Source organism: Aplidium turbinatum, chromosome 6 (assembly GCF_918807975.1).
Source record: "Aplidium turbinatum chromosome 6, kaAplTurb1.1, whole genome shotgun sequence".
In the NCBI taxonomy this organism is placed as follows: domain Eukaryota; kingdom Metazoa; phylum Chordata; class Ascidiacea; order Aplousobranchia; family Polyclinidae; genus Aplidium; species Aplidium turbinatum.
The window spans coordinates 448424-520512 of record NC_137477.1 but is presented as its reverse complement, the minus strand read 5'-3'; the positions used below and the strand labels follow the sequence as shown (position 1 = coordinate 520512).

Sequence of the window (72089 nt, the reverse complement as noted above, 5' to 3'; positions counted from 1 at the left end):
TTGCACCCCAGTGCTGTGAACGGACCAGCCATCACACTTCTCAATAGAGATTTGATAGCAGTGTTTGATCATGCTATTGTAAAGTATGCGATGCCAAGTTTTATCAGGCATGGAAGGTTGGAAGCTTGTGGGTTCCCCAAAAAATGTCACTCTGGCATCTCATTCCAATGAACCACCAATTTTGCCAGAAAACGTCAGCAAGATTGCAAGAAAGCCAATAGAGGCAAAAAAACTGAGTCAATGCTTGCGCTATCAAGTAAAAAGATACTCATTTCATTTTATGATGTCACCAGTCAGTGTTCTCCATGTCTTTCATTGGGCACACCGGATGCATGGTGATCGTTCAAAAACAATCAGATGAACAATGAAAGAGTCATTGGACTGCTGAAACGATGTGTCATCGAAAAATGAGTCAAGGATAGCACAGATGCCAATGATGATGATAAATTAGAAAAGACTGACAATGATATTCGCCAATATGTGGTTGCAATGACATATACAATAAGATGTCACAATTGTCACATGTTTAGTTATAGTTTAGCATGTTACAAGTTTAATATGAAAATTTAGTACGTTATCGTGAATGTTTTACATTAACTTTGGTTAGTCTTTTGTGTTTTCTTATCTTGTATTTTCTAAGTTGCCTGTGGAGTGTATTGAAATTCTTTGTATTACTTTCTAAGTAGTGAATGCCATTATCAAGTTTTGTTTCAAAAAAAAAATCAAAATCTGCTTTTTTGCAATTTTTAAAAAATTACTTTTTTTTTCCTTTTTATTTTAGGACTTTAAAAACCATGTAATCTTGTTTAGCATGAAAAATCATGAGGAATTAATCAAAAGATGATGGTTTTGTTACATTCCAACCAGAAGTTATGACCATTCAAACATTTGACTTTTATGTCTACCGAGGGGGTATTTCTCCATATTTCAAGGGGGTTGTGGGACCTCAAAAAATTAGAGTTGGTCAAAAATTTAAAAAGGATACTTTGTTTGATCAAAAATCCCATCTCATAATCACTATTACAAAAAAACTTTTTCGAAATGGAACACCCTGCTGTCTCACCATTAGTGCGTCCGCTCCGGGAGCCGTCCACACACCCAAACACTCAGCAGGCACACCATACTTACATGGAAGATACCTACCAGGGAGGTGAGGGACTCACTACGACCGAAGGGACCCACCGCGGTGGATGTAAAAGTTTGGTTACTGGCTGCCTCAAACTGATCTGCCTGTCTCGACTTTCCTCTTGCTGATCTTGGAGCAGACTAGGAGATGGCGCGTCAAGCTAGAGAACTAGCGCTTTTTGGTAGAGAATTAAACTTTGTGGAAAGAAAGGAGCCAACAAAACCAGCAGAGGACATTGTGAAGAAAGAGGCGTTCTTCCCGGCTATCAGCACAAGGCTGAGCACTCACTAGTACAGCGAGCAGAGCAGTTGCTCGCTGTACTAGTGAGTGCTCAGTCTTGTGCTGATAGCCGGGAAGAACGCCTCTTTCTTCACAATTTCCTCTGCCCTGGCGCCTGCTGGTTTTGTTGGCTCTTTTTATTCCTCAAAGATAAGAGTTAAACTGACTGGTAAAGCGGCGGTCGAATACATTTGTGGCTAGAATACGGTGCGATACTGATGAGCCCAGTCTCATGGACGAAACACGTGTCTAGCGCTGTCAATTCTTGCTACAAATCGACTTCCGAGAAACATATTGTTGATTGGATGGTTTGAATGGCTAGTGTGGAAGCTAAACCGTTATGGTTACCGAATCGCAACTGCTCGCTGTACTACTACTAGTGAGTGCTCACTGCTCAGCCTTGTGCTAATAGCCTGGAAGAACGTCCATTTTTTCACAATTATTCCTGCAAATTTGTTACTAGATCACAAAGATGGTTTCTCCTTCATCCCCATCAGTAAAATCTTGCGGGAAGGCAACGACTTGGAAGTGACCATCACAGCAGGAAGTCATTTTGATGGAGGGAGAATATGGATGAATCACTCCACCACTCAGAATGACATCCATGCGGTGACGTCATTCATCAAGTCGATGACGACGCGACTTCGAGACCTTGATCTGTCCTTGTGCGGAATGAATTCCAACCAATTCCGTCCATTGAAGGAGGCGATCAAATCGATGCCTGGATCCGTAAGTCATGTTTAACTTTTATAACCAACGTTTACATTGGTTTATGGTCAGTTGTTACGTTGATTCAACTTTGCATTACGTTGTCCCAGTTAAACTAAACGTCACAAACAACAACATGATTCAATTGTTGCATTATAATTATTTGTGTTTAGATTGTTCGGATGCGTCTCCAAGGCAACCTCCTACATGTCGATGACGTCATCGAGGTATTGCACAAAGTCGAGGAGGAAATTGATATATCGTATTCCCTCGATAACGGTCATGGGGAGGGGAAGAGATGTCCGAACAAAGAAGAACGATCCAAGTTGAAAGAAGCTCTAGATGGGTTGGACAACAAAGTGAGAGTTACGTTGTATCAAAGTTATCTAACGTAACATCTATCAAACTCTAACCTCAGAAATCTTGAAATATTTTGCTTCTGGTGATGTAGACTAGCTAGCCTATGGTAGCCTACAATTGCCAAGGTTTGTTATTCTATCGTTGATTCTACGTCAATAAACATTAAATCAATGGCAATTATTTGCGTCACAATTTCATTGATTCAACAACCAACCAAGAAACTTCTTTAATTTAATTATTTGCTTTGTCTTTTACAGGTCCATGTTGCATGGAATGATGGAGGCGCTTTTGTTTGGATCAATATGGTTTCCACTGCTAATCTCCTTGATGATGATGAGTGGTTTGATGATGATTCCACTGATGGCTCTGATAGTTGAATTTGTTTAAATTAAATCAGGGGTTCCCAATCTTTTTTACACCGTGGCTCCCTTTGAAAATTTTGAAAAGTCAATGGCCCCCTTATTTTTTTCAACCTTTTGAAAAAATTAAGAAACGTCATTTTAATTAAAAAACTTGTTCATATAGTAACCGGTAGTTAGAATGATATAAATACAACACACAATCAACATGATAGTAGCCTACTTTAATTAGTTATTAGATATGCAGTTAATGTGATGGTTGAGCTTGTTTTTGCTCTGACAATGTCTTAATTGCTGGTGGAAAGAGAAAGCCGCATGTCATATTGAATATCCAAGACACTGCGCTGCTTTGTCTTCATAAGTAACATTGTTGAAAACCCACATTCACAACGATATGTTAATGGGAAAGGCAACAGCAATGGCATGACAATTTCATTCAGCTTAGGGTACGATTTGCTTAGTTTTGCCCAAAATGTGGTCAAACTATCTTTCTCAAAGCTCAACCGGGTTGCCGTCTCTTGCAGCTTCAAGAGTTAGCTTTGAGCACCATCGTTTGTGTCTGGAATATTAGTAACAGGACAATGTAAATGGATCTTTTACTAGTGTAGCAGCTTGATCTGATATGTCAGGAAAATACTTGCTGAATTCTTGCATTAAATCTCCCAAGTGGGCACTAATTAATTTTTTCATTGGATAGCAGATATATCCACATCTCTGCCATCCAATACTTCTGCTAACTTTGGAAACATTGCAAAATTGCCCAATTCTATTTTTATCTGCCAATTGCCAAGTTTTCTGATGAATCCTTTAACAATGTCCTTGAAGTCTATGACTGTGCTGTCTCTTCCTTGTAATGATAAATTGAGATAATTTGGCTCCGTAAACAACTAAACATGTCAGTTAAATAAGCAAGATTTTCTTCAAAATCATCAATATTCATCATATCAATCAATTTTTTTTCAATCATGCCATTTTGTTTTTGGATTTGTTTGGCAGTTTGATTCCTTTGCATTTCGCTATCCATTTTATTCTGCATAAATGCCTTTACTTCTCTTAGCTGAAATAATCGATTCAAAGCATTGCCTTTTGAAAGCCATCTTACTTCAGTGTGAAAGATAAGGGTTTGGTAGGTTGCATTCATCTCCTTACAAAATACCTTGAACATTCTGCTGTTTAGTGCACTAGATTTAACATAATTGACAATTTTAATAAGGGACCGTTCAAATATTACGTAACGCTATCGAGGGAGAGGGGGGTTATGAAAAGCGTTACGTTAGCGTCACATCGGGGGGAGGGGGTTCAAGCAAAACGTTACGTAACGCTTACGAGTACGGTAGTTTATTTGTGCATACTTTCCGAGTCAAGCAGCAAAAAAGAGACACATGGTGATACATAAACAGGCATGGGCTCCGTTAGAGGGGGGCCGCGGGGGTGATTACCCCCCACCAATTGGAGTGGAGGGGGGGGGTAACTAATGCAAAATTTCCTCCCCTCCAGTAATGTAGAGATAAAAGTTTAATTTTAATATTTTTTTACTTCTGTGTTTTATTTCTTTATTTTGTTGCACAACGTTTGAGTTTTTTGTTTGAAAACTCCGACTCGCAAGATAAAGCCAAACTATGTATCCTGTCAAAAATATACGCATCACAATGCGCTATGTGTAACGTCATAATTTCTCACTGCTACAAACTATTTAATTTCGCTTTTTTACCACTCACAAACGAAATCTACTACAATTGCACTGTTTCAACGTCTTTCGGCGTTGAATCGTTGTAACTCGGCGGCTTTTTTCGCGGAGAAAGCTTCTCTTCGCCTTTGTTTGAACCAGCGGGGCTTGAGGGTTTTGTCATGCCATGCGATTTTGCTGATGGAGAGGCGATGGGTGGCTTTTAATATTGATTGCAAGGAATAGCTGAGGCAAGGGACAGCTATTTGCTGAGTCAAGTAAAATTCCTATTTATTTTTAAATAATATTATTATTCGTGAAATTCCATTTTTTGTTTCTTACACGGCGCATATGGTATAGGCTTTCCTGTAGTAGGCTATCAATCAAGGTGTCTCTCTATTTTCAGTTGTTGTAAAAGTTAATGCATTTTAGCTTTAATTTTATTTTTTTTCAGAGTTGAATGTAGGCCTAGCTTTGACCTTAACGCTTTTGACCTTTTCAATCTAACCTTTTATGTGCACAATTTGGAGGACTTTGAGTCAAGGAAGAATACTGAGAGGGATTTTTGCGTACATCCCCTCTTCCAGTCAAAATTGTCTCAAAACTTCAATAAATTTGGCAAATGTCAAAGCGCTTTTGCTCACGATTTCAGATTCGTTGAAAATTTTTTTTGATTTTAAATCGTGCTGGAAAGCAAAAATTTTGCACCTTCGGCGCGAAACATGTCGCCTAAGACGCTGTACGTAAGCTTATAAGAAACTAAAGCTTTCAGTAATGCAAAGGGGGTCTGGGGGCAACCTCCCAGAAGTATATGTGATAATCCAATAAGCCCCCTGTCGATGTCAAAACATCATTCTCGCCCCTGCCTAAATTACCCCCCCCCCACTCTCAGGAAGTGAACAGGTATGTAGGTGTACCTATGACTGTTACATAGCCTAGGCCTACATATATTCATTAAGAACCAAACGACTTTGACACAAGCTTCTCAACTGGTAGAAGACATTCATACGTGCGAGTCTGAAGAAGACAATTGTGCATCAAGTTCGAACCACACAAGCGAGAGTACTGCTCCAACACATAGAAACATTTTTGAAGCATTGATGATCCCATTCGGGTAGGCACTTTAACATGCAGATATCCAATCCAGCACGAACGAATCAGAAGCTACGCTTTTCATGACGTCATCAAGATTGCGTTTGGGAAGAATAAAGGAAAAACGCAAATTCTAGCTAAATTAAATCGTCGCTTTGCCATCGGTTGGCTTGGCGCATTGGCTTAGGGCGGTAGTAGTCATTACAATGACGTGGGTTTGATTCCCACCTCTACTATAGCTCTTTTTTCTTCTGTAATTACCAAACAAAGTTCAAAGTAATAGTTAATTCTCTGGCTGAATGCTGGAATGGTCACAATAGCAGATAACGTAGATAACGTAGCATCTCATTGGTTCGTGGTTGGATTGGATACGCGCGTGGATTATTAGAAATCTGCTTGTTAAAGTGCCTACCTCCCATTCGAAGATGCTTAGATTTCCTTGCGGTTTCTTTTGCGCTTTTGTGATGTTTCTTTCAATACATAACCAAACAATGAAAGGTTTGGATCGAAACATTTTGGACGGTGGGTTACTAAACGTTTTCAGTAGGTACATAACGTTTTAATCCAAAAAAAGAATATAGCTAAAATTTCATGTCTCAAACGTAAGCTTTAGGTGCATACAAACCAAGATATTTTATCAGCACGTGTTTCCACGCCATAATTTTGATATAAACTGGCAAAACGGGCTTTGTAATGGAAAAGCGTCACGAGGGGGGGGGTTGACAAAAACGTTACGTTGGCGTCACATGGGAGAGGAGGGGGTCAAAAATTTGGAAAAACAGCGTTACGTAATATTTGAACGCTCCCTAAGCACACACAAAGTTAGATAAAGTGCATCAGGCAATGTTTTCGAAGCCAAAGCTTGTCTGTGTATCATGCAATGGCTGCTTACTATTGCAGGATTTCTATATTTTGCCAAAGTTACAAAACCAACGTTTTCACCAAGCATTGACTATGCACCATCTGTACAAATGCCACATACATTTTGCCAGTCCATTCCTTCTTCTTCAAAAAATGAACTAACCAGTTCCATCACATCAGCTCCAGTTGTACGTTCTTTCAGTGGTTTACAAAATAAAAGCTCTTCTTTAACCTCTTCTTTTATTTTGTAACGGACGTAAACTAGCATCTGTGCACAAGATTGAACATCAGTGGACTCATCCAATGCAATGCTGAACAAGCCAGATTCTTTAATTTCCTTCACAACAGTCTCCTTTACATTTTCTGCCATTTCAAAAATTTGTTTCTGCACTGTGTTGTTGGATAGTGAAACTTTATCAAGTTTCTCAGCAGTATTAACTCCCGATAATTTATTAGCTAGCATCTTTGTACAGGGCATGATTAACTCTTCACCTATGTTGTGTGTGTTTTTTTTTTCTTTTGAGCCATCAAGTATGAACCTTCGAACGATGCTTCAAGATTAGAAATCATGTCCTCATTATACTTGCCTGTTTTATCAAGCCATTGTCCCTTCAACTCATTTAACTTTCGTTGAAAAAAAGTAATGTCTTTGTTTCATGCGTACTATGCTTGGAGTGAAGGTGATGCTTCAGCTTTCCTGGTTTCATTGACTCATTTGTCAGCACTGTTGAACACAGTGACGATCGGTGAGGGAAAGCAAGGAAAGCAGTGCTTACCTGAGCGAAAACTATGCAAAATATAATGACTGAATTCTAGGTTTAACCCTATTCGGACTAAGCTATTTTTGTGAGGTAATGGCCTAATGTGTGGACTTATTCCATCCACACTTTCATTTGCTAATAAATTTTGATATAAAAACGTTACGAGGTTGCTTTTTTCGCAAAGTTAAAGCAAAATTATTGACAAACTGGTTAAAATTTTAAGTGGATACTCATACTCTACCAGTTTTTTGCTATTGCTTTTTTGCTAAAAGTAGTCATTTTAAAAAAAAAAATTCTGATGTCTCCGTCATAATCTCCTGAAATCGCTAATATCTTCGTTAAAGGCATGCGGTCCAGTCATGCATGTAATCCGAAATGGTCAATATTCATATAGGTCACGCAGTAAATCTTGGAAGGCACAAAACAATACAAATGTTTACTAACTTGCTTGTACAAGATGATAAAGTTTTTCAGATGACCTGGCAATTTTAGGAGTAGGGTGTCAAAAACTGCTGATAACTAAAAAACTATACCACATAGAAATGTCATTTTATTACTAAAACAAAGATGAATAATTTTTAAGAAAAGTCATAAAACTTCAGCTAATTTGAGGCACTAACTTTTATGTAATCGATGAAAGTTTTAGGTATGGACGGAACCCGTCCACCCGTTAGTCCGAATAGGGTTAACTTCTTATTATTTTTATCACGTCTATTTTAACTTGAAAATTACTGTATTCGTGACTAGAATTACTCGTAACGCTTGTGAGTAGTCTAAGTCCTCACCAAACCGCATGTCTTGCCTATAAATGCCAATTAACGCAAACGCTTCTGTCAGAAACAATCACTGAGGCTCCAGGTAAGCAACTATCAAAGTTGCTTTCCCAGATTCAAAAATGTCAAAAAAACGCCTTCGTTTTATCCAATCCGCACTCGTTTTGCAAAACGTCACCAGCTGCTTAGCCAATCAGATGTGTTATGGTTATGGTATGGTTAGTTTTGCTTTCCCAGTGACGTCAATGCGAACATTCGCTAGAGGGGCTAGACTAGCTCGTCAGAATGGTCTCTCGTCACGGTACAGAGCACAAGCATCATAATGCCGAAATAATTGTTGCTGTTTTTTGATGTCTCCTCGCCATGTACTGTACTTTAGCCTACTAGCTTTCATAGTCATGCCTTTGCCCTTTTTACAGCGTTGATATAACGTTACTTCGCCAATGAACGTTCAGGTGCGGATGCATTATTTAGTTCGTTAAGCTTCTATACGAAGGAGGCAAACTTATCCAGCTTTTTGTAAAACTTGCTTGCGGTTGTAATGTTTAGGCCTAAGTGTTAGTTTTTGTAGTGTAGGCCTAACTGAATATCTGAGAATGAACATTCATGACGAATTAAATATTTAGACAACTATTATTCCATGTCTAACACAGGATTTTGGTCCTGCAACGTTAAAATTAAGATTGTTCATAACTTCTAAACATTAAATGGATGTATGATCACGACATAGGCGAAGCACAATTTGACAGATTTTTATTTTTGATTTGTTTTGGAAATGCTCTCAGAGCGCACCAAATTGGAAGTGTTTTTCAAAAATTTCTGGGGGAGGCCCCCCAGACCCCCGCTTGAAGTGTTGCCTTCGGCAACACACCTTCGGGCTTCGCCCGACGGTTACGCCCTTCGTGCCTACTACCTTGCTGCAGCATATTTCCAAGTTGCTTTCCCAACGGTTTAAGCCACCGAACGTCACTGGTTGCACATAAAACACGTTGTGGCTTGCACACTCCTTTGTCATGTAGATATGTAAAGCCAAGTTTAAGATAACTTTTATTATACTTCCTTCTTTTAGCAGCGGTAGCCATTAAGCAAATTTTAAAATATTAATATTACTAAGTCTAAAAGTAAAACAAAGAAAGTAAACCAGTGTGGCCAGATGAAACTGCTGGTAAAATTCAGTGATGTTTATTAGTCTCAGCGGTGTACCTATGCAAAATGGAGCCCATGGCAGAGTTTAAATGTGCAAAACTTCAGATTGCTAAGTGCCATGCAGCGCCAGCACAGCACGTAAAAATAAATCATACCTAGCCTAATTCTTGGTCTCAAAATTGCATATAATCATGCTTATAGGCTCAATAATTCTTCAATGCTAATTTCTTCCTAGAACAGACTAAGTGCTCTGGTCAGGCCAAACTGAAGTCACGCAACAGATTAGATTTATAAATTCTTATAAAAATGAATAAGTAAGTTCTGGTACTACTTCTAAGCTTCAACTAATCGCTGCTTAGCGACTTTATTAAACTTCCAATTGTTGCTGACTGAACACAAAATGATCCAGGAGGGGCACAATGTTGCTTTTGTAACGTCACAATTCCATTGTTTAACAATGGCCACAGCCAAAAAGAGAGACTCCTTTTTGATCTTTGTATTGGGCGCAAATTAGATTTTGAAGAAAGTGTAAGTCACAAGTTTTAATTTTTACCAACCGATTTTTGCGCCCCTTTCAATGTGGCGCCCATGGCTCAAGCCATGCCTGCCATACCCTAGGTACGCCACTGATTAGTCTCACAGCAGCCGCAACTGTTTAAAACTTTACACGGAAATCCTGTAATAATCTTTTTGAAACAACCGGGAATTAAAGACCATTTCATGAAGATTTGGGCAAAATGTAACTTACTAGTATTTTTTTAAATTTTAATTTATTTCTTTTGTTGTATAGTGTTGGAGTGGACTTAGAGATATGATAAATTAAAAAAATTATTATTTTTCAAATTTTTTCATGGCCCCCTTGAAAAAAGTTCATGGCCCACAGGTTGGGAACCCCTACAATAAATTGTTCTTTGTTTGTTATATGATGAAGTATCAACGATAGACGACGTTGTATCAACGTAACGTTGCGATGATGCAGTTGTGTTGTTAGCAAAGTGTTTGGAGGCTGACCTCTGTATGAAGGTGTCTTCAACGACACCTAGTGTTGCCTATTGACGCCCCTTCTTTACGTTCTTCAACTTGAAGTCGATAAACATTAACAAAAGTTAGTTAGTTTGTTTCTTTAACTTATTAATTTTTATGAAATAATTTCAATAAATAATTCAAATCAAGTTATTTGTTTACAGTGTTGCCAGATTAGATAATTAGTTTTTTTTAACTATTAATTTCAATAGGCTATAAAATTTGAGTCGGGAAAGTAGCTGCCGAGATGAGCTACATTGTACTGTAGATAACGTCAAATCAGTTCATTTGTTAACAGTGTTGCCAAATTAAATTATTTTTTAAAATTTATATCAGAGACCTGCTTGCGGATTGAAACCCTAAATACCAATCGTCAAGAGTTGCCTGTTCTATTTGGACCAGTTTTGCCGCTTATGATGAGGGTAAAGATTATGTTTGGATAACCCTTTAAATGTTCCCTATCCCTAAAAGTACCAACAAAGCCTGACAAATTTTAAGGGTTGCCAGTTATGTGGTATTGTTGATTTCTTTGGTTTCTTTTTTTTGAAACCGACCTTTAATAGACTAGTACTGTTTCCACTTGAACACATCCTGCAACACTGACAATGAATATTTAGAGGTGCTCCAGATTTTTAAAACTGTCACATCTTAAAACCTAAGCAGGTTTTAAGATGTGACAGTTATTTTTCTTAAATGTGTAACCAAAGAAAAATGATTGTATCACAATTTCTGTGACAAAACACGCATCGTAAGACTTAAACTCGCCACCAGAACCAAACAAATTGCTCCTCGCTAGCCTGGTTATAAAGTGAAACTACACGAATAATATAAAGCACAGTTTTTCCATATATGACTCACTAATAGATTTGAAACTCTGCAATCGTGCAAACATCGTCACGCTTGATCAATTTTACTATCACACTTTCGCATTCTTTGCAGAATCAAAGTCAGAGTTGCCAGCTTGGCTAGCGTATTATTGTACGGTTTGGCGAGGTGAGTGGCGGTTTTTGGGCTCCTTTGAAATATTTTGTTTGCTGAATACTGATGTACAATAATTGTACATCTATAAAAAGCCATCAAAATCTCTGTTTCGTTGGTCATGGTTAGTTTTAAGTCAAATGCGTTTGAAGCATGACTTAATACAGGCCTTGCCATCGTGCGAGCTGGAGTTCAAGCTGGAGGCAAAGCTTGCTTTTACACTGTTTGCAGTAAAGAGTTCTCTTTTACTCGTAGCCTTGAACTATTTATTGGCTTGAACTTTTCTTGGTTGCACTGAAGTTTAAACGCCCTTGCTACAAGAGTTTATTGATTTCAAAAGTTTTTCCTATTTTTAATCACCCGGAATAAAGTTTATATTTGAATAAAACCACAGGACTTCACTTAAGGATCGCAGCAGCACATGATTTTTTTTTTCTTTCATTAATATTACTGAACATCAGCCTATCTTGTTTCAACGTAATTTGCCGATGCTTGACATTTGTCACATTAAGAGCTGGGAAGCAGCTGACTCGATGACTGATATAGTCTTTCGCTGCTTCCTGTCTGTTGTGGTATTTAGATAGCTATGGTACTATTTTATTCGTATTGTTTATAATTGTACCGTACTATTGTCGCAACAGACGAAATAAAAGGTTTCTCTCTCTCTCTCTCTCTCTCTCTCTCAGATTCGATAAGATAATAAAGAGAAAGAAAAAAAATGCTCCTCCGCAATCTTGCAGTATTTCTCGCATGTATCGTCAGTTCAGTTCAGTTGTTCAGTTGTTTTTTTATTTCTGACCATCATATCAAAACAATACACATCAACATAGCAAAGGTCAAGAAAAAGGTAGAAGCGACAAAACGCGAACGTTAAAACGTGCTTGTGATCGAAGTAAGTTATTGAGTTGAAAAAAAATTTGGCACGGTCGCAACACCTTCAGAAAAATTTAAGATATAAAGGGGAAAAAAAAAAAAAATGTTACAAAACAAATAAACATATATAGGCTACAACTTAACTTATTAGCCTACATAACTTTAGCTGATATATTGAAGATTTGTATGGACAGTTGCTATGAAGATCGGCCATGGTGCGTTATCAAGAGTGCTGATGGTCGTAAGGGGAACACGTCTTGATGCGTTTAGCTCATAGCAAAGAGCAAGGCAGGCAAAGAAAACCCCACAAAGAAATCCTACCACGGGCAAAGCCATTTCAAGCGCAACGCACCAGGCCTTGCACGACTCACAAAATAGATAGGCTATAACTTGACGACATGAAACAATGACAAAAAAACAAATAAAACAAACTAGCAAAAAACAACATCATCATCTTGCGGAAATTCAATTATACCCAGGGAAGTTATGTCTTAAAGATATCAAGCGTGCTTTGATAAAAGTTGCGTTGATAAAGCGATAATTTTAGACCCCTGTCAGCTAAACTCGCCACTTCCACACCGATCCAATGTTGGCTAACGTTGAATTAATGCAAAAATGACAGTCATCGCCAGCTGGGATGTAGTAGTGGTATGTCCCAGTAATATGATAAATTTGGGTTACCGTATGTTTTACACGTTAAACCATATTAAAGTGACAAAAAATATCCAATTTGGCATATTACGTTAAAAAAAAAATAGATAAACAATCAGACAATAGCATGACGATCCAGTCCAAGATATTGAAATAAAACAACTGGTTGGAGCACATGGCCACTGCTTCACCGAAAGATGGAGATTGGTCAAAAAGGATGGAAAAACTTCTGCAGACTCTGTAGAACTTCTGTGGACAAAAAAAAAACACAAGAACCAGAAGGCCAGTAGGAGTACTTACAATCTTACTATTTTGCTAATAAATCTACACACATTGGCTAATCATTGCTGGGCAATAAAAAAAAAAAAAAAAAAAAAATATATTAGTATGTTTGGTGCATGATGTAATATTTAGATGGGATTATTTCAAGGAAGATTTAGCTTGTTTATTTTTGATTTAAAGCCTTTTACAGTTTTACATTCATTTCTTATAGTAGTTGGAAGCTTGTTCCAAACTGTTGGCCCCGTGTACCGTATTGATTGTTTGCAAGTGTTAATTCTGCAATATATCGGAATATAAGGAGAATTACTTCTTGTTGTTAGGCTACTTGATTGTTTACACATAAGTATATCATTGAATGTTGTGGGAAGCAGCTTTTTTGAATATTTAAACATGAAAGTTGCAATCTCTGTAGTTTTCATGTGGTTAATTGACTTTAAATTATTGAGTTCCATTACACCTTTTATGCTTTCTCTGCGGTCAATGTTAAATACAGTACGAAGAAAGTTATTGCATGTACGTTGTAGCTTTTGCAATGTAGTTTTGTTTTCATGACACCACGTTGAGATACAATATAATATCTGACTCTCAACTAGAGAATGGTAAATGGAGAGAAGTGCTTGTTTGTTTAGGAAAGGCTTAATTTTTTTTGTCACGCAGAGTGTTGATCTTATTTTTTGAAGCAAGATTTCCATATGAGATTTCCATGACAAATGCTCGTTTACAATTATTCCCAGAAACTTTATTGAGGCAACTTGTTCTATGTTGCTTTTTCGAATATTCAAGGGTGGGTGGTATGATAGTGTCTTGCTTCCTTGACTTGAAAATAATATATGTTTGGTTTTGGTGACATTTAGAGACAATCGATTTGTTGATAGCCATTGATCTATGCATACAAGCTCTTGATTTGCCGTATCATATACTGTAGAAACGGTTTTATTTTTATATATAATGGTGGTGTCATCTGCAAACATAATTGCAGTTCCGTGTTGAAGGCAGTTAGGAAAGTCATTTACATAAATCAGGAATAGAAGAGGGCCTAAGATAGACCCTTGTGGGACACCCAAAGATATGTTGTTAACATTAGAAGATAGTGTGCCATTGAAAACCACTCTTTGTTTTCTATTACTCAGGTAACTCAGGTAATCGTCACAACGACTGATTCAGAAAATATTTTACGAAAATTGCCAACTATTAGAAGGGGGCGTTTTTCTTATTTTGGTTATGAAATAGCAATGTAAAGATGCTTTTTTTTTTTTTTGAACATTTTTTTTATCTATTTCTGTATGTGTAACTTTTAGAAGCATAATTTGTACAAACGTATATTAAAGTTAGCTGCTTCGTGCCTCAGAATATTGCATTGAATTATTGTAAGTTATTAAAAACCAGATGCGGTGGGTGTTTGTGGTACTTAAATAGAGCAAAATCCCGAAAAAGGATTTAGCTGCTTCGTGCCACATAACACCCCACCAGTGTCTGAGGGCTGGGTTTGCCCGAGACACGCAAAGGTAGAGTGCCCTGCGTTGTTCTGAACGTCGGGGAAGGGTCGCTAGTCCTCACACTCGTTGGTCGACGTTGCCTTACATGCGAGATTTTAATGTTTGGTGCGCACCGTAACTAGGCTATCAAATGCTAAAGCACAGCTTACTGTAGCCTGCAGCATGGCCACCTGGAGATGCGGCCTGATTTGTCACATTTTGCAGATTTTGATTACAGCTACTGCTAGTGCTTGACTGACATTTTTTGAGATGTTTTTACTTTTTGCGGTTTCCTATTCCTAATGACATAAAACTTTTTTGTTGCCTTGTGGAAGCAGTAGCAAATGAGAAAAAGTAAGTTGAAAAACGCAAAATCAGACTGTTATTAAAAATTAGCAGTCTGACTAAAATCTTCGAAATCAAATTTTCTTTGTTTTCCAACATGTGAGAATGTTAAAATCTATTGTGTCATCTGGGGAAAAAGAGTAAAGAAATCGTAAAAGTCTAATTTTTAGAAAAATTTATTTAAACGTTTGCCCAAAGTTAGAAAAACGTGGAAATTTCTGCAAAATGTGACAAATCAGGCCGTATCTTTAGGTGGCCATGCCTGCAGTAACTTTCATTTTGGTAACACTCAGCAGATTAATTGAATAGAACTTTAATTTCTCCTGGAACTACGGTTCCAAACAAGGCCTTTACCTACTTTGACGGAAAGTTCTCGTTTCCCGTTTTGTTTCCAGCAAAAACACCACCAACTGGGTAGGCCTATAGACTTTTGTTTGAAACAGCTACTGTGTGGCCAAAACATGTCTTCAACCAAAAATCACCTTTCTGTGGAAGATGAACACTTTTAAACTTCATAATCTGTATGCTTTCAGTAAGTCATTCGCAAATTGCCTTTTGTTTATTAGAAAGTTGTAAGATTCAATTTGTAAGTTATACGCTAATAGATTTCGCCAAACATTAGTGGTCAAAATGTGGCAAGAATGGGAAATGCTGTCCTTACAAGAAGTGGAAGCCATTTTATGCAAGTCATGTCGCGCTACATTTGCTACTGCACAAGAACTGAGGCAGCATCACGTATTCACACTGCCAAGCATAAAGTAAGCAGTGCAAAAAGGTGGCTACGGACTAAGACGCTAACAACCTTCTTCATAAAGCAATTGCACTGGCAGAAAACCGCGGAATAAATATCATACTACCGAACCCACCACTGGCATTCATGAAACAATTACTAGACGAATATTGGACAAACCACAACAACATGCTGTACTCACAATACGCTCACGTAGTAGGTGATGCAGCAAGTATAGGCTATTTCGACTGCAACAAAGCCAAGCTGCATTCATTCTGTTAAAAAATTTTGATGCCGTTGTAGATTTCGAAGACGATTCCAAAGAAACAACTTGCGTGTCAGGAATAGATGGATGGACGTCTAATACAAAACAGTGAACGTTTGTGTGCACTTGAATATGATTAAGTACATCCAGGAATGCAGCGATTTGGTTTAGCCTATTTATATTGAAATACTACAGTCGTGTTGTCAGCAAAAGGGTTGGGAGGTGACCTCTCTATGCAGGTGTCTTCAACGACACCTAGTGTTGCCCATTGACGCCCCTTCTTTATGTTCTTCAACTTGAGGTCGATAAACATTAACAAAAGTTAGTTAGTTTGTTTCTTTAACTTATTAATTTTTATAAAATAATTTTAATCCCTGATTTCAATAAACAATTCAAGTCAAGTTGTTTATTTACAGTGTTGCCAGGTTAGATAAATTTTTTTTTTTTAATTATTAGTTTCAATATATAATTTGAGTCGAGAAAGTAGCTGCCAAGATGAGCCACATTGTAGATAACATCAAATCCAGTGGCGGCTGGCGAGTCCTAGAAATGGGGGTATTGCAGATGGGCGAAGCAAGGTAGCGTGTCCACCTAAGGCGAATACAAGATTTTGTGTCCACCTAAGGCGAATACAATTTCTAAAATATTTGAAAAATACCTCTATGAACGGATTTACAATTGAATACGTGAATTCAAAAAGGGCCCAATTCCACATTTTGCCAATTTTCACTTTTTTGTGTTTTTCTCCTCTTCTTGGTGTCCTCTACATGATGCGTGCAAAAACAGCCGATTTACTATAACCAAAACGTGAAAAATGCTCGGTTAATATTTCTACTGAATGCAACAAGGGCCCAACTGGTGGAATTGGGCCCTTGTTGCATTCAGTCAGCTAAAGCGAAAACAATGTTGGCTTTGTGTAGTCTGCCGGACTTTGCTCGTGGGACTTTTACAGCTGTAGCTAAATATAGCAACAGCTTACTATTTATGTATTAAACATTATTTTTGCATTTTTAGATTACTTTCCTTTGAATAAAGATTAGTAATATTAGAATTGGCAGCACTAGTTTAGTTTGTCATACAGTCTACTGGTCTGTGGTACTGGTAGAGTAGCCCACAGCACCAGCCTTGTCGTTATACAGTAGCCTACGGTAGCCTTCAGTTTATCTCTGAATAAAAAAGGTAATTCCTATGAAGATGTCTGAACCAACAGTTACTGATGCAACTTGTGAAGAAGCTAGTGAAGTAAGAGGAAGAAAAAGAATGGGGTCGGAATGCTGCTAAAAAAATGAGGGCTGAAGGGAAAAGTTACACCAATAGCAAAGGAAAGGAGATCGATGCTAGAAAAACTGGAAACAACTGCAGGTATAATAACTTAATTTCTGTAGCAAAGAACAACTTATTTTTTATGGTTGAGTTTTTAGTTTTAGGCCAGGCCTAGCCTATAGCTTACTTAACATTACAGTAACTTACGTAGGCCTATGTCATGGACTTCTAAATAGTAGCATCTGGACTGAAAACTCAGTGGGCAACAGTAGGCCAACAGTTGGTACAACAGTTGGCCAACAATGGGCCAACAGCCAAGTAACTAACCTTGTTGGCCCACTGTTGGCCAACTGTAAGTTTCCAGTCCAGATGCTACTATTTAGAAGTCCATGCCTATGTGTTTAATTTGGTCTTTCCTTTCGGTACTGGTAATCAGTTTCAGCAATATTTTTTTATTCTAGTTGTGCTTATATATCATGGTATAGCCTTTCATGCAGCTATTAAGTACCGGTATCTTTAACTGTCACTACAGTAGGCTACTATTTGTTGGCACTGATAGGCTAAAGTGTTTGTTATTCTTTTATTAGATGCAAATAAAGATGCATTATTGGGCTAACTGATGCCACAAAATGTTGGATACCAAGGAACCACACCAAAGAACAAAAGAGGGAAGAATGGCAAACAGATTACTAAAAGTGATGATATCAAGCTGAAAATCGATACTCATATTTGCAGCTTCCCCTACCGGGTGTCTCACTATGGTGGTCACGGGAACAAAAGGCGCTATCTTGGGTCTGACCTCAATGTCCTTAAGATGTATACTTTGTTTCTCGAGACACATTATCCACAACATTATGCTGAGTACAAAGATGGTAAAGACCCACAAAAGCTAGACTGTGAAGTGAAGTATCAGTACTATTATGAGTACTACAAACTAAATTTCAACTATGGCTTTGGGAGACCAAAGACAGATGTATGCACAGTGTGTGCTGAGCATGAAGCAAACATAAAGCTTGAATCAAACGCTGCCGCTCAGAGAGCACTGAAAGTCAAACTTGATATACCGGTACACAAGCGAAAAGCCAAAGAATTCTTTACGCCACTGAAAGAAAAACTGCACTGGTGAAAGACCAAGAGAACACAGAGTGTCTGTGTTTTGATTTTAAGCAAAATATGCCATATCCACACATTGCAACAGGAGATGTGTTTTATAGCCGGCAGCTGTCGTTATTTGTTTTTGGTATACATTTGGCAAAAACTGGTAAAAGTCGAATATATACCTGGCCTGAAACAGAGACTAGAAGGGGTGCAAATGAGGTCTTGAGCTGCCTTCATGACTACATCATTAATCACCTTGATGCAAATGCACGCAAATTGCATGTATTTACCGATGGGTGTCGCGGCCAAAACCACAACAATACCATGGTGCAATACCTGCATACTTTAGTATTGAATGGCAGATTTGACTCTGTAACACACCGTCTGCCCATGCGCGGTCACTGTTACCAACCATGTGACCGACAGTTCGGCATTATCGAGAGGATGCAGAGAAGACGAGACCATGTGGAGTTGTACTCCGTATGGAACGAAATGATACGCGAGCGTTTCCAGCTAACCGTCATGAAAGGAAATCAAATGAAAGATTTCAAAGCTGCACTTGGTTAATGCTACAAAACCAACGTGAAGGACTGGAAAATAACACAGTACAAAGTTTTTAACTATGATGCTCCTAACAAGCTACAAATCGTAACCTCTACAGATATGAATGGAACGATCGAACAAAAGTTTCGCCTTTTATAGCCAGCATTCACCCGAGTGGAATACCCCACTGAACCCCTACACAGTGGTCCATGTTCAGTTAATCCTAAGAAAGTAAAAGATGTGCAGTCACTGGCACGATATCTGGGAGAAGAGGGAAGAGAATACATGAAGACCTTGAATACGCACATGCCTCACGGTGAACCTGAAGAAAAGTCCGATTATGAAGAGTGACCATGACTTTGAAATGTTGTAAACATTGCTGCATGATAGTTTTGCCTTTCTCTGTGTAGTTGAATCAATCTTATTATATTCTGTGCCCATTTTCTTATTAATAAAATAGTCAAAAAAGAGTTGGTAGCACATACAATCTTGTTGATTTGTAAAAGGGCCCAATTTTGGTGAATTAACTTCCCCACAGTTTCGTAGCAGAACCTCCCCCTGATGAAATTTTCATGCTTATTACTACTTACCAGTATATCTAAACATATAACCAATATTGAAGTTCCAGCACTAAGATAAATGGCAGTAAAAAATAAAACGCGTTTATCTCAAAATCACATTTCTGGTAATTGGGCCCTTATTGAATTCATGTATTCAATTATTTGCCAAATCAGATCTTCTGACTTCATGTCAACATGGTTTCAGAAGTGGTCATTCTACTTCAATTGCTGTCTCTCACATATACGACGAATTTATTTCAACTATAGATAAAAAAAAAAACATAACTTGTTCAATATTTCTTGACCTTGCAAAAGCATTTGATACAGTAAATCATGATATCCTGATCAAAAAATTACAAAGATATGGAATACGTGGACTACCTTTGCAACTATTAGAAAGTTATCTCACACACAGAAAGCAATACACAATAATTAATGCTATGGCGTCAGGTTTGCGAAGTGTAACATGTGGTGTTCCACAGGGTTCTACACTTGGACCGTTGTTATTCATTATTGATATAAATGATCTTCCTTCCATTTCGTCTTTTCAAGTGAGCCTTTTTGCTGATGACACCAATTTAACTATGTCCAACAAAAATCTTTCTTCTCTAGAACAAAATGTCAATACAGAATTGATCAAAATTGACAACTGGATGAAAATGAACAAGCTCTCCATTAACTACAACAAAACTGAGTAGGCTACATGATATTAACTAAACAAAAGCTTAATGTAAAGATGCACGTTATGATAAGCGGAAATGAATTGCAAAGAAAGAAGTGTATTAAATATCTTGGTGTATTAATTGATGACTCCCTCAACTGGAAATGTCACGTTCAAAATGTTTGTAAAAAAAACTTGCTAGAGGCTCCTGGGCCATTCTTCAACTCAGAAATTATGTGGATACTAAGTACTAACACTCTGAAAACTGTGTATTACGGTGTTATATATTCTCATCTTCAATACTGCATATCCAGCTGGGGTGGAGCCTGTGACAGTGCACTGGATCACTTATTTAAGCTACATAAAATAGTTGTTAGAATCATGGCATTTAGCAACTATACAGCTCACACATTGCAACGTTTCGATAAACTACAGCTGTTAAATATACAAGAAATTTACAAACTAGAGATAGCAAAATACATGCACAAATTCCATTTAAATTTATTACCAGAAACAGAATGTGATATCTTCCGCAGACTATCGGAATGCCACTCACACAATACTCGCCAATCATCCAGTAGTAACTATTTTGTATCAAGGGTGCGTACTGAATTGGGTAAAAAGCAGATGTTAATCAGGGGTCCTAAAATATGGCATGAGGTTCCAGGTGATCTCAAAGGTCTTTCTCCAACTTCTTTTAAAAGAAAATTTAAACGCTACCTTCTTGATTTAAACGACACTGTATAAATAATAACTGTTTTGTCTATATATAATTACATTATTCTATTTGCTCAATGCTCACCTCTTTGGTATACGTTACTTTTGATTTTTTACTGATTAAAATTGTCAATTGATATCTCTTAAACTCCACAATTAATTCATGCAGTAGCCTAGCACGGTAGTAAACCTGCTTAGGTTTTTAGTTTTTTTTTTTTTGCTTAATAAAACCGTGTGTATCTATATCAGCAAATGCTTGATTTTTTGTATGATTGTTTGTGTATGTTATTTAGACCTACATCAGCTAGCTTGAGGTGGCTGCTGACTAGATGACCGCTTGGTCTTTTCGCAGTCTCCTCGTCATATGACACACAGCAGATTATTGTATATTTTGTATTCTTTCCATGTTTGTGTTTGTGACAAATAAATAAACTGACTGACTGACTGATACAACAGCGGGAGGTCTCCCTCAGAAAAATTATATTTGATGTGGTGCATTCTGAGCGTATTTTGTAGCTCTAAGTTGTGATAAAAGTTTAAGATAAAACTGGCTTATTTAAGAGCTTCGCAAATGTGTAATATTTTGAAGGGGACGATCAACAAACAAATGTGAATAACACGTTCTAAGTTATAAAAGAGAAAACGCTTGTTTTATTTTTTCATTACCTACTCCACAAAAAATTCTTTCGTGGCCTATGTCACTTTACATTTTGAATGTAGATACGTCGCTTATTGCATGGCATTAAATTCAAGCAGTTTTTTTCCAAGGATGGGAAGTAGACCTATCCTAAACAATAGGTCTATCAGTTTTTCTAATGCATTTCTATGTGCGTTCTTCTGTAACTAAGGGCGGAATTCAGATTTGAGTCTCAAAATAAGTCAGGCTTTTGCTTAAGTCAGACTTATATAGGCCAGGCTTATACGAGATGCTTATTTGCAATGCAGAATCTTGACTTGCGCGCAACTTATATCAGACTGTATTAAGCCTCTGTTTTTTCGCGCGAAAATGAAATTGCTATAGCAACTCTTCGGTTGAGGTAATGAAGCGTAAAACTGAAGGCTGTATAGCTGAGCTACATTCATGCTGAATCAGCAAATAAGGCAATGTTGTGCTTTAAACTCCCAACTAGAAAAATGTAGGTCCTTTCTTTGTGATGTTGAAATACGTTATAGTTGCATCAGTAAGTCGTTCGTTAACTGTCGTAGATGCCAAGTAATCCATGGCGCAACAGATCTGGCACAAAAAGTACATTCACAAGCAAGTAATACTCATTTTACAATGAAACAACGTGAAACAACGTTATGCCAATATGCACATGGCTTTCGTTTACAATAATTCATCAATTCGAAAGAATCAGGCAACTCAAGTTATTTTTGATGCCTAAATAGGAAAGTTTTGACTTCGCTTGCACATTTTTATATTTACAAAAGTGATGTTACAAGCAATATTAACCTTAAACTTCCTGAAGCCCAAACAATATTATGTTGAGGCCAAATGAAAGATTATAATTAGGCTAAAAGCGAAAAGCAGAAATTGTTATATTGCAAAATGTGCAGTATAGCTTACATGACCTTAAAAAGGCACTATTGCCCCCTGCCCTCCACATTCCACACAAAAATTGAAGCCAGGGGGCACCCATCCCATAGGCGCCGACTTTTCAAAAAACTTTTGGGGGCAAGAAAGGTGATGACGTCATGACTATAACGCTATTTCACTTAATTAAAATATTCTTTGATTAAGCTTACTGTCTTGTTTATATTAACACCTAGGTCGCAAACCGAATTTATTAGAATTTCTGCTTGAAACGAATATAGTTTTACGCATGCAGTAGGCCTACGCCTAGTAGTAAAAAAATTAATATCGTTAGCTCATAATGGGAATATTTGGAAAACAAGCCGATTTATTTCCTTTTCGTGCGAGTGAATAACAACGAACAAGACAGTGAAGTCATCGAGATAAAGCGCAAAATATCATGATCTCAAGCAGAATGGAAACCCGCTATCAGTTTTATTAACCCCATTTCGCTCGTTTTGCTAATTACTTGCCTTCAAAGCGTTAACCACGCGAAGTGTTTTCTGTTTTTTATCGAAAGTCTTTATAGTCTTTCATCTTATCGAATACCGTATATACTAGAGTAACGAGTATAGGTAGAGATGTTCGCACTTTGCAAACGATTTTCACCTCAAAAAGACAGGTTCAAAGTCGGTCTTGGTTTAACTTATACAAGGGACAAGCTGTTGTCTCCAGCTCGGCAGTTTTCAAAATGAACGCATTTTGCTGTGCCAAAATCATTGCTGACGGAGATTGCTGAGTGTGAAATAGCGTCGGCCGAAGTAAAAATTTTGAATACGTTTTTTTAATGATTTCTTGTCAATTCTAAAGTTTATGCACTTGTTGAGCAATATACAAAGCTCACGAGATAAAACAGCAGAAAGAGCTGTTTTAAGAGATTTTATTTTTATTTTTGCGTGTAGGATATAATTGTTTTTATTACGTAACATGCGATGATCGTTGAAGTCGATGTCAAACCTTAGCGGCCGCATAAAACAATGATGTCAGGTTAGCTAGGTGATAATAGCGGTAAGAGACGTTGTTAATGCAAGCAATATCTGCCACCTTTTCTTTTATCGGTTTTCGATTTAATTCTCACACTTTGCAAACAAAACAATGCATTTTGTATCAAAAGAGTCTCGTGCTTTTGCACCAGATGGTCTATTTAAAAAAAAATGCTGTAACAAACCTCCTACTTTTAATACCTCCAGTATTAGCCAAACACTTTTTCTTTCAACTGAGGCTTAAACCACCTCCGCAGGTGGCTTATAGCTTTCGGCTTATAAGCCGAGTATAAGCCTTGCTAAAGCATAAGTCTGTTTTCTGAATCGCAAAATCGACGCTTAAGACAGACGTTTGTTCAAACAGACTTAAGCCGCCTTAAAGGCCTACTAAATGAAATTTTCAAACGCGAATTAAGCATTCAAATACGTAAACTGAACATTCAAGAATACATTTTTTTAAAAATTACCGAAAAAAATTGGTTTTCAATGGCGCTGGCAAGGCCCAAAGTCCAATGTTTCATTTATTTTTTATTTTTTTCAAAATGACCAAAAAGTGGAAACACTGCTCGAGAATACGTCACAACAGACGAGAGCGAGAGCTCCAACAATGAGCAATATTAAAAGTTCGGACGCGTTGCGTTTCAAGAAGTTTTGCAGGATCGTTTTACACGTTTTTTAAGTTTCTAGGATATTACGTTGAGTAATAGTAGCAATGTTACGAGAAAGGTGAGGTACGGTAGTATAAATGTAGTAGCATTGCTAAAAATTAAATGTCCATAAAATCAATACTGCATAACCATTTTACATCAAACACAAGGATTCCACTGATGATGATGCTGATTCCACTACTGGTTCTGATAATTGATATTGTTTATTTGTTTTGTTTATATTAAATTGTTGCTATCCTTTGTTTGTTTGTTAGGCTACATGATAAAGTATCAACGATAGACAACGTTGTATCAACGTTGCGATGATGCAGTTGTGTTGTTAGCAAAGGGTTGGGGAGTGTCCTCTGGTTTGTTTATGTTCAACTTGAGGCCGAAAGACATCAACAAAACAAAAATAAGTTTGTTTCTTGAACTTATTAATTTTTATCAAATAATTTCAGTAAAGAATTCAAATCAAGTTATTTGTTTACAGTGTTGCCATGTGAGATAATTAGTTTTTTTAATTATTAATTTCAATATAGAACTTGAGTTGAGAAAGTAGCTGCCGAGATGAGCCGCGTTGTAGGGAACGTCAAATCAGTTGATTTGTTAACAGTGTTGCTGGATTAAATTATTACTTTAAATTTAAATCAAACACCTGCTTGCGGAAACCCTAAATACCAATCATCAGGGTTGCCCGTTCCATTTAGACTAGTTTTTCCGGTGAAGGTAAAGATCGTGATTCGATAACCCCTTTAAATGTTCCCAAGTGCCAACAATGCCTAAGAAGTTTAAAGGGTTGCCAGTTCTGCGGGTTTTACCTGAAAGTTAGATTAGTTTTGCTTTGTAGTCGCGGAAAAATTATGCCAGCTACGAGTTATGGTATTGTTGATTTCTTTAGTTTCTTTCCATTTGAAACCGACTTTTAATAGTTTAGTATTGTATCTACTTGAAATGATCCTGCAGCACTGACAATGGGTAACAAAAGACATATTATAGAATCACAATTTCTGTAACAAACCACCCACCGTAACACTTAAACTCGCCACCAGAACCAAGCAACTTGCTCCTCGCTAGCCTAGCTATAGAGTGAAACGACAAGAGTGATATAAAGCACAGTTTTGCCTCGCAAAAGTAGGCACACGTAACGAAATGAGCAACTAGGAATTAAAAAGAGGCATTTGTGCATCTTCCAGTTTGTAAAGCGAAACTACACTTACGAGAGCTCGATTATTACACCAGATGAAGGACTCTGTGGGTGAGCTACTGGTTAAAGATGGGTATCGGCCTGTGTTGACTTTGATGATGATCGCATTTACCTCAAGAACAAGTATCGATGTTTAAAAGACGTTATTGATTTATTATATGGAAAATCCTTTGACGTGTTTTGGGTTTTTATCCTTGGACTGACAAAGCCTCCGATAGTTTTTCGTCGCAATTTCGCGCGTACTTGTAGAAGCTTTTGACGCAGGGCCGATTGTTGAAGTGTTGTTTCCGGGAAATATTCCATTTACTGGGTGCCGCTGAATGGAGAGCCAAACCAGCTTGATCTTGAGTCGGGAACGTAATCACTGAGCTAACGGGGCGTTAATTATTTGATGTCATTTTATAATAAATTGATGTTATTTGTTGATCATGGATTAATGTTCGGTGACTTAAACCGTTGGGAAAGCAACTTGGAAACATGCTGCAGCAAGGTAGTAGGCACGAAGGGCGTAACCGTCGGGCGAAGCCCGAAGGCGTGTTGCCGAAAGCAACACTTCCAGCAGGGGGGCCTCCCCCAGAAATTTTTGAAAAACACTTCCAATTTGGTGCGCTCTGAGAGCATTTCCAAAACAAATCAAAAATAAAAATCTGTCAAATTGTGCTTCGCCTATGTGCTTCAAGTGGTTCTTGGCCTACCAGCTAACAAGTCACGTCTTTTATTATTTATGGTCACAGCGGTAAACCATAATCGCTTCGTGGGAAAATTGTAACATAAAGTTCCCGGATCCGTTCGTCTGTATGTAATGACCGAAAAGGAAACACTCTTCAGGAAACCTCTATTCGAGAATTGTATTTCTGTAAAAATAGCCTCAAAGCTGTCGAAAATGGAATGCAACGCCGTACACCACTAAAACTTGTCACTACAGAACAGATTACTTAGATAAAAGACGGAAAATTTCTCCAGCTAGCAAGCACCAAGCAAACAGTTAAATATGCGACTGACTTCCAACAAACAATTTTACGAATGACTAGAATAATTTGCGATATCTCAAATGCACGTAGACAGTAACTGTGACGCAATAATGAAAGACATTGTCACGCAATTCAAACCGGTGTTCAAAGGTAGTGATGCAATATTTCATCAGGTCTTACGACCGATGGTGCAATATTTGGACATTTTCTAGCAATTTCCATGACGTAAGATGCCAGCTAGGTTAAGTAGACCATAACGGTTTTTATATGACGTTTGATTTGGTGAACGATTGGCTGGAACAGCCTATGTCGTGATCATACATCCATTTAATGTTTAGAAGTCATGAACAATCTTAATTTTAACGTTGCAGGACCAAAATCCTGTGTTAGACATGGAATAATAGTTGTCTAAATGTTTAATTCGTCATGAATGTTCATTCTCAGATATTCAGTTAAGCCTACACTACAAAAACTAACACTTAGGCCTAAACATTACAACCGCAAGCAATTTGTACAAAAAGCTGGATAAGTTTGCCTCCTTCGTATAGAAGCTTAACAAACTAAATATTGCATCCGCACCTGAACGTTCATTGGCGAAGTAACGTTATATCAACGCTGTAAAAAGGGCAAAGGCATGGCTATGAAAGCTAGTAGGCTAAAGTACATGGCGAGGAGACATCAAAAAACAGCAACAAGCTCTTTGGCATTATGATGCTGTGCGTGTACCGTGACGAGAGACCATTCTGACGAGTTAGTCTAGTCGCTCTAGCGAATGTTCGCATTGATGTCACTGAGAAAGCACAACTAACCTACCATAACCATAACACATCTGATTGGCTAAGCAGCTGGTGACGTTTTGCAAAACGAGTGAGGATTGGATGAAACGAAGGCGTTTTTTGACATTTTTGAATCTGGGAAAGCAACTTTGATAGTTGATTTCCCTGGAGCCTCAGTGATTGTTTCTGACAGAAGCGTTTGCTTCAATAGGCAAGACATGCGGTTTGGTGAGGACTTAGACTACTCACAAGCGTTACGAGTAATTCTAGTCACGAATACAGTAATTTTCAAGTTAAAATAGACGTGATAAAAATAATAAGAAGTTAAACCTAGAATTCAGTCATTATATTTTGCATAGTTTTTGCTAAGGTAAGCACTGCTTTCCTTGCTTTCCCTCACCGATCGTCACTGGGATTACCAGAGGTGAGCAGTAGCACGCTACTTTTGTAGTGCCGCTGCTTTTTTGATACAAGTAACGGTAGCGCCACTAGGATTACTGTTTTGTTGGAGTAGCGACTGCAGTAGCCGTGCTACTTTTTTTCCAAGGTAGCAGAGAGGCGCTACATTTCTTTCAGTTGCACTCCCGCTACCGACTGCTTTCCAAATTTACAGTTTAAAAAATGACTCATTTTTGAAATATTTTGATTTAAAACATCAAACCAGAAATCATTCGATTATTGTCGGAAACATCAAGTGACGTTGATACCAAGAAGAGTGTCCTCCACACCAGTCACGACTCCGAGGATTAATTTTTGGTGTGCTGATGCCGTCGCACGAAATGCCGGTACCGGTACGGAAAAAAGTCAATTGTGGAAACCTTTTTTTTCAGACAATACATCATTCCCTTAATCCCTTTCCTTTCAATGCCGAGGTGTAGAGATTTTTCTTCGTTGGAAAAGATTACACGCATTCTAAATTGCTTGTGTCTTTAAGATAAGAGATGTGGAAATTTCACCTAGAACCGGAACTTGTTTTTTATAACGACTTTGAAATGGCAGTGTAAACTTTTCAAGGTCATTTCGACGTCGCAAAGTGCTTTCTGTGTCAAACAAAAGTAGCGCGTGCTATTTTAATTACTAAATCATACGCATATAATTTTTATTGAAGATGAGGATTGAAAGCCGGAAACCACTTTACGTTTAACAAAACCATGGTACCGGTAACCAATTTTAACTTTACGGCCGAAACAAAACTTCTGACATGACAACAGTGCAGCTGCTGATCTGATAAAGAACGATCGTAACAATCTTGATCAGGCCAGTTGATCACGCGCGACCAGCGTGCTCAAATGAATAATAAAGGATGGTAATTTGAAACATTCGTAACATACAAACGTACGGAAAATGTGTCGGAATTCTACAGACACCACCACAAGAAAGCAGACCGGGGTCTGGCTTCTGACAAAACCTTCATGAGGAAACGAAAGGGGCCAAAAAATGGACTGGCCAGAAACTTTTACAGACTTCAAACCTAACAGGACAGGTAGCTCTAAGCGACAAGAACTATGTCTGGTTAGGAACGATGAATGATGCGAGAAATTCCACACAAGCCATAAGAAAAACGTAGAAGGAGCGGCATTAGCCTAATAATTAATGCAACGACGCGGGAAAAGGACACAAAAATACATCTAGGGGCGTAAATGGGTTGGTTCACTTTTGCACGGCACTAACGCTAAGCAGTTCCTCTGTTTTCAACTGGCAGGCCAGCTTCGGCAAATGAGAAACGCAGAGGTCTCGTACAGTAGGAGATCCACCAGACATCATGAATATCTGCACAATAATAAAGCGATTATAAAGTTGCAAGAGTGTTACAATAGCAGTGGGCAAAGATGAATCACAAAGGTGATGGGGTCAGGACAGGAAGACCTCATGAAGGGGTTGCTGTTCTTTGGAATAAATCTTCATATATATCCTTAGTAAAAAATTATTATCAAAACATTATTGTTCAGTTCAGTTGTTTTTTATTTCTGACCATCATATCAAAAACAATACACGTCAACATAGCAAAGGTCGAAAAAAAGGGAGAAGCGACAAAACGCAAACGTTAAAACGTGTTTGTGACCGAAGTAAGTTATTGAGTTGAGAAATTTGGCACGGTCGCAACGCCTTCAGAACAATTTAAGATATAAAGGGAAAATAAAAAAAAGAAACTGTTACAAAAAAAATGAAATAAATAAACAACATAAGCTTATATTTAGGCTAGGCCTATAGCCTATAGCTTTATTAGCCCAAATAGCTTTAGCTGATAGGCTATTTAAGATTTGTATGGACAGTTGCTATGAAGATCGGCCATGGTGCGTTATCAAGAGTGCTGATGGTCGTGGAGGGAACACGTCTTGATGCGTTTAGCTTATAGCAAAGAAGAGCAAGGCAGGCAAAGAAAACCCCACAAAGAAATTTTACCACGGGGAAAACCATTTCAAGCGCAACGCACCAGGCCTTGCAGGACTCACAAAGTAGTTACAAATACAACTTAGCGATACGAATCAATGACGAAAACAAATAAAAAAAACTAGCAAAAACAACATCATCATTTTGTGGAAATTCAATTATACCCAGAGAAGTAATGTCTTGAAGATATCAAGCGTGCTTTGATATAAAGTTGCGTTGATAAAGCGATAATTTTATAGGTAGCCACTATAACAAGTAGAAATTCTGCCACTGCGAATGACTACAATGCAACCGCCAACCAATCACAACATGTTATAAGAGGCTACCGTCCAATTGTGACCTTTCTAGCACTCAGCCAGAGAGTTAATGCTTGTTTAGAACTTTATTTGGTAATTACAGAAGAAAAAGGGCAATAGTAGTGGTGGGAATCGAAACCGCGTCAATGAAATAACTACTTTCTAGCCCTAACCCCTAAGCCAACCAGCTGACAGAAAATCCATCACTTGATTTGCTTTGTATCATCTTCTTTTCGCTCTTTTCCACGTCATAGAAAACGTAGCTTATGATTGGTTGGCGGTGCATTCTAGTCATTTGCAGTGGCAGAATTTTTCCTTGTTAAAGTGGCTACCAATTTTATACTTCAGTCAGCTAAACTCGTCCCCTCCACACCGATCCAACGTTAGCAAACGATGGATCGGCCAATGGCAGCAGTGGCCGAGTGGTTAGCGCGTTGGGCTCGCAGTCGAGAGCCTGCATGTTCGACTCCAGCCACCCGCACATGCTGTTGTTTCTCTGGGCAAGAAACTTTACGATAATTGCCTCTACCCAGTGATCGATTTCCAGTAATGGGTAGTACCAAATTTAATTCATAAGTAGAGTTGTCTACTCAGTAGACAACCGGAAACAGACATTGCAGTAGGCTGCAGCGTGGGTCAGGTGTACGTCGGAAGGCGTACACCGATGCATAGCGCTCAAGTCCGCTTTCCCGCAATGCAGGATAAAAATAATAAAACAAACAAACAAACAATTAATACAAAAATGACAGGCATCGCTAGCTGGGATGTAGTAGTGGCATGTCACAGTAATATGAGAAATTTGGGTTACTATATGTTTTACACGTTAAACCATATAATAGAAGTGAAAAAAAAATTCGACATATTACGTTAGAAAAAATAGATAAACAAACAGACAATAGCATGACGATCTAGTCCAAGATATTGATATAAAACAACTGGTTGGAGCACATGGCCACCGCTTCATCGAAAGATGGCGATTGGTCAAAGAGGATGGAAAAACTTCTGCAGACTCTGTAGAACTTCTGTGGACAAAAAACACAAGAACCAGAAAGCCAGTAGGAGTATTTACAACCTTACTATTTTGCTAATAAATCTACACACATTGGCCTATCACTGCTGGGCAAAAAAATATATACCGTATATATTAGTAAGTTTGGTGTATGTTATACTTAGATAGGATTATTTCAAGGAAGATTTAGCTTGTTCATTTTTGATTTAAAGCCTTTTATAGTTTTGCATTCATTTCTTATAGTAGGGGAAAGCTTGTTCCAAACTGTTGGCCCCATGTACCGTATTGATTGTTTGCAAGTGTTAATTCTGCAATATATAGGAATATAAGGAGAGTTACTTCTTGTTGTTAGGCTACTTGATTGTTTACACATAATTATATCATTGAATGTTGTGGGAAGTAGCTTTTTTGAATATTTAAACATGAGAGTTGCAATCTCTGTATTTTTCATGTGGTAAATTGGAATTCAAGTAGACATGAATGACAAATCTATCTGTTTTAAAAACATTTTCATGTCATGTTGTTGTACAGCAAACAGAGAAGAATTTCAAAACCATTTGGGAAAATTGAGTGCTCTATGCCTTCAACTTAATAGTTGTAACATAATGCCTAATAGGAAATTTTCACGCCAGCCAAGCAAATCAGTTTGGGAATACGTTAGACAAATTTTGTCAGGACAATGACTTTGTTTATCTCTGACCAAGCCTTCTTACTGCAGCCTACAAGCCCTACATGCTAATAGCCCACTTTCACTTATGCAAGTGAAGCACATGGCACAACCAATTGGATTGACTAGTGACCATTGCTTAAGTCCAAAATCAGTCCAGTATACAAATCAGGCAATGAAGGTTCTACAAAGGTGCACATAACCTCTGACCATAAACCCTTTGCAGTGACTTCTACTTGTGAAAACCTCCCAAGAATAGAAACTGTGGGTGTTTGCTTAATGAACCTAATAAGATTCAATGGCAATGTCTTTCTCAGCAATAAAAAAAGACCATAGAAGTGCAAGAAAGTATTTTCCTTCACAAGTCGTTGTACCATCCAATATCATTAACTGCAAAGACCTCAATTGTAGTAATAATCATCATCAATGAGTTGAAAAGTTTTATTATACATGCTTCTTCTCTCGTTTGACTTGTAGTAGCTTAGATTGGCAATGCTCTACATATGTCACCAAATCCATTTTCCCAGTCAATTAACAAAAGATGCAAATTAGAAATCCCAGCATGGATATCAGCATATATATTCGGATATCCGTTACAGTTGGTGAATTAATCTGAAAGTGACGTAATTAGACACAACGCTGCTTGTGATGACGCTACAATGGCAGCGATAGTTTCCTCATAGTTGATGACAAGTAGTCCGAACACAAAGGAATCCACCCCCAACCTCCAATGTGGCCTCATGCTCCGCTGCCAACCTCTTCAGTTCATCTGATGCCTTGGTAACCGCTGCCATGGTCTCCTCCAGTGTCTTCTCGATCATTTTTGTCTGGTTTACGTTGTCTGCGGAACGTTTCAATTAGTAAGAAGCTGAGAGGTTGTCTTGATGATAGAACGACTAGATGTGGAATCGAACCCACATCATGGTGTCTATGAACAACAACATTGTAGCCTACTGACTATTTCGTCGTCACCTGAAGTTACTTTCCTTAAAATTTTGTTAGAAAAATAACTTACAGAGTTCAAAGAACCGAAGTAGAGAGGTAGCCCAACAGTGCCCAGTTTGTCTGAATTTTTCCTCAGAAACTTGTCAATAATATAATTTTTTCTACCTGATTTCTTTGTACTTTTGTTGTGCTATCTATTGAAAGTTTAGTTTGAGTTGTACGATAAGCAGTATTTGTATAATGACAATATAAAAATGCTTCCAAAGTCTGTGCACTGTAGGTGTAGGATACCGGTGTCTTACACTGCCCATGTACAGTTCTTACTGTGCCCACTAGCAATTTCTTGCGGTAATATTGTCGAACAAGCACTATACCTTGCAGCTTAACTGCTTTAATCTCTTCTTTGGGACGTATAAGAATATTAGAATTTTATGAGACTTCGACTGATTTCTTTTCATCCGTTTAATGTTGTTGCCTACTTTTTGTTGTAGCTTTCAACCCACATAGTGTTGAACCCACATAGTGCTTAAATTGCATTTACGAAATCACTAAAGTTCAAATTAAATTTTGTTAAGTAAAAACAAAACATCTTGTTTTGTGAATTCAAACAGAAATATGAATAACATGTCCATTAAACATCAAAGTAACGTAGTTTTACGTTGTTATCAGTTTGTGTACCACCAAAACATATGACTACCATAATAGCTCTATTCATTGCAAACAAACCCATACAAAGCCAAAGAATATGAACCAAAACATTCCATTTGCTTCCGCAAAACACCAAGCCAAGTGTAATTGTGAGTACGCTTTGACTTGTTTAGCATGAAACGTAGATGTAACGTTGTTTGAAGGGAAAGTTTGAACAAACGCAGAATCAAGCAGTTGCAGCAGCAAATGAATTGCGTGAGAAGGATGAAAAGTATTTCTGCTTCACTGCAATGGCTTAGAACCAATTTTACGGTTCAGTTATTTGTTATAAGACGAAATCAAGTCAGCTTTTAAAAAATCTCTTTGGAGCCTTCCAGCAATGAGACAAGAGCATCGCGACGTGAACGTTACGTCACTGCTGTCGGGAATATATTCACAACAGCAATGACGTCACGTTTGCGTCAACGATTGCTGGAAGAGCTGCAAGCCACATTTGCATGAGTTAAAACCATGCTTTGATATCCTTGTAAATTCATTCAATCACGGCCTGATTCAATGTTAATTTAGTCCGTGCTATGGCTGGCCACTGGCCAGTTTGTTAACTGTTTGTTACAGGCACGTGTGCTTTAGAAATGGAACTGAATGAAATGCAAGACATGGCTCTAAAAAAATTTACTTAATGCCACAATAGAATTAAGTTTGGAAGAAAGGTTCTAAAGTGTAAAAGATATTTCTGTAATTAGCTGGATATATTGTTGTAAATCTTTATTTTCTGAAATGAAGTTTGTAAAATCATGACATCCTGTAGTCCTAACAAATGAATGCTCGGAAGAATTGATTCGTAATTGATTATTGTTTACAACATAGAACAACCCATTCAGTTTGGTGGTGGTATAGGAGCAGACAATTCGAATAGAATCATTTAGGTGAAGATCGGGTGTAACATCAGGCGACTCGCACCGTTAGACGATCTTATATCAGGGGTGTTGCAAACAGTAAGCTGCAAGAATCATGTCTGATTTGTCACATTTTGCAGATTTTGATTACAGCTACTGCTAGTGTTTGACCGAAATTTTCTGAGATATTTTTACTTATTGCTGTCTCCTAATGATATAAAAGCTTTTTGTTGCCTTGGGAAAGCAGTAGCAAATGAGAAAAGGCAAGTTGAAAAACGCTGAATCAGACTGTTATTGAAAAATTAGCAAGCTAACTTAAAAATCCACGAAATCAAATTGTCCTTGTTTTTCAACATTTGATGATGTTAAAACCTGTTTGTGTCATCTGGGGAAAACAGTAAAGAAAGCGAAAAAATATAATTTTTAGAAAAATTTATTTAAACAGGCACCCAAGGCTGGCAAAATCTGGAAATTTCTGCAAAATGTGACAAATCAGGCCATATCTTTAGGTAGCCATGCAAGAACAAACCATTTCATTTATTTATTGTTAGTCAAACTATTATTGAAACCAAAGGTTTATTGTACGTTGGTTTACGCAAAGTAACTTTATCTTGCTTAACTTGCAATATTTTTCTTTAAGAGAGCATCATTAAAATCAGTTACATTTGTGTTTTGCAGCATCAACTACAAGTAGGCTACTAAGTTTTAAAGTTATTCTTTTTATCAAGTTCCTTAAACTAAATACAAAATGTCTCACAAACAAACCAGAACAGTCATTCCAAATGAAGAATTGTTGGGTGAAGGTGACTTGTCAACCAATCCTGGTAAGTTTGCTTGGAAGGTTCCTCAAAAAGATTATTTTGATATTCACAATTTTTTTCACATTTTACACATAAATATCACATTTTGAAATGTGTTGTTACATTTTACTACAAGAGAACGAAAGTTTGCAACCACCATAATTCTAGCACCAATGTGATTACGGTATGTCAAATTTAACTTTATGGTTACCGTACTGAGATTTTCTCTATCTAAAATGACCAGTGCAGTCTTTTATAGGACGTCGTTGGTAATACCGTTTGGCGTTTGGTCATGCTGGAGATGTTCTAAAAATCTACAGAACTACAGTTATGTAATAAAAATCTTTGAATGCAGTTTGTATTTTAATCGAAAAGTGTTTATAAAATTAAAATAAATATACTACCAGAGATTTAACAATATTCTGTTGAATATGAATATCAGGGCTAAATTGAAAATCGTTTTGCCAAATAAGACATTTCCTCTTATTTTAACCATTAAGCTTATTTAAAATTTATGTTTTTGTTTTCAAAATTGAATAAAAATCATGCAAATTTAAGATCTAGATCCAGTTTCTATTAAAAAAACAAAATTCAAATCCGATCCGGATTTGGTGAAAAGTAGTAAGATCGGTCCAGAAACTGTTCCTGTTCACCTCTGATGGAGAGCAAACATCAAAATGTGTTGCTCAAGCGCATACTCCGAGAGTCGAACCAGCGCCGCTTGACCTTGCAGTTTGTGCATACAAAATGTCGGGCGCTTATCCAAATCAGCAAATGGGGGACAACCCTTGGAAATGTTCACACATGTTAACACTTCTCTGCATTTTTGCTTTTCTCAACGTAGCTTATCTTTATGCTGAGTCATGGCAGTCTTGCCACACGACAAACTGTGTTGGACCATATTGCTTTGGATGCAGCGGTCAATTGTTTCTCTATAGCAGTGGTTCTCAACTTTTTGTCTTGGCGGTTCTCGTTTTGTGACCTCAACGAGGTCACGGACCTTAAACATGTTTATTTAAAATCTTAGTAGGTATTGCGTGTCCTAAAGGAAACAAATATTTTATAAGCTTCGAAAAGACCTCCACAAACAACGTTTGCCGAACTCGCGACGCACTTATGACGATTGATGACATTGACAAAGTTTTGAGCTGTATGTTGGTCCACAAGATCGATAATCAGTAATCTATATGCTGAGTTGATGTTTTTCTATAAATTTCATCGAAAATTAATAGAATTTTTGCGACCTTTACAAACAATTTTTTTATTTTTCATTAATATTTCGCTGTAATCATAGCCATGGCAAACCTGTGAGTGCTTATAGGCTGCTGCCTAATGTTTGCATGTCTCAAGCATTGATCAACAATTTGCTGCCTTAAAATAATTAAGTTTTACATACATAACCTTATGAAAAGATTTAACTTTTTTATGATATTTTTCTAGTTAAGAAGCCGAACCTTTGTGCGACGTCCTTTGAAATCTTAAACGACGCACCACAGCGTCGCGACGCACAGTTTGAGAATCATTGTAATGCACAAATAAAACATCATAGTCGATGTTTAAATGTCTTAACTTATCAATCATACTGCGAATTCAGAAACTATCACGAACCCCTAAAAAATGCTTCGCGGACCACTCAAGGAAGCGGATCCCCGGTCGAGAACCGCTGCTCTATAGTAGCAGCTTGTTGTGAAAAAATAAAAATGCAAATTTTAAAAAAATGACGTCAACAAAGAACCTGATTGTAATAAACCCATTATGATAATGAAGCACAAAGAGGAAACACAGCGCTGTCGACTATTTCAATATTTCCCCGGTCGACTTCCAGTGCGCAAAGGATTGACATCGAACCTGATTCAATGTCAGTTCACCGTGATGTCGATATTGATAGCAATCCTACATATTTATTACCACCTCGATATATATTGCAGATGTGTCAACATATCTTGAACATTCTTTTTAAGTGAGAACACTCTTCTAATTTCCAGATACTATGGCGAGTCATAACCTGGAAGATCAAAATCAGTACAGAAAAGTGAGGAGATTGGAGGCTGAAAGTGACACGGATAGAAATGCTGAGGTGAATCAATATAAACAGCAAGTCGTTGTAAGATAAATGAAAAATTTTACTTTCAAATTTATTTACTCAATTTAATTTATTTATTCTTTCAAATTTTTTAATTCATAATCAATGATAACATCGGTCGCAGTAGCTGGAGCTTGGAGATCATCAACCACCACCGAACCGTTGTTCACTAAATTCAGCAGAAAGTCAGCGTTTCTTTGGTAATGAGACCAGTCAGGGGTGGCCAATCAGTCTAGTGGTTCTTACGATAGAGAAGGACACTACCTTCGTGACTCGTTCTCAAGCTTCGCTGTGGTTGTTTTAAGGAATTGCTTTTTGCCGTTGTAAAAATTGCATTCGTACATTTCACATAAGTTAGGACACACTGAAACAATTTTATTGTTTTTTTAAACTGACTAATTTTTGAAGCGTTAGTATACTTAAGTCGTTCAAAGTTAGCTTTAGGCTACTGCCCTTATTTCAAACATTGATTGGTACAGCTCGGAGCCAAATCACTTAAACCAAAATTTTAGGTTTTTAGAACGTATAATTCACCTGTATTTCATTTTTCAAACTTGTACTTTTCAGGAACTGTCACTAACATCTGCCAGTGGTTTGTCCTCTGAAACATCAATTCATATCGGACAAGCTAAAAACACCATACTTAAAGCTGAAACAGTTGTTCAGAATCCAACGTATAATTTCAACCTCAATCAAAATTACCCTGAGCCAGGTAAGATGATTTTTGTGCTAACAATTGCTTTGCAAAGAAGATCTTTTATTTTATATGTCTATTTTGCTTATTTTGCTTTTATTTTATATGTCTATTTTTTTATTTTATGGGTCTATTTTGCTATAGGCCAGGGCTACTCAACTGGCGGACCACGGTCCGAATCCGGACCTTCTGAGTGCTGAAGGTGGACCTCCGGCTTCTGGAAGAATAACCTCATTGCCACATTATAGGGCCTTTTTAAGCAGATTTCCATTAGGGAAAAGCAATTTTTTGTGAATATCCAAGGAGCTTGGGGCTTCGCCCCTAGACCCCCCAACGCTTTGCCGTCTTCTCTGATGTGCGATCCACACAGCTATATTACAAAGAAGCACAATACATTTTTTCTTTTTTTATTTCTTTGTTTGTGTCTGACAAAAATCCGAGTCGTATCACATAGCATACTATACCTAAAAAGTGTTTCAGTGCTCGTAGCCTAAATTTTGTTTAATTTTCGTGGTTGCATATGAAATATTCACCGGACCGCAAAAATATTCAACTTGTCAAAATGGACTTTTGCTAACATTAGTTGAGTAGCCCTGCTATAGGCTATAGCCTATTAATCGGAGATTCATAGAAATACAGTACGAGTTGTTTAACTACCAGACAAGCTAAGGATATTTTATACAAAAGTGCTGCCAGATTTAGAGGAATTATTGTTTACAATAGTGGTAATCTAAAACTTGTTTAGAAACAACTATTCTAAAACTATATTTATGGCAGTACTTCAGAACGAAGATAATAGTTAAAAAAACACGTCATTTACAAGTCCTCCTATGGCTACAAAGTTCAATGTGTGACTGACAGGCGCGGTCGCAACGCTTATTATCGAACTTTCAAACATTTTTTCAAAAATAATCTTTCGTGTGCATAAAACGTATTATTTGAAACATTATTACAGATTTCAATCCTTAAACGTGAAGCTTTATATTTCTGAGCTGTATTTCAAGGGTTCTTAAGCTTTTTCTCTTTAAATGCAACTTAGTGATATATTTTCTAAACCTGTAAGTTTTATTTAATTTAAATTTTGTACATAAATTCACATTCTCATTGCAAGGTAACAAGCTACAAATCGCTTTAAACCAATTTTGTGGAAGATTAAAACTAAAATTTAAAAAAATATGTGGCAGGAATTCACCCTTCACCTGTCAGATAGTCAACCAAAGTCAAAGTTCAATGTTTGGTAAAGTAGTAGATAATGCACAACAACAAATATCGGATTAAACATGAAGTTGGTTTCGTGCTTTAGATGTGATAGTAAGCAATGCAGAGGAGTCGCATTCGCATAGGTAAGTTGAAGAAAACATGACCAGAACATTCAGAACTAACCTATCCTTGGATAGCAATTTTATATTTTAACCCAATACTTTTCTAGGTTGCAGGAGTGAAACTCATCTTTTGCAAAAGAATCGTTTGTTAATTCTATAAATTTTTCTTGGCTTGCTTCAGGAACATCTTTCAGTTTACATACAAAAGGATTTCTCTGTTAAAAAGGAGCGATCTTCCTGGCGTCAGCACTACCTGACTACTCACTATAGAACAGCGAGCATTGTGTTTCGCTAACCATACCGGTGTAGCCTCCACACTAGCCATCAAGACTTTTCCAAAAACACGTGTTTCTCGGCAGTCGAGTGTAGCAGGAACTCAGCAATAGACACGTGTTTCGCCCATTAGGCTGGGTTCATCAGTACCGCACCACTAGCTCCTGCCACATAGTTCTCAACCGTTGCATTTTTCCTGCTACACTCAACTGCCAAGAAACAAAGGATTTCTCGCTACTTTAATCAAAATGCTGCCAGTATTTATCTCGGAAAAATATTGTTCAAACTCCTCCTGCAAGTTTTGAAGATATTATAGCTGATGATGTCATCCTTCAAGTTTTGATTGAGATCATCTCCAGTTATCTCCATCAAGCGGTGAAATGATATCTACAATACCAATATCTACAGCTGACACAATTTTTCTGTCCCATCAACTGATGTAGATATTTTGATTGATAGCTCATATACCCCCCAAAACGAGGAAATTTACCTCCAGGGGTAAATTTACCCTAGTTTAAGAAATGTTGGTCTAAAGTGTCTAATTGGTCATCCGGGAATTCTATGAATTCCTGGTATTCACGAGCACAAATTTTTACTAGTTTCTCCTTCAAAACGTTATTATTATTTTTTTTTAATGGCCTTTCCAAGATGAACTATGTGTCGTCACATAAAATCTAACAACAGTGAGCTTTCTCGGATTTCAGCAGATTATTTTTAAAAGCATAAATTCGAAAATTTAACATTAAAAATTTGCAAATAAATGTATTTTCACTTTGAGGTTTTCTGTTTGAGTAAGTTTGATCTTATATTATATTTTTTCATTAATCGTTTCATTGACGGAATCCATGCACCCTAAATAATTGCCACGTAGGCTTGCGTTAATTAAAATTGTTCTGCAAATTCTGTCTTAGAAAACAATCCAGTGTCTGAGTTTAAAGTGGCTTAGACTTCCTTGTTGTAGGCTATGTGAAATTTTTAAAGTCGTAACTTGATGTGCCCATTGGGGATGGCCCATTTTTGGTTGATGTTTCAATTGTTTGCTCCTTTCATGTGGTGCCTGGTGGAGAGACAACTGCAGGTGCACAATGTTAGCTCCATATCTTAATTTTTAAGGGGTCTTCAATTGATCTGAAATTTAGGCAGTTTTTACCAAAAAAGGGAACTTTTTGAGCTACTTGGTTACCCCTCTACATTTAATTTTTTTACTTTGATCAATGTCTGATCATTTATTTTTTTGATTAATTTCTGTGATCACTGAAGCATGAAATTAAAACAAAATCGAAATATGTTTTAAAATTATTAAAGAGACTGAGTTTTCCACTTCTATGTGTGGCATTTGATCAACTTGTTGCTAAAGCATCATAATGTGCAAGGTTGGATTAATATAAAGCTGCACACCATTGTGTTATTGGAATCGCTCTCTCTAAGGCTACTTGCTGTATCCACCCCTGGCTCCAATCAAACACCGGGACATGACATGAGCGCAAGCACTTGCTGTAATTATAAACGTACTGTGCACATATGTTTTACATTGCATTCAAGCAGTTTTACATTGATAAAGAGCAAAATAAAGCATTTCAACCTTCTTGTTGTAGCGAAGCATAGTGAGGTGATGTATTCTTAGGTATCTTCTCCACAATGTTATCTTACGTTTGTTGCTGTGCGTTTAATCGCTTCAGTATCTGATGACATTCTATGTTTGCACAAGTTTGATCAAACAGTCTGTCAATGTTGCTCAATGTAACACGCTTTGTGTTAATGACAAACGACTTGTGGTATTACGATTACGATCAGGATTGAAAAATTAAACTTGATTTCAGTTTGTTTCATCACATCACAATCGCTTTGCCGTTCTCAACATTTATTCACAGTAGGCTATTCGATTTTTGGGCCGAAAACGTCACACAATTCAATAATGGTTGAGCAGGTTACTGGTAAACGTTACAGTTTACAAGATACCTGTGTAATGTGTATCTGATGACAAAACAATTCGTTCTGTTGAATCAGAATTGATCTCACGGTGGAAGAATTCAATCGTGAATATTAGTATTATTTATCTGTTTTACTTATTATTGCCATAAATAGCAGTTGGTGACTATTTATAATTGGCGACTATATTTACCGGTAGCCAACTGTGATGTTTCTGTTTTGTTATTGTGGTTCATCGGCTAACACAATGTTGGTTGGGGGCAGGTTAAATTGCACTGCATTGAAATTTCCTCACTGTCTGTCAATGCCCATACTTAGATGAACCACTGAATGGCAGTGCCAAGATTATGCAAGTCGACTTTTACACGAAAGAATAAAAATGTCAACAATTTTCAGAAAAAAAACATGAGGTCGGCCTACAATATACTCGAATATGTACGGTACAAAAATTAAGATGTATGAGCAACAAGTTGATCAAATTCCATACTTAGAAGTTGAAAACGCCGTCTGTTTTAATAATTTTCAAACCAATTTCGATTTTTGTTGAAATTTCAGTCTTGATTGATCACAGAAATTCTCTATTTTCAAAGGATCATAATTATATTGACTACATTTTTTTTAATTAGTACTAAGAAAACTGAGCTGTACAGCGATATAAAATTTCATAAAAATCCGTGACTATGGTGACAAAATGGAAAAGTTTTGGATGATTTCACAAAGAATGACCCATTTGCTTTTTTAATTTGATTATTTTGAAAGACAAAGCTTCAAGTGAACCTTTGCTGGAAGATATGAGCTTACCTTGATTGTAAGCGATGCTAAAAGTTAAAAACCAAACTTAATTTCATCACTGCAGTGCGGCCTATTTCATTCCAGGCATCAGTATCAAACTATCGATGTTTTCATACTTTACACTCATGTCATTAAATTCGATACGCGAACATTAATCGTCAAAGTAATATTTCGTTTACTTACAGGACCAGCACAGCAGCAACTTACTCATCAGGACAGCCGACAATGTCATACAACGATCTACAATTTACCAGAGCAAAGTAAAGCTCCATCTGGAGATGAAGGTTTGTGCTGTTTATATTTAATTAAAATATTGTTAAAGTGTGGAGGCATTGAGTTTAATAAAAAAAAAAACTAGAGCATAGGAAGTTTACAAACTGTTATTAAGTTATTATGATATTAAGTTATTATGCAAAAAATAGATAGACACAGCATGTCGACATCTCACTTGGTTTGTAATGTATGTGAACTTTTCTCTCATTATTCTCATTATTCTCATTATTCTCATTATTCTCATTATTCTCATTATTCTCATTATTCTCATTATTCTCATTATTCTCATTATTCTCATTATTCTCATTATTCTCATTATTCTCATTATTCTCATTATTCTCATTATTCTCATTATTCTCATTATTCTCATTATTCTCATTATTCTCATTATTCTCATTATTCTCATTATTCTCATTATTCTCATTATTCTCATTATTCTCATTATTCTCATTATTCTCATTATTCTCATTATTCTCATTATTCTCATTATTCTCATTATTCTCATTATTCTCATTATTCTCATTATTCTCATTATTCTCATTATTCTCATTATTCTCATTATTCTCATTATTCTCATTATTCTCATTATTCTCATTATTCTCATTATTCTCATTATTCTCATTATTCTCATTATTCTCATTATTCTCATTATTCTCATTATTCTCATTATTCTCATTATTCTCATTATTCTCATTATTCTCATTATTCTCATTATTCTCATTATTCTCATTATTCTCATTATTCTCATTATTCTCATTATTCTCATTATTCTCATTATTCTCATTATTCTCATTATTCTCATTATTCTCATTATTCTCATTATTCTCATTATTTTCATTATTCTCATTATTCTCATTATTCTCATTATTCTCATTATTCTCATTATTCTCATTATTCTCATTATTCTCATTATTCTCATTATTCTCATTATTCTCATTATTCTCATTATTCTCATTATTCTCATTATTCTCATTATTCTCATTATTCTCATTATTCTCATTATTCTCATTATTCTCATTATTCTCATTATTCTCATTATCATTTTCAAACAATGCGAGAAGCGCCAAAGACACTGTATATATGAGATGTGCACAACAAATGACTCTACTATTGGCAAGTGGCTCTTATCTATCCCATTGCCATTGAAAAAACTACACGAACACAGGACGAAACGAAATGGTTTGAGATTCGAAACGAAAATTTTCACTAAGAAATTTATTTCGAAACGAAAACAATATAAAAAATTTCGCCTTCTCAGGAAACAAAATATTTTTATTTTCAACTGTCCTGTTTCGAAACAGGGTGGTTTGGCAGAATTACTTTACAATTAACAAAATCCTTCACAAAAGTTTTGAATATTGTATTGACAATATATGAAACTTATCCCTGCTGAAGAAATGAAACGTTGAACCTGGATCGTCATTCTCTTTATCAGACTGTCAGTTTACTTTGTTGAAACACAAGTTACTCAAAGTCTAAACAAGTTAGGTTGCCAGCAAAACCATTCGACACTTCCAAACATAATCTTTACAAACAATTTTGGTCGTTGAAAAGCAAGTCACCAAAGTCCAATCAAATAAGTAAATTCAAAACTACTTTGAAACTTAAAGGCATAGTAAATAAAATTTCAAATGGAAATTAAGCATTAAAATGCGTAAACTGAACATTCAAGAATACATTTCAAAAAGAATTACCGAAAAAAAAAAATGTTTTCAATGGCACTGGCAAGTCACCACAGTCCAATCAAATAAGTAATTTCAAAACTACTTTGAAACTTAACGTCTTAAACTTAATGTAATAATTTTTATTAAGGTTCAACACAAGAATTCAAAAGCCTGCAAAAAGCAACTCGTAAGCAATATCATCCCAAATATGACGTTGATCTTTCCAACTTTGACGTTTCTTCAGAGGGTTTTCCAGAAATTTATCCTGAAATGCTTCAAGTTGAGTTTTACCAAGGAAAGCCCATTCCTGATGATGACAAGTACAATCCCACAAGTCAAGGAATTGAATTATCTGGATTTGACCGAGTAGTAACAATTGATCAAATAGTTTCTGATATTCGAAAGATCAGTTTTGTGTCGGTTATCGGATATCCTGGGTCAGGAAAAACAACTCTATCGAAACGCCTGGCAAGACGACTTGCTAAAAGTGAAGATGCTCTTGTCCTGAGGAAGCTGTTTATGGACATGAATAACCGCAACACGCGATTGACCTTAAAAGAGTTTCTACTGGGAGATTGCAACTACGACTTAAATGACGAGGAAAAAAATTCTGTTTTTAAATGGATCAAAGCCAATCCGGAAAACTGCTTCATCATTCTAGATGGATTTGATCAGGTGAGTTGGAACCTGACAGAAAATGTGGAAGTATCCAGTTACAATACTCCACTCAACTATTGGGAACTTTTATCCAAGCTTTGTTTGGGAAAATTCCTTCAAAATTGTCACTTGATATTCACTTCTCGACCACATGCTATGCTTCATATTCCTCAAAGATGCCGGCCCAGACGCACTTACTTCATTCGTGATCTGACTCCTGAAAACATGAAAACGTTATTCTATGCCCTAGTCAATGACCAACAACAATCCAAGATTATTTGGAACGAACTTACAATGAAAACTCCTCATTTAAAGTCCATATGCCTCAACCCTCTGATGCTTCAACTCTACGTGAGAGCATCCCTTGGTTCGTCACAACTCGCTGATATATCCACGATGACCAGAATTTTTCATGTTGTATTACTAAATCTTAAAAACTCAGAACATGCTCTTTCTACATCTGATGATGTCATCATCAAACTTTCAAAAATCGCGTATGAAGCAACAAAAAAAGGAACCGTGTTAATCACAACAGACGATCTTATAAAAGAAAATCTCACCAGTCAGGAAGTTCAAGATCTTGTCGTCACTCTATTTGGAGCAAACAGAGAATATGCACTCCTGGAAGGGCAGCATCGCTTATATTTCAGTCACCAGACTTTCCAGGAGTACTTCAGTGCTTTGTACATCTGTCGTGAAATGTCATTACCTGATTTCAAATCATTCGTTCAAAATAACTTGCTGGAGGGTCACTGGTCTGTTGTTGTCCAATTTACGGCCGGACTCCTTTTGGATCCGATCATGAACAAAGGTAAATTTATATTTTATCTACAGACTATTCATCACAAAAGTAGCAACTAATCATACTATTGTGCTTTTTTCATTATAATAAGTTAAGATATGATTTATCAACGTCCGCTGTATAGCCGAGTGGAAAGAGCCCTGGAACGACATTTGAAAGGGCACCTGTTCGACACCGCTCAAGAGCATGCGGCTGTGTCTTTGACAGGACACTTAAAGGCATGCCTGAAGGTAGACACGAAGATTGGCTTCCTTTCCTTCCCGTCCACTTAATCTAAATCTTCAACCACCAGGTGTAAGCCTAGATACGACAAACAAAAAACTTTATGGGAAATCTCATTGCAATAAGTTATCCTCCTTAAACCAACTCTAATTGACAAATAGATCATTATGCCATTTTATGAAAAAGTTATATCACTAACAACAACTATTTTATTTAATTTACAGATCTATCAAGGTCTGCAAGTAACCTGCTCTCTTCAGATGAATCTACGTCAGCACTGACGCAATCATCAACACCTTCGTCTTCACAAATTGCATCAAGTAGGAATATCAACTAGATATTTTGTGATTATATTGTGACAAGGAACAAAATGTGTTTGCTTGCTTGTCTGCTTCAAGTAAAATTACCTTCGAGAACCACTGGGCTAGATGATCGTTCATATGTGCCGACAATCTTTATTTCCGAGCGCTTCTACCACGCAGCTGGTTCAAGTGCAATGTATTTCATTGTGGGGAATGGTTTGTGTATAAGCATTAGCATTATATCAACAGCAAGAAATTTATTTGTTTTGCTTTTTCAACATCGTGTTCCATTTTTACGTATCAATCGAGCACTGCAATCAACCAACCTCCTTCAGTAGAATTTACGTCAGCAATGACGCAATTGTCAACTCAATCAACATTTCCGACGTCACAAATCGCTTCAAGTAGGAATGTTGTTTAGGTCGCTAGATCAGCTGTCCCCAAAGTCTGGCCCGAAGTGATTACTTTTGTGCGTGTTGCATTTTCAATACCTGAAATAGCCTACCCACCGACACTGATAAAATGGCGAACTTGGCCCAATATCGAAAAACGTTAGGGACAGTTAGTCTAGACCAGCAGTCCTCAACCAGGGGTCCGAGGGTACCCAAGAAGGTGTCCTTGAAGCATTTTCAGATTGTGCATTTAACAGTGATTCTCAACTGTGCGTCATGACGCCTTGGTGAGTCGTTTGAAATTTCCATCACACAAAGGTTTGGCTTCTGTCTGAAAAGATTTCATATTAAAGAGTTTAATCATAAAGCTTTGGTAGAGAGTTTGCTCTGTTGAACCATAGAGAAATAAAACATGGTAGGCTAACCTTAGCGGGTTTAACATGCACTGACAATGTCTCGATCTACCAATTTAAAATCATCTCTCGAGGCAGATCTGGTTTTCAGACTAAGATCATGGAAGCCTTAAGAATCAAACGTAACAATCCATCTCTCAACCGACAGTTATTCGCCTGTGGCTCATCATTTCTTTTGTGTGTTTTCTAATTGTTTGTCAAATGCTTGTAGTCTGCACCTCACGTGATCTATTTCCCAGCGCATAATTTACTCGCAATCATTCTTGTATCATTTGTTCAATTTGTGCTTTTCAGTCCAGAGTGTCGTTACAGTTACAGTGCAAAGTCAAATTTATCTTACAATGTTTCATTATATGTATATTGCAGATATAATTCCTAATGAGGACACACGTACGTGTCGAAAACGGTTTAGTATTTTTAATTATGTTATATTTTTTGTGTGCAATAAAGTATGTTAAACTCGCTAAGGTTACTATGTTTTATTTCTCTATGGTTCAAAAGAGTTAAATCTTTTTACAGGCTGTATAATGTTCAACTTAATTCGTTTGAGACAGCAGATTGTTCATCAATGCTTAATCTAGAAATGCAAACGTTCGTCAGCAGCTTATTAACATCCATACTTTTGACGTTGCTGTGGTTACAAAAAAACATTGATTACAAATGAAAAAGGGAGAAATTCTTTCTAAAGGTTGAAAAATTGTATTAAATTTCGACACATTGTAATGGTCGCAAAATTTTATTAATTTTTGATAAAATTTATAGAAAAACATTTAATCAGCATAAAATTTACTGGATTTTGATCTTGTGTACCAACATGTAACTCATGACATCACTTTGTCAACTCATCAATCGAAACTTGTGGAACGTTTATTTCCGTCAGAAGACGCGATAAAGATTTCAGATAAAGAATTTCAGGTGTCCGCAACCGCTTTAAAACCACCAGAATGGACCCGTCAAAACAAAAGTTGAGAACTGCTGGTCTAGGCCCAGGGGTCCGCAAATACTTGTTGACGTGACCCAAACAAACAATCGTTCTAAATCTTCGCAACCCAAACTTTTCGTAAGCATATAATTTTGCACAAAATATTTTGCAATTTAATATCAATTTTAATACGGTTCTCTCCGATTATTAAGCCCACATCGGAACATGACGATTTTGGACCGATTAAGCGGGTGGGCCTGTCAAGTGGGGAACGATTCTCTGCCACTCCTATACAATCAGGAATTCCCAAACGGACCAAATTGGGCTTAATAAGCGGGGACTATTACTACCATTGACAGTATAAATTTTCTTGTAGGATACAAGATTATATAAAACTTATCACATCAAAGAGTATTATTGTCATTTTATTGTTATTATCAATTTATTTTTATCAAACAAGTTATATTTATAGTAAGTTTAAACTGTGAGGCGACACGGAGTAGATGGTGTCGCGGCCCAAATTTTAGTCGCAACCCACTATTTGCGGACCCCTGGTCTAGACGATAGTCAAAAACTACATTTAATCTGGTGCATTCTGATCGTATTTTCTGCTTTAAATAGTGGTGGAAAGTTAGGATAAAACTTTTGCGTTTTGAACTATAAAAGGCATCTTTAAAAGGATCTACCTGCGAGCTACATGTCGTCATCAAAAGAGCCTTATATGGCTCGTGGGCCATGTGTTCCCGACTCCTGCTGTAAATCCACAAATGTGACGGTTGAAAGTCATAATTTTCATGAGAATGTAATTTCTTTCAGGTAAAAAGTTGCAAAAACAGAAAGTATTTATTTCAGAGCTGCATAAGAAAACTCGAGAAGTTGCGAATGGTAAGTAAATGTTTTTACCTGTTCAACAAAGTTTTTTATGCTAAAAATATTTTACTTGTTTTGAGGTAACCTCCCAGAGAACCACTTTATCTGGTCCAGATCTGGTCAAATCTATATCCGATCTGGTAAATATCTGGACCAGTTAAAGTGGTTTTCTAGCCTACCGTATAAATAGGGTACTGAAACTCAATATTGCAATGTTTTTTTGAGTGGTTTTATTTTTAAAAAGTATTTGAAATTCAAGTTAAAGCAATCATAAACTGTAAATTACCAAGTGAATAAATTCAACCAGATTCGGAAGAAAAGGTTCAACCAACAAACATCAGATGTAGAAGTCAGTCGTGTCTGATTGACGAAACGTCGGAATAAAAGCAGATTGTCACTGTATACATCTTGTGATAGTTTAGCTTAATTTGCACCAGTAGAACATCTCATATCATTTAATTTAATGCCTGGTGAACAGCCTCATTCAATTTTCAAAAGCATAATAAGTTAGATATACAGAAAAAGTGGAAAAAGCGTCTTCTTTTAGGTAACATTCGGGCTACCAAACCCAATTCATTGGGAGAGTAAGACCATGTTGAGTTGAAGTGATCCTGCAGATTAACAAGATTTTTCTACAAGATAGCCCAGGTGTGGCCAGCCAGTTAATGGCCAAGAGCTCATTTTTTTACTTTGCAAACCTCAAAGAGCTACACTCGCATCAGAACCTACACATGGACACACACTAATATCGCCACGTCTCTTCCTCACTCAAACATATTGTCTACGTTTTCAAAGCTGGATTTATTGTAAATATTACACACAAACATTAGTTAGGGCAATATATGATATTTTGTACCCTTACCCCAAAAAAATTGCAACAAAAGGTTTTTCAACTGATTTGATTAGTATTGGGTGTCAGTATTGACATATTCAAAATCTTAAGCGATCCAACTTCCGGAAAGTGTTATTTTCAAGATGGCTTCCAAGATGGCCGCCAAACCATTAAAATAACAGTAAATTGACCATAACTCGGTCATCATATGACCAAAACATGTAATTTTGGTGTCTATATCTAAGTTTTTATACCCTGTGAAGTCAATGAAACCATTCTCAGAATTGTTGAATTATCTGATTGCTTATAAATTCAATATAGCAATCCAAGATGGCCGCCAAACCATTAAAATAACAGTAAATTGATCATAACTCGGTCATCATATCATCACAACATGTAGTTTTGGTGTCTATATCTAAGTTTTTATACCCTGTGAAGTCAATGAAACCATTCTCAGAATTGTTGAATTATCTGATTGCTTATAAATTCAATATGGCAATCCAAGATGGCCGCCAAACCAATAAAATAACAGTAAATTGACCATAACTCGGTCATCATATGAACAAAACATGTAGTTTTGGTGTCTATATCCAGGTTTTTATACCCTGTGAAGTCAGTGAGACCATTTTCAGAATTATTGAATTATCTGATAGCTTATAAATTCGTGTACGGTACTTAAATTTATCTCTCTCTTTCCACAGTTAGTTGGTCCACCGGATCTTACAAAAACAATTGCATTTTAGCGACCTTTTATTCATTGCAAAAGCAGGTTTAATAATAGTTTGCTGTCAGTTTTTAAGCTAGAAATTAGTCTACAAAGGCCTGACTCATGAAACGGCGCCAGAATTTGTGTTTTCTTTGTTTCAGAAATGCTATCTTTAACTTTTACTCCTTTAAAAACAACTTATGTCATCGTGTGGAATGAGAATTAATTAGCGTCCTTCATCATCTATTTAAACGTTGGCATAGCATGGCCGGCGTTAATGCAACGTCTAAATGACATTTGTCTGTCTGTGACTGCGGCCTACATACTTGGCGTAGCAGTCGACCACCTGCGGCTCCGGAGCCGCATGCGCATGTATTCTTTCAAGCGTAAGGATAAGGCTAAAACCCTTGGACATTCGTCATGCGTGCCAATTGCCCCAGATCGCACCATCGATCCCGCCTTGTTGTTTCAGAGATTCATCGTCGTATCCCAAACAGGTGATCTCTTCATGCAGGAAGTGATGAAGCACGAGCTCAGTACATAACCACCCGCCTTGTTTGAAGCTAGACATATTTTCCGAGAAGCCGATAAGCCTCAAATAGCTACCGCCATCACAGAACATGCCAGCAGTGTGACGTCAGGCGATTATGAAATAGTGAAAGAATCTGCCTCGAAAACCGATCACTACGTCCTTGATGGAGGGTCCTTGTTGCATCGAGTGCATTGGAAAGCTGGAGACAGTTATGGGTCTATTGCACAGTCGTATGAAGATTTTACCATTCGTCATTATGGCTTAGCAACGGTGGTCTTTGATGGATATGGTGGTCCGTCTATCAAAGACAATACCCATCAAAGACGCGGCATGAACGTCCACCCGGTTGTTCACTTTACTGCAGACACCGAGTTCATTGGAAAGAAGGAGCAGTTCTTGCCTCGAGCTTCCAAAAAGAAAGGATTAATTTCTCTAATTTCTGCTCAACTGAGGAATAGAAGCTGCAATGTGATCAACGCACCAGGTGATGCAGATGTTGATATCGTCAAGACGGCAGTGGACAGCTCTCATCGACATAGTACGACTTTAATTGGTGAAGACACGGACCTTTTAATATTGTTACTACACTATGCTGACACTTCTCCAGACATAAAAGACCTTTACTTCCGCTCCGACAAAGCTTACGCAATCAAGATACACGACATCAACAAACTGAAAGCAATCATCGGACCAGACATATGGTCACAGTTCCTCTTCATTCATGCATTCACCGGTTGTGATTCAACGTCAAAGGCATTTGGTATCGGGAAGAAGACGGCTTTCAAGAAACTAGTGAAAGGTCAACCAATATAATCAAAGAATGTGCAAATTGCTTTATTCTCCCAAATCAGACAGACCACATCATTAAGGATCTTGGAAACAAAGCTATGACCGTTGTGTTTGGCAACGATGGCAGTAGTGACCTGGAAATACTGCGCTACAATGCATTGGTCAAAAAAATTACAACAGCCAAGTGCTTTGTTCACCCTGAACGTTTGCCACCTACATCATCCTCTACCAAATTCCACTGCCTCAGAGTTTACTACCAGATTATGGTCTGGATGGGTACTGATGATGGTATGGATGCTCTAGACTGGGGATGGAAAGTAGACAATAATCAGATGGCTCCAATCATGACGGACATGAAAGCTGCCCCGGACAGCCTACTGAATATGATACACTGCAATTGCGAAACGTGTCCACCTCACTGCAGTTGCCGGAGATATGGCCTACCATGCCATGCTGGATGTGGACCATGCCAAACTGGTTCATGTGTCAACCCATACAACAATCACATAATTACAGACGATGAAATCGAGAGTGACAACGATGAGTTTTAATAATACTTGATCCATGTGCTTTCTTTACGCTAATTATGTCAAGAGTCTACATGACCACATTGTAAACTCTTTATGCCTGCTTAGTTTACCCAAATAGGTATGTAGGCTATAGAAATTTAACGGTTTTTTTAATAACCAACACATTGTTATTGTTCATTTATAAGTGTTTTGGCAGCCGTCTTGGATTGCCATATTGAATTTATTGGCTATCAGATAATTCAACAATTCTGAGAATAATCTCATTGACTTCACAGGGTATAAAAACCTAGATATAGACACCAAAACTACATGTTTTGGTCATATGATGACCGAGTTATGGTCAATTTACTGTTATTTTATTGGTGTGGCGGCCATCTTGGATTTCCATATTGAATTTACAAGCAATCAGATAATTTAGCCTACCAATTCTGAAAATGGTCTCATTAACTTCACAGAGTATAAAAACCTAGACATAGACACCAAAACTACATGTTTTGGTCATATGATGACCGAGTTATGGTCAATTTACTGTTATTTTAATGGTTTGGCGGCCATCTTGGATTGCCATATTGAACATGTAGGCTATCAGATAATTCAACAATTATGATAATGGTCTCATTGACTTCACAGGGTATAAAAATCTAGATATAGACACCAAAAATACATGTTTTGGTCATATGATGACCGAGTTATGGTTAATTTACTGTTATTTTAATGGTTTGGCGGCCATCTTGGAAGCCATCTTGAAAATAACCACTTTCCGGAATTTGGATCGCTTAAGATTTTGAATATGTCAATACTGACACCCAATACTAATCAAATCAGTTGAAAAACCTTTTGTTGCAATTTTTTTGGGGTCAAACCATATACAGGGGGATTGAAAAGTAACTCCCTATTTTAAAAAAACTATAATTTATTTTTAAAATATAATTTCTACAATTAATGAATATGAGAAGGAAGTATAATGCATGGGCTTTTATTTAAAATTCGATATGGGCGCCTTTGTTTGCCACCAGCTTCTCAAGTCGACCAGGAATCGCATCAACTGATTTCGCAAGAAACTCTTGCGGGATGGAAATCATAACTTCTCGTATTCGCCCTTCAAGTTCTTCCAAATTTCTTGGTTTGGTTGAGTAGACTTCCTCTTTCAGCCAACCCCAGAGAAAAAAGTCGCAGGGTGTTAAGTCAGGACTTCTGGCCGGCCATTCGTGTGAACCGCGACGACCTATCCATCTTCCAGGAAATTGAGCATTTAGCCATTCACGAACAACAATAGCAAAGTGTGGAGGAGCTCCATCTTGTATGAAAATCAAATCTTCAATATTTTCCCAAGCACTGATAATTGGCCAAATTTCATCTTTCAACATAGCGAGGTACCTTTCGGCATTCATGGTATCGCGAAGAATGAAAGGACCCACAATCCTATCAAAAGTCATTCCACACCATACCGTTACTTTGGGTCGATTTTGCATTTTTTCACAGGTAACACGAGGATCTTCTTCCGCCCAGTAGTGGCAGTTATGACGGTTCACAAATCCACCTATGTGGAATACAGCTTCATCACCCCATAGAATATTTTTAAAGAGGTTGGGCCAATCTCTAAACCAAGCCAACATTCAAGCCAAGCCAACGTTCCTGTAGAGTAAGACGTCCAGCCATTTTTGTAGGGTTTTGAAATAAAATAAATTTGAAAAGATTGAAATTGAACAATATTTAAACAAATCTGAAAGGAAAACAAGAACATAAATTAAATTGCCATACATTAAGTAATATATACACAAAAATTGAGAAACATGATATAGCATTTGAATAAATTGTATTTATTTTAAAATAGGGAGTTACTTTTCAATCACCCTGTATTGCCCTAACTACATGGAAATGACAGGAATTTACAAGCCATTTAGTTTTATGCGTGTTACCATACTTAGTGGGTCATTGGTAATCTTTGCCTTGAACAATCTTCTTCAAATCATTTGTTGTCAATCGAAACAATTGGTTGACAAGAATATTTCGATGGTTTGATGTCATGTGTTTTAGGTAGAAAGCTGACTCACTGATGTTTGTTGACCTAACGCTGACAGTAACTCAAGTGCAGCTAGTAGCATTGGGGTATTTTTAATTGGCACATTTATTAAAAACTCGATTGTCCCTTCTCTTAAAACAGGTTTCAGTTAATCTTCCTCACAAAGATCAGTCATGTCCAATTCAGCTGTAGCTTCATCTGAGACCAGCAGCGTTTTTAAATAGTCCGTTATAGAATAACGATGAAGAAGGAAACTTTGGTTTTTTGTTGTAGATCATGAAACTTTAGCACAAAGGTTCTTGGGGGGTTTCAAGCAGTGTTGCATAAGCTATCTAACACTTTGCTTATTCAAGGCGATGTTAGTGATTTTCTCACTGGTTTTTAGCAGAGTGATAAAATGTGACAAATCTCCATTTTGTAAATGCAGTTTCAGTTTATTGACAAATGCAAACTTGCTCTGCACCAGGTCAGGAAGAATTTTAACTTATGAAAATTCAGGTTGACCTCGCCTTGATTCGACCAAAAAGACCTGATCTATAATCTACAGAGGATCCCGAGTGGTTGGTTGGTTTTGAATCTTTATCCTCGGACTGACAAAGCATTTGTGCTCGGGATAGTTCTTTTCTGTGATGAAACAACATCTCAAAGCTGAAAGACGCGAGAGCCTACCTGGCTTGACAGCCATCTTAGAGCACACTCTAGCAGCAGGTCACCCAGCAGCTCTTGGTTCTTTGGTTTTTCCATTGGTGTTGATCTTGAGCTCACGCTTCGCTTCCCGGTTGTTTAAGTGGAAGGTTGTCGTCACTGTTTTGGTTTCGCTGAGCTTCAGTCTCCATCTCTGGAGGTAGCCTATGCCGAAAGTGTCGACATGTCCTGGTTTAGAATCCCTTCTAATGTTTCCCATTGATTCGACAAGTGTATAATGGCCAAATCATCGGCATATGCGTAGTTTGCGGATACCGTGTTTGGTAAGTCGTGGGAGTGGATGTTAAACAGAAGGGGGGCCAGGACAGATCCCTGAGGGACGCCATTCTTAAGGCGTCGTAGCCTGCTTGGTGTACCACTTCCGGTGGTGAGAGTAAAGCTTTTGTTGTAAACGAGCTCCATGATCATGCAGACCATGTGCCTGTCCGGGAGCAGGCGGAGCAGTTTGCAGGTGAGGCCTTGGTGCCATACGGTGTCGTATGCGGCTGTGAGATCAAGAAACACAGCACCAGCCTTCTTCTTTGCCTCAAAGCAGTCTTCGATGTCTTGAGTCATGAGAGTGACTTGGTCTACAGTAGATCTTCCATGTCGAAAACCAGCTCGCTCCCGGGGCAAGTGTGGGTCTGCAATTGGTTCGACTCGAGTGTAGATAAGACGTTCGAAGATTTTAAAAGGGATTCAGAGAAGAGATATAGGTCGATAGCTTTTCGGATCCTCTTGTGGCTTATGAAGCTTAGGGATTGCGACCACTTTGGCACGTCTCCAAATTTTGGGGATCTTGAGTTGGCATAAGCAGGAAGACAGGATTTTGCGCAGCCAAGACTTCATGGCGGTGCCAGCATGGAGTACAAATTCGGGGCAGATGTTATCAGGACCAGGAGCCTTACGGGTCTTAGTTGATTGTAGGGCAACGGAGAACTCATCCGATGTAAATTCACAAGAAATACTTTCCTTGTCTGGTGTTGGGATTTTCCAGAGATCAGACGTTTCCCCCTTTCCAAGTTTGGGGAACTTGCGGTCGCCTATTTTGTAGGTCCCATTTTTCACTAGTCCTGATGCGATCTTATTGGCAGTATCGGGGCATTGGCGGGAAGGGCGTTCTGAACGGCCTGTAAGGTTGTTGACAGTACTCCATGCTATCCGGCTAGAGTGTGTAAATTCGATTGTGTTGACGGTGTTTTTCCATCGCTCTAGCCTCCGTGAGTCTAGCCGATCAAGCAGTCTTGTTGCGGCTGAGATAGAGGCAGCATCTGGTGAGGCACGAATATAAGAGCGGTATAGAGTTTCGCACTCTGAATCCCAGCACGGCGTGTAGTTCTTTCGGCGGCCGCGAGGGATAGCCTGTTTAGCTGCGGATTTGATAGTACCGTAAAAGTCTTGGTAAGCCTCATCCACGTTGGCGGTAGAAGGTGATGGTAGTTTCGCCGCGTTTTGATTGGTTATGAGGCTGTAGCGATTCCAATTGGCCTTTCTGAAGTTCCATAGCTTCACTGGGGCACTTGGGATGGGAGAGACAAGCTTAGGGGCAGTGATAAGCGAAGGTTGGTGTTGGGAACGTGGGAACTTTTCTAGCACACTTCTGTCAGGAAGAGAGCTGTCTGTATCTATGCTTGCAAAGGCCAGGTCAGCGTCCGGACCAGAAGCTGGCTGGACTTTTTATGTTGTAAAGGAGGGCGAGGTTGTTGTTCGCAGCCCAAGCAGCCAGGCATTCTCCGTCGCTGTTGATGTACTTCTAACCCCTAACGCCGTAGGCGCGAAAAAAATTATTGCACGGGGGCCTCCCCGGTCTAAAAGTGCCCCGGGCCCCCCATCATCTAAATCCGACCCTGATTGAGCCGTAAGGGCAAAGGACAGTTTATATGATACTGAGTAAAGACATATAGACAATTGTTATCACTGCTCACTCCCATGCTTTGGCTTGGTAATATTCAAAATAGGACTTAGTGTTTTCCAAGCTTTCTGGGTCATAAATCCGAGGCAAAAGCTGTTTGAAGCCTATGGTGTGTGAAAACAAGATAAAAATTACACTGACATGCTAACAAAAGATAAATAGAACAGCAAACCAAACTTCAATACGGCTCAGGTAAATCAAATTTTGTAGGAAACAGTTTAAATTTTCTTTAAGAAACCAAAGCCTGTCCTTTTAGTTTAGTTCAGAGAGGTCGATTTGAAAGAGCCTACACAGCAAAAATGAAGTAAAGCAGGTGTGTAGAGCCTAAGCGTAGGTTACCGGTAGGCCTACTTAAAATAACAATAGTCCACAATACAAGCCTAAATCAAACCTAAAGTATGCCTTTGAATTTCTCCCAGAACTGTGTATCATTTCGTCATTGTAATCTGTAGATAACTTTGCTGATATCAGAGAAGCCTGCTATCGCCGATTTAAAATCAGTTGTTGGTAGCCTACTTAATTACCATGCATTTATTTAAGGCTACCGTACTACATTGGCTACACAGCATCTGGTACGGTTGATTAGAAATGACCAAACACACTGGGTAGCGTACTCCCGGGCCTCTGCTTTAAAATCTTAATAAACTTATGCAAGCTAAGCTATTTAGTGTAGGCTACCGCAAAGTCAACTAAGCCATCAGTTCACCAGTACCGGTAGGCTACGAAAAGTCAAACTGTTCGGCGAGACGTAGCCTAAATGATACGGCATTTAATGAAAAGCTGGAGTGCTCGGAAGAACATTTTTAAGATGCATAGGCTAATCAGGCTTACCTAGTGGAGCCTAGTGCTTAACAACATTTCAACCCAATCTACTTTATCGAATGCTTTTAAATCCGCTTCACGCAACTCTAAGAGATGTAAGATGCGAAGTAGCCTGGGCTACTCTGCTGAAATTTTGCCGGTCACGTGACAATTTCCTGTTACTTGTTTGGATAGACGAATATGTTAGGTTTTAGAAAATTATTCTTAAACAGATTGGAATATGTTAGGTTTTACACACCAATTATCTCGTAAACCATACTACATTGGAGCACAATTTTTTGTCAGGAGATGCATGAAGTCTTTAAACGTAGAAAAATGCAAAAAGTCATTTTTGACAAAATGGCGGATATTAGGTCTATCAAAATCACGGGCGAGCTAGTGTGTAGTGTGGAATTGCTAGCTTGTCTGCAGAAGTGCAGTGGGTCCCCTGGAAGAGGATGACAAGAGCTCAGTTCTTATCAGCGAGCTGCTCGATCACATCAATCTTGCTGGATGTGATACCTTCATTGTTCAGCTGTAAGATGGTGGGATGACAGTAGGCCTACTTGTCGACAGTGGAACTGCCGCACTCTGAAAAGAGCGGTTCTCGTGGGTTCTTGTGCTGAGCGTTCCGGGTCGAGGTTCGGTATTGGCAGTCTTCGTTTCGCATTTTTATGCTACTACTTATAATACCACTACTGATTCTGTCATCATTCCGCTTGGTTTCATCAGACAAATGTTTCAAAGTTTGTTTCTATCCGTGTCTTCTGAGTTTGAAGAAAGCATCAGCTTGGATTGAGCTGCAGCAAGAAATGACTGATTGGAAAATTTTTATGATCAAGTTCTAAAATTGCTTCGAAGATTTATCGAAAAAGAAATCAAATTTTATTATAATTTGCAGCTCTGGTTAGTTTAATGTTTTAACAAAAGTTTAGTTTCCACTTGCAAAGCTAGCCCAAGTATTTTGTCCTAATTTGATAAAACTTCGAAGCCGTTGAAGACAAAACGTGTGATTTTGTGACCAGCTAACAAAAGTCTACTCAGGTTATTTTCAAATTAGAACTTTGACTCAAACCCGAAAGTTTTGTTCAAAATAATTTGTTTATATTTTTGTTTGCGATATAAATGAATTAATGTTTTGTTCTTTAGTAAACAACTTGTGTTCAATGTTTGTTTATTTTATGGTTAGAACCAAACTGTGGTTTTAGACTACAACCTGGTTAGCCGAGTTAATATTGATTGATGTCATTCCTGCATTGTTAGATCAAAATGATTATCGCTCCATCATCGCCATCAGCAAGATTCTGCGGGAAGGCAACGACTTGGAAGTGACAGTCACAGCAGGATGTGATTTTGATGGAGGGAGGATAGGGATGAGAACCTCCGACACTCAGAATGACTTCCATGCGGTGACGTCATTCATCAAGTCGATGCTGACGCGACTTGGAATTCTTAATCTGTTCGGATGCAAAATGAATTCCAATCAATTCCGTTCATGGAAGGAGGCGATCAAATCAATGCCTGGATCTGTAAGTCATGTTTAACTTTTATAACCAACACATTGATTCATGGTCAGTTGTTACGTTGATTCAACGTCGCATTACGTTGTTTTAACGTCTCAGTTTCAACAAGTTTCACAAAGTAAGTTCGAGTTTCCAATTTTAATAATTTTCTAACAATTCTTGTAAACATAAAATAAATGAACAAAAAGTCACAACATAAATAAATTGTTTGTGTTAGATTGTTGCATCCTAATTCATTTGTGTTTAGATTGTTCAGTTGATTCTCCAAGACAATCACCTACGTGTCGATGATGTCATCGAGGTATTTGATAAGGTTGAGGAGGAAGTTGTGATGATAGAATCCCTTCGTAATGGTCGTTGGGAGTGGATGGGGAGAAGTCCGAACAATAAAGAACGATCCAAGTTGCAGAGAGCCCTGGATCAGTCAAACAAGAAAGTAAGAGTTACGTTGTATCAACGTTATCTAACGTAACATCTATCAAACTCTAACCTCAGAAATAATGTGCTTCTGGTGATGTAGCCTAGCTAGCCTATGGTAGTCTACAACAGTGCTCTTCAACCTTTTTTGGTTTGGTGAACCCTTAAAGTTGTTGTGACGAACTCATGCACCCTGTTTACTTAAAAGGTAAACTGAGGTAAAAGCGATATAAAAAATCATTATTTAATGACTGTTTTGTTGTTGCACATTATTAACTAACAACTCAAACCGAGGTATGATATCTTTTTCAATTGCTCCCCTCATCAATGGATCGATGTGTGTGATTGAATTTCTCTTTCGAGATTTGATTTCACACAAACAAGAAAAGCCGCTTTCGCATAAATACGTTGTTGGCATTTGAATAAGTACGGAAATTGCCCTTTCTGCTATGCTTCTGTATTCTGGCACATTTACAGGTGCACCCAAAAGTCAGTGTATGGTGTCTCTTTAAATAATACTTTCATACCAAAATCCGATTTGAGATCAATCAAATCTTCAATTTCTGTAGTAGGCCCGTCATAAATGAAAGGTTGTAATATCCAAGAACTGGCATTAAGTGTGGCATTCTGTTCAGCATTGAAATATTTCTCAAAGTTTTCTTGCAACAAATTAAGATGGGCATGAATAAGTGGCAACAGTTGCTCTTGACAATTGCTTCCATGTTCTTCCATGAAGTCGTGGAAAAGCGGTAAATTAGAGAAATTGTATGATGCAACTCGGTTCTGCCACAGTGGTAGTTTTTTCTTTATAGCATTGACTTTGGACATGCTCTCAAAAATATCCCCTTTCTTCCCCTGCAAATTCAGATTTAGTTTATTGAGGTGTTCAAAAATGGAAGCCATATACGCAACTTTTGCCAACCAAAAATTGTCACGAAATTTGCTAGCTTGTTGGTTATGTTCCTCTGTTAAAAAAAACTCCCAATTCTTCTCTAAGCAGAAAGATACGGCTAAGAACTTTGCCTCTGGAGAGCCATATTAATGGTTCATTTTTGCTCACAGAAAGTTTTTGTAAAAATTATCTGTTTAGTGTGACAAGTTTGTGATGCACCCGTGTATACCTTTTCGTACTGATGCACCCCATGCATATTTTGGTGCACCCTAGGGTGCACCGTGCACACCGGTTGAAGAGCACTGGTCTACAATCACCAAGGTTTGTTATTTTATTGTTGATTCTACGTCAATAAACATTAAATCAACGTGAATTATTTGTGTCACAGTTACATTGAACCAAACCAACCAAGAAACTTCTTTAATTCAATTATTCGCTTTGTCTTTTACAGAAGTTGAAGATCGCGATTGGCTACGGTGATGATCACAATCCTATTTACATCGCCCACAAGGATTCCACTGATGGCTCTGATAGTTGATTTTGTTTATTTGTTTTTATTTATTTTTATTTGTTTTATTTATATTAAATTGTTGTTATCCTTTGGTTGTTTATTATATGATGAAGTATCAACGATAGACGACGTTGTATCAATGTTACGATGATACAGTTGTGTTGTTAGCAAAGTGTTTGGAAGTGACCTCTGTATGAAGGTGTCTTCAACGACACCTAGTGTCTCCCATTGACGCTCCTTCTTTATGTTCTTCAACTTGAGGTCGATAAACATCAACAAAGTAAGTTTGGTTTTTAAACGTAATAAATTTTATGAAATAACTTTAATGAAAAATTCAAATTTAGTGTTAAAAGTGTTGCCAAGTTAAATAATCGTTTTTTTAACTTATTAATTTCAATATAAAATTTGAGTCGGGAAAGTAACTGCGGAGATGAGCTACATTGTAGTTAACGTCATTAAATTTAAATCAAAGACCTGCTTGCGGATCGAAATCCCAAATATTAATCGTCAGGGTTGCCCGTTCCATTTGGACTAGTTTTGCTGGTTACGGTGAGGGTAAAAATCTTAATTCGATAACCCTTTAAATCAGTGGTTCTCAACTTTTTCTGTTTCGGTGGACCCATTTTGGTACCTTCGAAGCGGTCGCGGACCCTTAATAAATTTTTATCTAAAATTTTAGTAGGCCTATATCGCTTCTCCTATAATGGTATCAAATGTATGTTTCATAAGTTTCGAAACGACACACTTAGAAAACTTTGCTGAACTCGTAACGCACTTATGACGACTGATGACATTGACGAAATTATGTTATGAGCTTTGTGTTGGCATACAGCATCAAACATCATTAGTCTATATGTTGATTTGTAGTTTTTCAATAAATTTTTATCAAAAATCAGTAGAATTTTGCGACCGTTACAAAAGAATTTCTCTCTTTTTTCATTTCTAGTCAATATTAATTGGTTATAATCTTTGTCATTGCAAACTGTGAGTGGTGATAGACTGCTGACTAACGTTTGCATTTCTAAGTTAAGCATTGATCAATAGACTGCTGTCTCAAAAAAATTAAGTTGAACATAGCAAAAATAATTCATTTATAACTTATGATATTTTTTTAGTTAGGAAACCAAACGTGTGTGCAATGTCTTTTGAAAGTTCAAAGAACATCGCACCAGTTCGTCGGGAAGTACAGTTTGAAAATCACAGTAATCCACAAATTAAGCACAAGCAACTTTTAAATTTTGTAATTTATTAATCATGCTGCAAACTCGGAAACTTTCACGGACCCCCTGAAATCGCTTCGCGGACCCCCGGTTGAGAACCACTGCTTTAAATGCTCCTTGATTTTGTTTACTTGAAAAGATCCTACAGCACTGACAATGGGTATATAGAGGTAATCCCCTGTAAGCAGGTTTTAAAATTTAAGACGATAATTTTTGTTAAATGTGTGACAAAAGAAAAATGATTAAATCACAGTTTCTGTGACAAAACACACATCGTAAGACTTAAACTCGCCACCAGAACAAAACAACCTGCTCCTCGCCAGCCTGGATATAGAGCGAAACAACACGAGTAACGTAAAGCACAGTTGCCTCGCAAAGTAAACGTAACGACAAGAGCAACTAGTAATTAAAAGATGTAGCCTACAATAGCTAGATACATTTGTACATCCCCCAGTCTGTAAGGCGAAACTACACTTAGGGGAGACCTCGAATATTACACCAGATGAAGGACTCTGTAAGTGAGCCACTGGTTAAAAATGGTTACGATCTGGTTTGATTTTGATGAAGATCGCATTTACCTCAAGAACAAGGATCGATGTTTAACCCTTTGAAGGTTGGGGGGAGGGGGCTGTCAATTCAACTTTTTGTATCAACAGTTGTATCTCTAAAACCATTGAGGCTGCGACTACGAGATTTCTTGACTTTTCCTAACTTTTATTCACCTCTATTGAGCTGAAATTTTGAGCGAATAAAGGTTATAGATTGAGAGGTATAAGGCATTTCTCAGCACATTCTCTGAAATATTTCATATTTTATTGTTCAAAATTTTCCCACCAGCTGGATGAAAGTAATTAATTTGGCCCATGTCTCGTGGCCCATGTCTCATTCGAGAGGGCCCATGATTACCCTCTCGAATTTTAACTGTTTCACAGCGTGAAGGAAATTGGCAGAATGCGTGGACCTTTTGTTCTCACCAGGGCTTATAAGCGACGTCGATACAGTAAAAGCTTCAACTTTAATATGATGAGTTACCGTCGCTTGCGGTTGAAATTGCGTAAAATTAAATATAAGACTTGGTGCCAATGCATCTAGCGCGACAATTGTTTTTCGCAGACAATGATGTCCTTTCAATCAAACAAAGCTTACAACGTTATTGCAATGACTCAGCGTCCTTTGGAGTAGATTTGATGTAAAATGTGAGATAACTATTGAAAGTGATCGACTTTGATTGCATTTTCCTTTCTCGTGACATATTCAACGTTTTTTTTTTTTTTTTGATTTGAATTTTTATGCTCGGACTGGGAAAGCTTCTTGAAGAGCTTAATCCTGACAGTTTCGCATACTTGTAGAGGCTTTGAATCACTGATGCAGGCCCGGTCACCGAGATTGACAGAGTGAAGTTTCCGATTGTTGAATTCTTGTTACAGGGGAACTATTCCATCCATTAGATGCCGCTGAATGGAGAGCAGTCCTTAACGTGCGTTGCTCAAGCGCACACCACGAGAGTCGAACCAGCGCCGCTTGATCTTGAAGCTTCTTCGTTCCAGAAGTGATGCGTTAACCAATTGAGCTATCGGGGCGGTCCGTTTTTGACTGTTTGTGGACACGTTGTGGACTGTTTTTAGATTGCTCTGTTTGGGCCACAATGCTTCTATGAATAATTTGAAATTTAGCTACTGTAGAAGCTGCGCTGTAACATATTATGATTTTGGTTTCAAATATCTCCTTCTGTCCGACACACTATCAAATGCAGAAAAGGCGTCGATCTTCCCAAAGCTTCTCGAATATACTTGTAAACATTTATTCCCAAGTCGACATGTAAAGATTTGAAATGCAATACGCTTCTCATTTGTGTAGGATAAACCAGAACAACACGCTTTTGTGAAAAGGACGATCGTTCCACCACGTTTATACGTAATGCGGCTTAGTTGAATCAATATATTCGAGGCTTCTTGTACCAGGTTCACTGTCACTGATAAACTAAACCGCAGTGCAGTACCTCGCAAAGCTATTGTAGCATAACATTGCCATGTGCTATAACTCGTCATAAATTGTGAAAACTTGCGTATTTAATTGTCAAGTTGTCTCATGTGAAATATAAGTTTACATAGCAATGTCACAATGAAATCTTATCTTCGTTTACCAAACTAAAGATATGAACTTATGCGACGTCTTGCAACGTTGAATCGACGGAAAGGCGAGTAACTGCCAAACTGAACTGAGAATGCATAAAAGAAATCGTTTATTGTCGAATGGACGTGACGTCAGAGAACGGTGAATCGACGTAGGCTAGCGACGAGAGATATTTTAGTTAGATAATGACAAGCGGCAGCGCGTTTGCATTGAATAAAAATACCTTTAGTTTATCCATTTCTATTTCCCTTCTTCCTAGTTTCGTCTCACAATAACAAACAGATGAAGTTATCGACTTTATCGGGTAATCTTACTCCCAGCAGTAGCCTTGTATTTAGCCGAGTTCACATTGAACTTACATTGAGAGACGTTGTTGCAACTACAATACATTGCATTTAAACCGCGTTTTTTGTCGCATGATCTTCCATTCGTTTCGTGGATTGCATAATAGTATTTGATAAACTCCAACCTGCTTCTTCAGCTGGTCTATATTTGTTAATAAAGCGTAGGAGTTGTTGTTCTATGAACCGAGGTCACAAGATCGTAATCCAACTTGGTGCGACGCGCGTTCAAAAATCTCATTACTGCATGTAATTGATGAAGCATTGTTCTTTTAGTCAAGCAGCGAGCTTATGTTTGAGCGTGGGAAAAGTTATTATTTTGCATGAAAAATATAGATTCAAATTGAGATTATGTAAAAAAAATTTAATCACAACATTGCAATGCATGTTCTTCATTACTCTACTAAAAAATAATGTGTAAACTCACGCTACAATTGCTTTAATCGCAAAATAATCCAAAAGTCATAAGTCACCTCAACATTTCAACGTATATTAGCAGTTCTAAAATTCACATAGTTTTAATTTTCGGATATGCTCACTGCTCAGCGTGAATAATTTTACAAAGTGAATCCCAAGTTTTGAAACCGTGCCTTAAAAAATAACAGAGATATCACTCCTAAGGCATAAGAAGAATCGACAGCCCCCCCAAACTGAGCAAGACTCCAGGAGCCCAACCTTGTAAGTGTTAAAAAATGTTATTGGTTTATTCTATGGAAAACAACTTTGACTAGTTCGGTTATGAATCTTTATCCTCGGACTGACAAAGCTTCTGATAGATTAGATAGCTTCTCGTAGTTTCGCATACTTCTAGGGGGTTGTTAAGGCCGATTGTTGAAGTGTTGTTGCCGGAAATTATTCTATTCACTATAGGTGCCGCTGAACGGAGAGCAGTCCTGAAACGCGTTGCTCAAGCGCACAACCCGAGAGTCAAACCAGCGCCGCTTGATCTTGAGTCGGGCGCGTAATCACTGAGCTAACAGGGCGTTAATTATTTGATGTCATTTTGTAATAAATTGATGTTATTCGTTGATTATCAGAGGTAGGCAATAGCGCACTACTTTTTTGGTAGGCTACCAGTAACGGTAGCGTCGCTACATATTTGTTGGAGTAGCAGCTGTAGTAGCCGTGCTATTTTTCCAATATTATTCGACTTTGTAGAGGCTCTTGACGCAGGGCCGGTTACCGAGACTGGCAGAGTGAAGTTTTCCAATTGTTGAAGTCTTGTTGCTGGGAAATTATTCCATTCACTTGGTGCCGCTGAATGGAGAGCAGTCCTGAAATGCGTTGCTCACGCACACTCCGAGAGTCGAACCAGCGCCGCGTGATCTTGAGCCCCGCGCGTAACCACTGAGCTAACGGGGCGGACTGTAAATGGTGCAATAAACATTTATACTGTAGCCTATAATCAAGTGAAAGTTGAAAATAATTGGTGGCACTACTGCACGACCGACTTGTGCTCACCAACACAACCGACTTGTTTTCACCTACACGATCGACTTGTGTTTACCTACCTGTACATGACCGACTTGTGCTCACCTGCACGACTGACTTGTGTTCACCTACACGACCGACTTGTGTTCACCTGCACGACTGACTTAATTGTGTTCACCTACACGACCGACTTCTGTTCACCTGCACGACCGACTTGTGTTTACCTACACGACCGACTAGTGTTCACCTGCACGACTGACTTGTGTTCACCTACACGACTGACTTGTGTTCACCTGCACGACCTACTTGTGTTCACCTGCACGACCGACTTGTGTTTATCTACACGACCGACTTGTGTTTAGCTACACGACCGACTTGTGTTCACCTACACGACCGACTTGTGTTCACCTACACGACCGACTTGTGTTCACCTGCACGACCGACTTGTGTTCACCTACACGACCGACTTGTGTTCACCTGCACGACCGACTTGTGTTTACCTACACAACCGACCTGTGTTTACCTGCACGACCGACTTGTGCTCACCTACAGTCCTACACGACCGACTTGTGTTCACCTACCCAGTGGTTCCCAACCTTTTTGACCTTGCGGCACCCTATCAAAGAGATAAATAGTTTGCGGCACCCTGGCAAAACTGGATCAATTTTATGAGGTTTCTGTATTAAAAATAACTGTATGATAAAAAACAGAATGAGTTGTACAATATATAGTATATAGCGCGCGTAAATAAATGGATTTATTCAAAAGTCAGTGTGAAATTTGGCCTTGACCTCTTGCACAAAGTCCCTTAATATCTGGGAGCACATTCAATCAATCAATCAATCAATCAATGTTTTATTTGTCAGTAACAGGAACATAGGTACATGTTTGAAATATGCAATATACACAGTACAAAAAGTTACACAAGTTCCCATACCGACAGGGAGACAACGAGACGACCATACGGTCTACTAGTCAATTGCCACCCTACGGAAATTACGATTTTGCCATTTAAAATAAGCTTACAAGAGAAAAATAATAATTGAAACGTTCCCGCGCTTCAACAACAGCACACGCACAAAAAAAAACATATTGATGATAACGTAGGCCAAAACACAAAATTCCATGAAGCAAGCAGAGAATAATAAAGTTTCCGAAGCAACTGACAAGTTGGTTTCCATAACATATCACTTACGATGCACTGTAGCTTTGTAAAATTAACGTTTTGATCTCTTTTTTGAAACAATGAAATGATAAGTTTTTTAGCCTACTTGGAACCTCTGACCAGAGCATTGGTCCCAATACCTGCATGGACTTCTTGCCAAATTCTGTGTTTGATCTGTTTATAAAATAATTGTTGCCTGTTTGATATCTTGTGTTATGCTGATGAATAGATGAAGCATTTGTAAATAAATCACAATACGTAGACGGATACTCATTCATATGAACTTTGTACATATGTTTTTTTATTTCAATGTTATGTATGTCTTTTAGTTTCAAGATGTTCATTTTGAAAAATAAAAAATTAGTGTGAGCATAGTAATTTTGTTTCGTAATTATTCTTATAACCTTTTTTTGTAATTTTATTAATGGATCCAGTGCACTGTCACAGGCCTTTCCCCAACTTGAAATACAATATTGCAAATGACAGTAAATCAAAGCGTGATACACATCTTTTAAAGTGTCTGTGTTGACATAATTTCTGAGTTTAAGCAACGCCCATGAACCTTTTGCTACTTTTCCGCAAATTTTATCTATGTGATATTTCCATGTTAATTTGTTATCTATGTAAACGCCAAGGTATTTTATTTGATCTTTTTGTTGAATGCTTGTGTTACCAATGTTAATGTTAAAATTTTTTATGTGTTTTTTATTTGTTATTAGCATGTATTCAGTTTTTGAGAAATTTAATGATAATCTATTAAGCTTCAACCAGTTGTAAACTTTTTGCATTTCGGCATTCACATTGTTCTGCAAATTTATTTCACATTTGTCGCTCATCGTAAGATTGGTGTCGTCAGCAAATAGTTTAACATTCATGTTTGTTGAATTTGGTAAGTCATTTATATAGAGTAAGAAAAGAAGGGGTCCCAATGTCGATCCTTGGGGCACACCGCAGGTAACCTGTCTTGAGTTTGAAGAGATTCCATTGACGACCGTGTGCTGTAGACGATTGCTGATATAGCTTTTTAACAATTGTAATGGAAGGCCCCGAAAACCGTATGTTTGCAGTTTCTGTATGAGAATAGTGTGATCAACTGTGTCGAAGGCTTTAGCTAAATCAAGAAATACAGAGCAAGTTGTATCTTTATTATCTAGGTTAGTTAAGATGTTATCACAAACGTTTGACACAGCTAACGAAGTGGAATATTGTGGTCTAAATCCATACTGATGTGGTGTGATCAGGTCTTTTTTTGTTAGATAATTGTACATTTGTTCATACAGGCATTTTTCGAATATTTTGGTGAAGGGGGACAATAGTGATATGGGCCTATAGTTGGAACAATTTTTCCTGGAGCCACTTTTGAAGATTGGGGTAACTTGAGCGACCTTTAGTACATCAGGATATACACCTTTATCGATACACTCATTGAATAAGTTGGTGAGGAAAGGGGCGATTATTGGTGAGGATAGTTTGACAAATCTTATAGGTATTCCATCATGTCCCGTACTTTTAGAGACAGAAAGATTATTAAGATGTTTTAATACTTCTTCTTGATTGACAGGTTTTAGAAAAAAGGAGAATGGGACACTTTGCAATTTCAATAATGAGCCAGGAGACGGTAGAGGGATTTTAGATGCCATAGAAGGACCAATTTCTGTGAAATAATCATTAAAACAGTTACTTATTTGTGCAGGGTCAGATATTTTTTCATTGTCAGTGCTAATTGTTTCTTCTGGTATGTGAGCTGTGTGCTTATGTTTGTACTTGATGATGTCATTTATGGTTTTCCATATTTTTCCAGTGTTGTGCTTGCTTTGCGTAATAAGAAAACTGTAATGCATTTTTTTTGCTTGCTCTTTGGTATGAGTAAGTACATTTCTGTACTTTTTGTATGTTGCTTGTGCAAAAGTGTTTGTTGGGTCTTTTATTTTTAAGTGATATAGTCTGTTTTTAGTTTTGATGGAGTTCAAAATTCCTTTTGTTAGCCATGGTTTGGTCTTGAGTTTTCTTTCTCTTCGAGACAACAATCGTAAAGGTGCATGCTTGTTTAAACTGTCATTAAAAGTGTCAATGAAATGATTAAACTTGCTATGAACTGAATCATTCCTTTCTGTGTATTGGTTGGTCAAGCTATTTTCCAGATCACAAACGAATTCATCAGCAACAAAGTTTTTCATGTTCCTTACTTTTTGTGTATATTTTTCTTGTTTTGGTTTTACAGAGTTTATCACAACTACAATAGGAAAGTGATCAGAAACATCGTGAATAAGAACATGGCATTGAATTTTATTTGATTGGTCGTTGCTGTATACATGATCGATTAAAGTTGAAGTTGTGGAAGTTACACGGGTTGGGGATTGTACTAATTGATTGCAGCCTAAAGAGAGAAACGCATCACAGTAATTTTTTACAGCAGAATTTTTTGTCTTTGCTAACATATCAATATTAAAATCACCACAAATGTAATATTGTTTTTTGAAATTATTTAACGAATCAATGCGCTCACAGAATTTGGTTTGAAACTCAATTAACTTATTTTTGGGATGCCTGTATACTACACCAACTGTGCACTGTCTATTGTTTGATAAAGTAATATCCACCCAGAGATCTTCACATTCCTGTAAGTTTAGACTTAAATTATTAATTTGATTATACTTTATTGAACTGCTTACGTATAGCCCGACACCACCTGCTTGTATTTTAGCATCAGTTTGTTTGTTATTAAAGTGGACAAAATTATAGCCTTGCAAGCTAACAAATTGCAATCGATTTTCATTCAGCCAGGTTTCTGACACAGCAATAAGGTCCGGTGCTTCCTGCATTTCGACAAGTAGTGATTGTAATTTTTTAAAGTTGCCAACTAGGCTTCTCATGTTTACATGTAAAATCGATAGCTGGTTCCTATTAATATTGTTAGAGAGAAGGAGTTTTTTGAATAAAAATTTTTACAATCCGCAGACATTGCCACAAACAAAGTATGACCAACAGATGAATACAAAACCAATAACGCAGGACACGAAAGATTACAAAATGACTTTGCAACAAAACAGATTAAAAGCAAAATCACCAACACCTGCATTTATAACTTGTAGTCAGGATAATCAAAGAATTCACTTATGTGTGACGAAATAGGACGGTGACCAACAAGCACCGAAAAAGAACAAATAACAAGTCTGGTTTAAGTGGTGTAAGAAACACTTTAGAAAATAAACAAAACACTATTATTGCGTTATAAAATATTTAATTTAGCAAGGATTTTGGAAATTGACTAAGTAATAATTTTAATTTGAAACTAAGAACTAAATTAAATTACGGTACTTTAGTTGATGAGAGGTAACTCAGGGCAAAATTCCGTCAAGCAGTGATATAGAATCAAATGAATTGTGTTAAAATGACCTGATTAAAATATGCAGCTTAAAAAGATAATTAAGACTGGCGAGGATAATGGATATACTTACGTAGACGTAGCCTAAGTTAGTCGGTTTATGATATCGATCAATGTCGGAATACGAATTGTAAAATACAGTACGAGAAAAAAAAATATACGAGTTCGGAAGGTGAAGATTTCAAAAATATTATTATTACGTCACAAAGGATGAAACTTAGGGGAAAAATATTAGTCAGTCTTGACCTAGCTGAATCTGATTACTGTACTTCAAAATTGTGTAGAACTACAAATTAATAGAATAACAAACTAAAATTAAACAAAAAATGGAGTGGTAGCGTACAATAAACTGTCCAGATTTGATCTTTTTTCCTTCTGAAATTTGATTTGTTTCCAATAAATTAACCTCTTTGGTGTTGATGGTTGAGCTTGTGCTGAAATTGGTCTTGGTTGGGTTGAAGGTTATTAGTAACGGTTGGGTGAAAAATAATGGCTGGGTTTAGAAAATGTAAGAAAGTCAAAAATGAGTCCTGTTAACTTACTTTGTCTTCTAAACTTGAGGATTTTACTGGCAGCTGTGATTATCTTCGTAAATGCAAAAAAACAAACAAACAATGACTGCTGACTTCTTAGCTAGCCTAACTGAAGGTCTTTTCAAGTTTAATTATCTCTGCAACTTCCTGGTTGATTTTGATAGTTTTGGTGTTGATATGACTACAATCAAATTTTCTTCTTGCTTTTTCTAGAATTAGCTTTTCTCCAGGCCTTACTTATTTTTTTGAGTCCATTTTTTGATTAAGATAAAGCCACCCGATAAAGCCACCCGCCACATTCGATAAAGCCACCCGCATTTCTTCCTCGACTATAAGCAGTCATTCTCGTTGTTTAGTTTTTATGTTCGATAATATGGAAAATTCACTCTCACATAGGTATGACGTGGAAAACTGCAGCAAAAGCACAATAGCTTTCTTTCCAATGCAAGGATATTCATTTTGAATTTTTATCCAGAACTCGTCGAGAGGCATCTGCTTGTGCATAAGCTTAAAATTAAACCGGACATATCCCTAAAAGCTACAATCTTCAGGCAGAAACTTTCATATTTTGGCCACATAATGAGAAGCAAATCAATGGAAAAAGACATCATGCTTGGTTTGGTCAGAGGAGGAAGAGGAAGGGGCGCCCAAAAACAAGATAACTTGACAAAATCGTAAATGACAGTGATATGGGAATGCATGAATTGAAGGAGGCTGCGTGGGATCGAGAGACGTGGAGAAAGATGACATATAGAGTAACCAAGAGTCGTAAACGACTGAACTGATCAAGAAGAAGAAGAAGTTATTAATGAGACAACTTCTTTGTTATTCATTTCAGACAAATGTGAAAGCATGTCAAAGTTTCCGTTCACCACTTTTAAGAACCACATTTGCTGTTTTTCTCTCAGTGCTTTCGTTTTATCGTTTGAAGTTAAGAGAGTTTCATTTTTGCCATTTACGTTATTTAATTGGTCGAAGATATCTACTAAATACGCTAATTAGGAGACCCAATTGTGCGCCGTGAAACGCAAAATAAAATCATAAAACCTGGCAATAATGATGCGTTTCAAACGTTTTTATGGAAAGAAAAGCAAAGAGTCAAAATCTCTTTCACGCTGTTTTTCCTGGGAGAGAAAACAAAGGCATACCGCAGACTATCTACGTTACTTGTCGTCAGCGACTTCCCCACTAAGCGACTCTCCAGAAAGGAGCCGTGAATAACTGGGAGACGCGAAACTTAATACTCATTGAAACTCGGTTAGAAATAAATCAATTCCGCACTTAAAGGGTTACAGTTAAAACAAAAAATGGGCCGCAGTATTGCAATATCTCAATATCTCGCGGCACCCTTGAGCTTTGCAATTGGCACCCCAGGGTGCCGCGGCACCTCGGTTGGGAACCACTGACCTACACGATCGACTTGTGTTTGCCTACACGACCGACTTGTGTTCACCTGCACGACCGACTTGTGTTTACCTACACGACCGATTTGTGTTTACCTACACGACCGACTTGTGCTCACCTACAGTCCTACACGACCGACTTGTGTTCACCTACACGACTAACTTGTGTTCACCTGCACGACTGACTTGTGATCAGCTACGCTACACGACCGACTTGTGTTCACATACGTAACGACCGACTTGTGCTCACCTGCACGACCGACTTGTATTCACCTGCACGACCAACTTGTGCTCACCTACACGACCGACTTG

The 72089-nt window shown here is 37.6% G+C and overlaps 1 protein-coding gene across 1 annotated transcript; it reads left to right on the top strand.

Moving 5' to 3' along the window:
- Positions 1–34352: 34352 nt before the first annotated feature.
- LOC145771727 (uncharacterized) lies at positions 34353–60193 on the top strand. Its single transcript, XM_082583454.1, has 10 exons — positions 34353–34428; positions 36390–36481; positions 37055–37199; positions 41683–41781; positions 43583–44902; positions 45340–45435; positions 47961–48029; positions 58087–58352; positions 58594–58782; positions 60107–60193. The coding sequence occupies exons 1-10, from the start codon at positions 34353–34355 to the stop codon at positions 60191–60193; spliced, it is 2439 nt and encodes an 812-aa protein (XP_082439580.1).
- The last annotated feature ends 11896 nt before the right edge of the window (positions 60194–72089 follow it).

Excerpts from the sequence above, each read along its gene's own strand:
- LOC145771727 (XM_082583454.1), top strand. The coding sequence starts at position 34,353 with ATGTCTCACAAACAAACCAGAACAGTCATTCCAAATGAAGAATTGTTG. Across the intron at positions 36,482-37,054 it reads ACACGGATAGAAATGCTGAG|GAACTGTCACTAACATCTGC; the intron begins GTGAATCAATAT and ends TGTACTTTTCAG. Across the intron at positions 44,903-45,339 it reads GGATCCGATCATGAACAAAG|ATCTATCAAGGTCTGCAAGT; the intron begins GTAAATTTATAT and ends TTTAATTTACAG.